The sequence below is a fragment of the Lissotriton helveticus genome, chromosome 10 (assembly GCF_964261635.1).
Source record: "Lissotriton helveticus chromosome 10, aLisHel1.1, whole genome shotgun sequence".
NCBI classification, from domain to species: domain Eukaryota; kingdom Metazoa; phylum Chordata; class Amphibia; order Caudata; family Salamandridae; genus Lissotriton; species Lissotriton helveticus.
This window is the reverse complement of record NC_136071.1, coordinates 639,424,341-639,496,429: the sequence shown is the minus strand read 5'-3', so window position 1 is coordinate 639,496,429 and position 72,089 is coordinate 639,424,341.

Genomic DNA, 72,089 nt, shown 5'->3' with positions numbered 1-72,089 from the left:
CATACCTGCAGCAAACTCTTTCTGAACATTAATTAATTCTCCTAGATTTGATTCAGGGTCATCCTCTTCCAATTCCTCACGTAGAAGGAAACACATTTCATCGAACACATATCGTTGTGTCGGTTCGTTCCATTGCATAAATGTATCTAATACATCTTGTACATTATATCTTCCAACTTTCGAAACCCATCTAAGAGCAGTGGAATCTAATATTCCTCTTTCTTCAGTACTGGGAAGCTGACTACGCCTCTGCACAGAGTCAGAGGTAGGAGTCTTAATCAGAGTTTTATAGAAGGGAGATAGAATATTGGAGACAGAATCGGTGATTCTTCGACGAACAGAAAGCGGAGTCATAATATTAGCAGAGGCAGTAAATAGAGTAGCAGTTGGAACAGATAGATTAGGAACAGTAGGAGTAGCAGGAAAAATAGCTTGTGAAGTAGCAGGTGTGAGCGACACAGGCATAGGTAAAGAAGCCGGCAACCCTAGAAGAGGGGTTGTCGAAGGAACATTAATATTGACCACAGGAGGTACAGGAACTTGATTCAGGGGAGCGGGAACAGGGACACCAGGTTGTCCAGCAACCGGTAATTGAACATTCGGTATAGGTGGAGCCGTAGCACCCTGTGCATACGGTGGGGGTGATCGTAACAAGTAAGACAACAGGGGATCCTTTTCAGGGTCCTCTACTATCTTAGCCGTACTCGATGGTAATGCAGGATAGCACTTGTCTATCGCTAAATTGCGCTCTCTATTGGCCACCTCCATCGCTTTTTCAGACTCGCTGAGTTGCAGCTGCCTAGCAGACTGTTCCAAAGTCAACTCTTGCTCTTTCTGTTCTTTCTTCAACTTTTTAATTTCTCTCTGTTTAGATTCTTTTCGCCAATAACGGAAAGAATCAAACATTGCCGGCCGGGCTTTCTTTTTAAACAACCTTCTTTCTAGATTATCGAGAACTTCAGGTTCAAAACTACCATGTAGTGGCCAACTAAGGACACCATCTTTCTCTGTGTAGCGGATCCATACCTCATTATAAGAGATAGGGCCCACACCAAATTTGCAATATAGATCATAAAGGGGAGTTCCAATCGGAGGAACCAAACACGAGTCCTCCAACCGGGAATCACTGTTGCAACTAAAACAAGACAACATACAATTTTTCCGACTTACCATTTTATAATCCGGAACACAAGACAAACAAGACACAAACAGAACCAAGAACTTAGGCCTACCAGAACTGACAAATGTATCGATACCTGAACTGAACAGAATGATTATCGTAACCAGAATAACCAGTGATAATCTTACAGAACTGAACTGAACTGAGAACTAAAAGGATTATCCAAACAGGAGCAACCCTCACAAAATACTTAACTGAGGCACTGAAGACGTCACCAAGGAGAAACCCGTCACGTTTCGCCGTACTGAGGACTGCACCTCGGGTCCAAGACAGGGCGACGGTCAAGGCAACGGACCACTGCAGCCGTCTGAACGGGAACCCTCGTGGAAGAGGACGTCGGGGCCACTTTTGCGATATGCCGGGATCGATGAAGTGGGGCGCCTCCCTCTGAAATCTTCACACGAAGCTCCTCGAACTCTTCAGGCTTTTGGACCGGTACCGAATGACGTCGCCCCACGTTGGGCGCCAATTGGAGTTCTGGACTTTTTGGTTCCGTCCAGAGGTGTCAGGGATAACACCCGAAGACCCCGGAGTTCCACCTGTCTCGGTGCACAAAACAAACAGAAACACGGGCTTCTCGATGGTGGCGTCAAAGACCAAAGGTTTATTACTGCAGGGACACAGAAGTCACAGAAACTACACATGGGCAGTATCTAGGAGCCTGTTCAATTTGTACAAAGAGGGTTGCTCCTTATATACTAAATATTGGGCTTCAGGCAAATTCTTTACATGTTACCACAGTTCTAAACATTCGTGTCTTAAACAATAAATATTTGGCGTTTGCACAGGAATCGTTAACAGTATCTGATGTCAAAACATTACGAATGAGGGGTTCCCACTAGTCCATCATAATCCCATGTCAATTCTTCATTCAAGACCTGGACCGCCTCATCGTAAATTTCGTTACCTCCCCCTAATAAAGGCCCAGAAGGAAAGGAGCAGAGCCAGGTGCAGAAGATAGAAAGGCAGGATAAGAAATGTTTGTGGGTCGTAAATGGGCACGGTTACCAGCTTCGGCCGCTTAATCATGATCAGGCCAACGAACACAAGAACCAGTATAGCAGGACTGGCCTCAGGCTGGGGAGGCAGTTCTTGCCGAGTCATGCTGCCACAGCGTTGCTGGCCTAAGGTGCACGTGTCACTAGCAAGGTGAATCGCCGGTTAAAGCCTACGTGTCCTTTAATGAAGAGAGATCATTGTGTGTCCATTGACTATGTGAGGGCAAGGAATACAAAATGGCTTCCGTGTTCTAAAATGGATGCTGTAGGTAAATCACAAATGTGTTGGTAACAGGAGTGCTCTTGCTCGTAGCATAGCGAAAACACCAGGATATACTAAATGGATCATTTGCGGTTCACTGATACCAAAATGATGTATTTACGACAATGTTACAAACACGAGTAAAATCGTCACGGAACCTCACTAGTCACGGGGCCATAAATCTGGTCCTTTTTATAAGAAGCGCAGATGGGTCTCAACCTTGCGTGGACACAATGTGGGCCCAGTGGATACGTATCTATATGTCTGGAATGGTGAGCATGTTATCACTGCATATAGTGTGCATGCTGTGTTCCTAACTTAGTATGGCATCTGACTTTATGGTGTTTTGGGGATGTGCGCCCCTCCGGCCAAATATGTTTTATTGGAGCCAATCTCCTGAGACCATTGTGGTGGGTTTTTCTGCTCAGGTGTTTGTCACCCTCACCTGTGATCTATCTGTAAGTTGCTCCGGGCCTAGCTCGCCGGGTCTGCCTGACCCCTTACTTCTGACTCGGGGTTGAGGGAAAGATCATATTGGATGATGCCAACAACAGTGATGCGAGTTCATTATCATATATATTTACATATATCGTGACGTGCATTGGTATAGTATTTTCCGATATTAATAATTATTTCCTGAAAATTGCTTGGCATACATAGATGTCTGCAACTGGTGCCTAAACAACCCATTTGAGTTAATTAAAATTAGATTGTTTATGATCAATTAAATGAGCAGATTTACTATCACGTTTGTGATTGTTGCCAATTTCTTTGCATCAGAGTTTTCCAAAAATTAATGCATAAGTTGACTGTCAGACTCCGACCCTCATGACTGCACCCCATTTTGGCTGCCACACCTTAACCCCCAATTTATGTGCTTTTGGCCAAATTGTTTTTTCCAATTCCAGGGCTGCTGTTGCCTAACACTGAAAAAAAGAAAGAGATGAATTTATAGACCGTCTGTCTCTGCTATTACGCATCATTTGAACTAGCAACCTTGCAAGTAGGTACATCATGAACAAAAAACAAACCTATTTACAGTGAGGGGGTATCGGATGTGAGCTACATGACAGACACATTTTCAGAGGGTGAAAATTTAAAGCCCATATAATTGCACACTTTCATAACCTACAAGCTGGCTTCTATAAGAGATTAAGGACACATTTCGGAATGTTTCCTGGGATCGGATTTTCCCTTTTTTCAAATGAAAGAACTAATTAGCGCTTCTGCACAAGATTTCACCTTGCCACAATGAATCTGCTAATGGCAGAGCGTGGGAGAATGATGAATTACAAAAATACCAGACAGATGGAGACAGAATGTCTCTGCCGCCTGACTGTTCCTGCTCTGGTGGTTCAGATCTAAAATAGTGTAAAGGTTTATTGTGCCTTTCTCAAACTGCCTGCACTGCTATGTTATCAGGACGTCATGTGCGAGAGTGGATGCGGATGTGCGTGAGTTTCAACGAACTTTAGATCCATGTGCCGTGAAGATGAAGAAACATCTCTAAAACAGCTCTGGCGAAGCAGGGGGGTGCATCGGTCCCTCTAACAAGCATACGGTGTTCGAAGTAGATCGTTCCATCCAGTTTCTAAGTGGACCATTCCCTGAACCACTTCAACATGCTTTAACAAAGAGGCTTATTTATGAGCCCCTTGTGACACTTTTGTGCCGCTGTTGCGTCACTTTCAGTGACACAGCGGGGGCGTAAATAATGTGCCACGTTGTGCCATATTAACAAAGTGACACATCTAGGCAGGTGCGTCACTTTGTAACCCCTGCGCTACATTATACCTGCGTCAGGTATGAAGTACGTATGCAAGGTGGGCGTTCCCCCGCAAGCAGGACTTAGGAGCATATTATCAAGGCCGGCGATAATTTAATCTAATAGAAGCCCATGTTCACACCAGAACATGGGCTTCTATGGGAATTCACAAGGGCATACTATCAAGCCCATTATCGCCGCTGTAGCGGCAGTTTCCTGCCGCCAAAGCGGCGACAATTTTAACGCCGTTTCTTGATAATATGCCCCCATATTTGTAAAATATTAAGTCCAGGTGCTCAAATGTTTTTAGGAGGCCACACCCGCTTCCCCTGAATCCACCAACTTCCTCCATTGGCTCCACTCACTTACTCTATTGGCTCCACACGCATCCTCAACTGGCACTACTAAAAGCCAGATTTAATTTCACAAAACAGAGAGGTGCATGTAGTGTTCCGATGCCAATCTGTCTGAGGGACAGTATGTAACACTTCACAACACTTAATGCACACTTTTACCAAGTGGGACCCTACAGCACATGGGGGACCGTTTAGCCACTTGAACATTTATCACATTTAAGGAACCATGCATCACACACAACATTTGTAATACACAGTACTTGGCCGTTTAACACACAATCGCAAAGCAGGATCATCTTAACTCAGTGGCTTACTTTACAAAACCTACATTTGCCACACATCAGGCTCTTTACCACACAGACGGAACTTAATACTTCCACTGTGAACTTTACAGCACTGGCATTTGTCAGCTTTTTTCACACATGTTTGTCTTAAACAAGACCTTTACCGAAGGGATTAATAACGGGGCCCATGGCCCTGCGCGACTTTGATCGTACACACCATGTCGCATCCATAAAGTTTTTTCAGAGTGTAACAAGAGTCAGACCTCACATGAACAAAACTGGAAAGGGTCCCCGGGATTATTTGCAATATTAGTCAGCTTCTGTATTACAATATTTAAAATACACCTCACTATCCCTGAATATTAGATGAAAACACATTTAGAATTTGGTGAGTATGCCTGTGCACTGTCAGTGACTTGGCTAAGGAGGGCATGAAAGAGCTGAAACTGGATCATAAATCCAAACCTGTTCTGAACAGGGTCCCACAAAAGAAGGGGCATATTACCAACGGCCAGCGATAATTATCGCTGGCCGTGCTTAGCGATGCATTTTGTATCATAGGCTATCTCTGGAATTTATCGCCCTGGTAGCGGGTTATTAACAACGCGTTTCTCCAGGGCGATAAAAATTCCAGAGTTAGCTAGGTTATCGCCGTTTTGCAGTAAAGATCACTGGTTTTCCAGCGATGTTCCCTGCAAAACGACGATAACCTTGATGATACGACTCTGTGGTTGTATCAGCATTATCCACCCTCTATGTCAAACATAGGTAAGTCAGGATTTTTGCAGACTTTAGATTTTGGCGAAAACTGCAGTTTTCGCCAAAATCTCATTAGAGATGCAAAGGGAGGCGTTGGGAAAAAGGGTGCTAACATGCTATCATGCATGTTTGCACCCTCTTGTAAATAGGGCAATAGTTTTTATCTCTGCTTTTTGGGGTTTCTAAGCCAAAAAAGCATAGATAAAGCCCTTGTAAATATGCCCCTTAGTTTGGCCCAGGAACCCTAAAAATCCTTATAATGTTCCTTATCTGTCCTTCCTAAAACTCAAGCCTTCTCCCATCATTTGTATAAGTATCACATGTGAGTGGCAAGTTGAATGCAGCTGGGAGGCTCGGTGTTTTGTCCAAAACGTTCAATCACAAATTTTTGTAATTTAGGTAACCCGGACATCAGAAAACAGCAGCTCCTTGCAACCATGGAACTGTGCTATAATACACAGGTCTGTTTAACTGATTAAATACACAGAGGAAATGCTTAGGAATGTAATGTCACAAATAAAAACAGTCATGACATTAAAATGCACCAGTCATGAAAAAGAAATAATATGTACTGCCTTTTACAAATCAGTGGTAGGTGGTGGCCACATACAGATTAAATACAAGAAAGAATTACGGCATTCAGAGCCTTCTTAAAAAGTTTGTGTTCACAATGGGGTGTATGTTGTTGGAAGAAGTGACATTCTCGTTTTATCTTATTTTTTGCGATAATAGCTTAATTTTAGGTACGCATGGGTTGGTAGGAATATCAACTGGTGAGAGGATGTGGCCTAATGGCCAGCGTTGCCGACTTTTCTGCTGGAGAACCAGGTGCGAGTCTTAGCGTCAGCTCAATATCCTGTGTTTCAGGGCAAATCACTAGCAGCCTGATTCATCAAGCCGAATTGCGCTCGCAAAGGGCCAGATTCTGAGAATCTGGCCGATTGCGAGCGCAATTTTTGCATTTGGGATTCATCATCCCAAATACAAAAATCGGTAATTGCTAATTCGCTAAATTGCGAGGAATTACATTTAAGGAATCTCTATTTGAGATTCCTTAAATGCAATTCATCAACCATTTTTAAATTGCTAATTCGCAATTTCGGGTCAGACTTCTCGGTAAATAGCAAAAACTTAGAAAAATGCTTTTAAAAGCATTTTTCTAAGTTGCATGTTGCACACACACATGTCTTTTGGACATGTGTGTGCGCAACACCTGTTTCAATTTACATTTAAGGGGTGCTACAGGGTGTCCTTTGCACACCCCTGGCACCCTTTCAATCGCTATCTTATTTGCAAATAGCTAATTGCTAATCGCAAATAAGGAATACTCCCCATTCATTCCTATGGGCCTTTTGGCCCATAGGAATGAATGGGGAGTTATTCCTTATTTGCGATTAGCAATTTGCTACTCGCAAATAAGGAATGTGTAGGAATCGCTATTTATTTAGCAATTCCTACATGAATACCGTTTTGCGAGTCCTTAATAGTGATTCGCTATGAATCGCTATTAGGGGCTCGCAAAACGGCCCGTTGATGAATAAGGCTGTTAATCTCCCCGTGCCTACCAAAAAAGAATGCGTCCTTCTATAAATGGGTCGAGTTTGCTCTAAATAAATCTGCAAAAAAAGATATGCTCCTACCCTTTCAGCTGTATTGATGCAGGCTGCAGCACAGCAAGAAAGGAACTTTTGATAAAAATCATCAAAACTTTTCGCACAGATTTCAGCATTGATGCAGAAGGACGCTGTGCTGCAAGACTTCAGAAAGACCTGCTGAACTCCAAGATTCACAAAGCGAAAGTGAAGACTGATCCACATTCTGTTCTATCATCTTTCTATGGACTGTGACATAATTGAGCGACCCTCTCCCTCACTCTGCAGCAGGCATACACGATCTTGCCCACTAGATGACCCTGGCTGTTATAAAGCATAGCAACGCTCTGACAAAAAACAATCTCTGGCGGGGTGTCCGATCTCACTTCGTGTGACAGCGCTGGCAAATTGGTAGTATCCTCCTGCACAACGGACATGCAGACTGCGCATGACACAATCTAGTCTCACACCCTAGGTTGTGCCAGGACCTGGGTGGTACACACTCTGAACCTACCAAGCAGAAATGCAACGGAAGCAGGACAGGTAGGTACATTTATTTTTAGTAATTACTAGACCCATCACAAAGGGGAGCAAAATTCAATGGCCCCTGCCCTGTTAAATAAGTGCCGGTGCTAGCTACTGGAAACCACCAGCACAAATTAAGCACAGCCGGCAAAAAAAATTAGTAGAAGTGACGCATTTCACTGCTCCACTTCTAAGACACCACTGTGTCAAAACCTTACGCCTACCTCATAGCAGGCGTAAGGGTGATGCAGTGCAATCGGTATAGGCCTCCCCATGCATTGCTGGAGGTGTGTCATGCTTATGACACAACTCCAACAATGCCTGAGTTTTCCGCCAACAGATACAACAGGATTTCTGATGCATCTGTCAATCCTTGCGACATGGAGCGCCGTACAGTAAATACGGTACAAAAAGGGGTGGTGATGGACGGAGCATCTGAACCAATCATACACTCACACCCAGTCAACAGATCTGGGTTTAATCTATCACGTTCTTTAGCCCACTCTGCCACCCCAGTTCAGACATGGTAAATACAGCGCATGCATGGTGTCGGAAGGAGGATGCCGTGAAAAGTCTCCCATCGCAGCGATGCAACACTTTCATAAAGGAGGCCCAAAACATTTACCACTGCAACACGGTGAACCCACGTTGTCTCGTATACCTCCTGCCTCCTTCAAATTTTCTTGAAAGCAGCCAGGATGCTGTTAATTCCTTTCTGAAAACCGTGGTCTCTCATGTGACTGACCTTCGTTGTTTCCCAGACTTATGAATATATTCCTGAGAAATGTGTATCATTTGTAGTGTCTGAGGTTTTTTATGTCATTTGCAGACCAGCCAACCTTTAAAATATTTTCTCCATGTGAGAAAGGATGAGGGGCCTTGGAGGGGTGAGGTGAGGGGATGGGTATGGCTTCAATCTCATTGCCTCCTTACCTGCCATGGAGGGACTTTGGAGGGAACAAAACTAAGTACAGGGGCCTGGGATTTGGGCACGCATCTTACCTGACCAGCCCTTCCCATCCTCCCTCAAAGACACTACAATCTTCTGACGCAGATCCCCGTGTCCTGGGGAAGTCGTAGAACCCTTGATGGGCACCAGCTATATAGAAAATACACAAACACGCTGTAAATCCTGTTTGTGTCCTTTATCACTTTGTAATATCGACTCTTTAACTGGAGATATCATATGTCACACAGTGGCACCATGTGTGTTGTCAGGTATATAATTCTCAACTTATGGCACTGAGACTCTGTACTTGGGAGCTGAAAGTCTACCATTCAGAAACTTTTTCTAGGCACTAGCTTGATATATTCAAATGAATAACTCATAATCATTTTGGAATAGTATAGGAGCAGGGACTTTGCACAACTATGTGATGAGGAGAAACCTCACAGAGACCATTGGAATGTTATAGCTGCCCAAGAATACAACTATTATCCGGACTTCATCCACTGATTGGACACCAGCACCAAGAGGCCAAGCAAAATGATGGAGAGGTTAATTAATTACTACAGTACATAAGGAGAAAGTTTGTGAATGTTCTTACAGGTCAGAGAAGATTACATTGTCAAACTGTCAACAGCAATAAAAACAATGATTGGCAAAGCCAATTGGTGACCATTCATGTAGTAAAGCATGCAAAGATAGGCATGCACAAATGCTATGGAGGTAGTAGTAGTGGTGGTAGTAATGGTGGTGTTAGTAAAAGTGGGGTTGGTAGTGGTCATGATGGTAATTTTAGAGGCGGGGATGTGGTGGTGTTAATGATGGTGCTAATGGTAGTGGTGAAGATGATAGTAAATGTGATATTACAGGCTCACTTCAGGTTCTGACAAAAACATTAACACATACCTGTATCAGTTACAAATGCAGGATATAATTGCTTTTTGTATGCAATGCATCTATGTGATAAAGACTTTGGGAAAGTTGGTTTTGTGGATGTAATATGATGTCTCAAGCATTGTAAAATAAGTTCTCCATCAGATGCAAATGATGAACCAAACAGCCAATGGCATGAAGTGATAGAAAAATACTCCTCTGGATGAAACCAATGTCCACTCTAGGTACATTTTAAAGAACTGATATAAATATGTCTTGTAGGCAACTGCACTATCAAGTCAGATATAAAAATGAAACAACACCAGGGGAGGCTCTTCCATTTGAGCACAGGAGCATAGCCCCAGAAGCCCCAGAGCTGAAAAGAAAACGGTAATAAAGTTTATTTATTACCGTTTTATTTTTCAGCAACCTGTCCTGACCTGAGAGTCAGGATAGGGTGGGGCCAGTGATGCCGAGTGGCAGCTGTAGGGAGCTGGGGCCTTTAAAATGTGCATGTTTGGCCGGCCGGCCGGCTTTGGACGGCCAGCCGGACATGTGAATTTTAAAGTTCTCTAACCTAGCTGTCTTAGACGGTTGGGTTAGAGAAAGCCAAGGCCTCCAGCACTCTTAGGGGCGCTGGGAGAGCCTGCCCTAGCCTATCCTGGTGCTGCTTTCATGCTTTGAAAGCAGCACCAATATTGGGTAGTGCAGTTTCCTGCATTGGGAGCTTCCTGAAAGACACCCAAGGTAGGAGGATGTTACGCCATGGAGGTAAAAGAATATTTTTTAATTATTATTTTGTGCTCGTGTTAGACCTGGCACCATTGGCGTGGGTCTCCCTTCCATTTTTTTTGCTGTTGCCTCATGTGTTTGTGTTGGTGTTAGATGCTTTGGGCACTGTGCCACTGCTATCCAGTGCCACAGTGCAAGTGCTCCCTATTGTAAATTGATGTATTAATCAGTGGTTCCGTGTTTGGCTATTTGGTTTACTTGTCAGACCCTAGTCTAGTGCACTGAGTGTGACCAAGGCGTGTAAATCCAAATGCTGCTGGTGGGCCTGCAGAACTGGTTGTGCCACCCACAGAAGCAGCCTTGTAAAATGTGTCTAAGGTCTGCCATTGCAGAGCCTGTGTGCAGTATTATACTGTCATGCTGACTGGGGGGGCAAGTGCACCCACTTGTCAGTCCCTAAACCTTCCCTTTTCTTCATATCAGTCACCCCTATAGTAGGCCCAAGGGCAGGGTGCATTGTAAGTATAAGGTAGGACAAGCCCTGGTGTGTGTGGCATGTCCTAATAGTGAATTACAGCCATTTTCGTTTTTCACTTTTGCTAGGCTACCTGTTCTCCATAGGCCAGAATGGGCTGTTAGAGTTATTGCATTTTATAATCCTAACTGTCTCAGAGAACATGGTAGAAATTCGAGTTTAGTATGCCTGAACTCAGAATGATAAAATACATCTTTTAGTGAAGTTGGTTTTAACATTCTGTGTTTGCAAATACCACTTTTAGAAAGTAGGTATTTGCTTGTCTAACCATTCAAACCTACCGCTGCTAGGTTGTGTATTCCTTGTCTGGTTTTGTGAGCGACAGGGCTGGGGAATTCCAAGAGACAGGCTGAGTCACCCAGTGGTGAATAGAGAGATCTGCATCTAGATGGGAGGGAGGAGTTGCACCTGAACCTTGAATAGGGCTGTGCCTGCCTTCCACAATTCTGGCTCCACCCCCTGGGGAGCGGCTGATGTCTCTGCCCTGCACACTGAAAGAAGAGAAGGAGTCCTGTAAACAAAGTGCTCCAGGTCTGTACTTGCCTTCCACAATGCTGGCTCCACCTCCTGTGGGGTGTCTGATGTGCATGCCCTGCACTGTGAAAGGAAAGGAGAAGTCTGGTAAACAGAGTGCTTCAGAACTGGTTTGGACTGGGAAAAGGCCCCTCTTCCCTCAGAGAACAAAGGATTTTGGGGAATAAATATTGGGACCCTGATCCCAAGAAATTAGATCACTTTTTGGACTACAAGAAGAAACCTTTACTGAGGAGAGGAACCTGACGAAACTGAGGAGAGACTATTCCCAAGCTGAAGTGCTGCTTGGGGGATTGGCCTGACGTGGTTGCCTTACTGCCAAAGGAAAGAGAAAGAAACTTTGTGTACTTTGCTTTCAACTTGTGAAGGATCTCCAAGGGCTTGGAATAGAGCTTGCCTACTGCTGAAGTCTCAGGGACAACAGACTTCACAGCCAGCTCCCCAGAGTTCTTTGGAAGTGCCTGCTGCTGTTTTGGGCCTTCTGAGGAACTGTGTGTTGCAAGGAGCTGGAAGCGCGACTCAACGAGAAGAAGTGTGTCGCCGTCACTGTGCCTGCCGACGCAACTCCAAAGGAGGGTGTCACCGCTGGAACTGTCGCACTGCACCGCATCGGAGAGAAGCGTACCACAATGAAGAGGAAGCGTGTCGCCGTCGCTGCTGCTGCCGTCGCAACTCTGAATGAGGGTGTCGCCGCTGTAGTTGTCGCACTTCACCGCATCAGGAGAAGATTCTCGCAACAAGGTCGGAGCGTGTCACCGTCACTGTCCCTGCCGTCGCAACTCCCAAGGAGGGTGTCGCCACTGGAACTGTCACACTGCATCGCATCGACCAAGAGCACCTTGCATCCTCGAGAAGCACACCGCCATCGGAGCTGCTGCCATCGCCTCTTGGATGTCGCCGCTGTAGTTGTCGCATCATGCGGAAGCTTCACGGATCGTGGGAGAAGAGCGTCCCCGCAGGAGCTGTTGCCTTCGCATCGTAAGGGTGTCGCCGCTGCAGTCCGCGCATCGAACCGAGAACTTCTCGCATCCCCGAGAAGCGTGCCGCATCTGGAAGATCTTCACGGCTTTATTTTTTCCCATCGCTGCAACAATGCTTGTCGTGGAAGCGCAACGCAACCTAAGGTACATTGACGCAATGTGTCGCATCTAAGAACTGAACTGAACTAAGCTTAAATCTACCATCCTAAAGTAATAGTATTGTGTATTATTGTCGTTTATGGTCTTGTGGTAACTCTATATAAAGTCTACTTATTTTTTATATAAAACCTGTGTGGTGTCCATTTGTAGTGTTCGCACTGGGTTACTGTATGTAGTCACAAATGCTTAACTTACAACGCCTTTGAAGTAAAGCCTGTCTGCTCTTGCCAAGCTACAAAGGGGGTGAGCAAGGGTTATTTTAGGAGTGTAATCCCCTTGTCCTGACTAGAGGCGAGGGTCCCTATTTGTCACAAGTACCTACCTGTGCCAACTAGAGACCCCCAAATCTAACAGCTCGCCACTCTTAGTAAATGCCAGCCGCCACTGAACAACACTTACCACAAAACAGCAAGATGTAACCAAGGAAGTTAGCAGCAGCAAAATTTAAAGAACAGGCTTCACATTTTCCAACACCCACAACCCTTCATAGCTGGGAGGAAAGATAATGAGCAGAACAAAAGCAGGATCAACAGTAAATTCAAGCGCAAGAAAAATGGTTCACTGTTGAATAGTGCTGCTCTTGAAAAGGAAGACGAACAGCTGAGCAATTCTAGCTCAGGAATCATAGAAATCACTGAAGTTAATACTGCATTCAAGAAAATGGAATTCCCTGCAATGCATAGCAATCATTGGAAAGAAGGGACAACTCTGCATTACAGATGGTCACTCTCTAACAGTACCACTCTAGACTGAAACAAACTGAGGTTCTTGGATTGGGGCATGAGGATACTCTATTAAGGGCTCAGACTAGAAGGCTGTCATACATACACGATCAAAGGTTGATGTGCACTAGAGAGCGATATTGCAACGTGGTTGATTCCCCCCTCGCTAAATAATTGTTTATGAAATTCAGGTTGGTTAATCTCCCTCTGAGAACAATCACGTCAAAGGGTCAAGAAGGGAACTAATGCTGGAGCCTATTGTCTGGTACTGCTTGAGAAACTGTCTCAAATTCTTTCTGTTTCCTTACTACAAGCGCGCCAAAATCAAATGGATGAATGCTTATTTGTCAAATGATGGAATGATTGATGGATTCCCCAGAGGTAAGATCATACTATATGAGATTTTGAAGGGAGGCATCTAGTGAACCAGTAGTCCATGGTCGGAATGGAATTGAAGATAAGCCTGCATCAAAATACAATTCTTTTGTTGACAGGTAGTTAATGAAGGTCACCCAGGTGGCTGATGATGTGGTTGTGGCGTGTGATGTTCAGGATAAGTCTGACAGAGGTGTTCTGGATGGTTTGTCATTTTTGTGGGAGTTTCTGGGTGGTTCTGGCTTAGAGTGCCTTGCCATAGTCAAGTCTGGTGCTGACAGGCGCATGGGTGATCGTTTTCCTGAAATTGGTGGGGATCCATATCAAGATCTTATGATGGAGGCATAGTGTGTGAAAGCAGGACGGCGAAACTGCATTGACTTGGCAGTTCATTGAGAGGAGGAGTCCAGGATGATGCTGAGGTTTCGTGGGTGGGCCGTGGGTGCTGGGGGTTTCGAGTGCTGTGGGCAACCAAGAGTAATACCAGGCGGAAGGGACAAATCCCAGGATGAGGACTTCAGTCTTGTCTGAGTTAAGCTTGAGGCTGTTGTCCTTCATCCAGGTGGCTATTGTCTTCATTCTGTCATGGAAGTTGCTATTGGTGGCTCTGGGTTAGTCTGTGAGGGAGTGAATCAGCTGGGTATCGTCGGCATAGGAATAATGTTGAGTCCGTGGTTTCTGATGATGGCTGTAAGTGGGGCCATATAGAAAGAGGGTGGGGCTCAGGGTGGATTCTTGAGGCACTCCGCAGCCGATCTCTGTGGGTTCTGAGTAGAACTGTAAAAATCTGACTCTCTGTGTTCAGCCAGTGAGGAAGGAGCGGATCCATTATAGGGCTTTGTCGCAGATGCGGACATCATGAAGTCTTGCACAGAGGGTGTGGTGGGAGATGGTGTTGAAGGTGGCTGAGAGGTCCAGGAGTATGAGGGCTGTGGTCTCGCCTCTGTCGAGGAGGTTATGGATGTTATCTGTGGCGGCGAGTAGAGCGGTCTCGATGCTGTGGTTGCTTCTGAATCCAGATTGGGAGTGGTCGAGGATGTTTTTCATTTCAATGAACTCAAGAGAGTTGGGCGCTAATGGCCTTCTCAATTACTTTGGCTGGGAAGGGGAGCAGAGAGATAGGCTTGTAGTGCGTGAGGTTCATCAGTAGTAAATTAGATAGCTAAAAAAGTGGCCCATATTTGCAAATTGGGGTAGTTTTGATTGTAAAGACATGCTGAATAAATGTTTTGCAAGGTATGGAAGACTGCATGGATTTGGGTTTTGTTAGAACTGGGATTTCTGGTTGGCTAAGGCTTGCGCCAAAGCCAGGCAGAAACCACCACTCTAGTCAGGGCAAGGGAGTTACATGTCAAAGATAACCCCTGCTCACCCCCTTGGTAGCTTGGCACGAGCAGTAAGGCTTATCCCGGAGGCAATGTGTAAAGCATTTGCGCACGCACACAGCAACAACATCTCAGGCCCACCACAAAAGGAACCCCACACAAGGTTATATAAAAATAGCCTTTGTATTCTCAAAACACGTCAGATAGTAATCACACAATATACATTGTGCCAACTGGCATGGGCAATATTCACAAGGGATTATTTACCCAGGACAGGGCCACGTGGGCCACTGTCAGGATCAACACTTAGCAGAAATTGGTACAAGTAAAAATAGATCATAAACCTACAACCAGTAGCCACTGGTAATCACTGTACTCCACCTCAACCTGTAACATAACTTTACATTATGCACAGCCACATCAGGTGTGAATTATATCCTGCGCCAACCTCACCAGCATAAGCACATTATGCAATCTCTTACTAGTCTAAACACATTAGACCCTACCTCCTAAGTATAACTCACATTAGGGGCGTAAATCACAGTGAAGTACAATCTCACTAGCACAAACCTAAATAGGTAAAACAACCTCATAATCATAAACCACAGTTTTAGAGGTCTCAGATACAGGGTGCGTAACACATACTAAACACATTACATTTCCTAGCACCACATTTAGAGCACATCAATCACATTAGGGCCTTGCGCCCTATACCTCTACTAGTCCCACTGGCCAACTGGCCATCCAAGAAGGGGCTCAAATGCCCTGTGTCCAGAATGTCGGGGCGCGCTGCCAATGCAGCGCCAATCAGGGGTGCGCCATCTGCGCAAACCTTAACGTTGCAGCTGCCCACTACTTGCTTGGCAGCTGAGAACAATGAACTGGGGCCTAAACGCTGCAGCTGGCACTAAGTGCTGCGCAGCTGTGGAAGGCCTGGCACCACTGTGCCACTTCTGTCCCTCTCAGGGACTCTCACTGGAACTGCGCCTAAACAATGCAGCTGCCCACTGCTTGCTGGCAGCTGGGAAATAAACTGCGGCATGGGTTCTCACTAGCCCTTAGGAACAAAACTGCGCCCAAATGTTGGAGCCCTCTAGGCTCTGAAAATAAACAGAGTGCACAGCGTTGGAGCCCTCTAGGCTCTAGAACAAATATGGTGCCAAACGTTGGAGCCCTCTAGGCTCTGAAATCAGCTATGTCCATTGGAGCACTCTGGCTCCTAAAATAATTCTGCACCCCCTCTTCAGGAAGGAGGACTCGCCAGTACTGTGGAGCGCGCCGGAACTTTAAATACATATGCCAATGGTAGGGGCCTCACGGGGCCCCTAAAATCACAGTCAGAAGTGGTGGATCCATCTAGGCTCTAAGGATAACGGGGCAAAACTGTGGAAAAGGACATGGGCCCCTCTGGACCCTTTAAACAATGTAGTCCACGTTGGAGCGGCCCGGTGCCAGACGGGGCCGCTCTGAGTGCGAGCATACAACGGTGCCCTGACCAGGCACCACATCAACCCCCACGGAGTCCTTCCCAGCCACTTTAACTCACCGGCTGCGGGCAGGACTCCACAGGATCAGCGGGGAGGGGCAGGCACCGACAATGTGCCTCGCACCCCCTCCGCCGGGAACAGACTGACTTCTCCTTTTTGGTTAGCCACCTCCACATGACTCTCTCCCAGAGGCGGCGCCCTTCTTCACTCGGTCCCCCATCTCGGGACCGGGACTCCAGGCAGGGAGCACTCACAGCTCCGGTCTACTCCTCTTCCGGGGCTCCCTCCAGTGCATGGGAGCCCCGCAACACTTGCGCCACTTCTTATTGGTGGCCCCGGGGCTCTCCCCAGCTCACGGGAGACCCGGGCCACGGGAGGCCATCACTCGGTCTTCCTCTCTCCTGCGCGGGTGGGGGACTCGGCCCGGGGAGCTCTCGATGCTCCTGTCGGGCTCCTCCCTCGTGTCCTCCCTACGCGGGGCTCTCTCCTCCTCACGAGAGCCCTGCCTGCAATCCATGTAGGCACGCGGGGCTCCCTTCTCGCACCGGGAGCCCCGGAGGACCATGGGCGCACTTCCGCTTCCGTCCTGCGGCCCCGCCCACAACCAGGTGGGCCGCGGGCGGCGGTGGCGGCAATCCTCCCATCTTTGGGCCACAATACCGGGTGGGCTCCCGTTCTTTTTCCAATAAACGGGGTGGGCACCCGTAATTCAAAGGTTCCAAATATAAAATTAAGACCAAAGTCGCGGGGTGAGCACCCGCGCATTATTGAAGGACACAAGCTGCCAAAATGCAGGGTTGGCACCTGTGACACACGACCACAATCTCGGGGGGAATCCTTCGCCGGGGATTCCCTTTTCTCCTCAGTCAACGTCGCGCTGCCAATCCCCTGCATTCCTCCTGGGGCATTAAAATACGGCGCTCTAAAGGCGCTTAGGCTATAACAAGCCTGGGAAAAAGCAACGCTGGAGAGGAAATGGTCCCAGCAGCCCTGAGGTATTAAGGAAAGAAAAAGGGGACCCCAAGCAAGAGATCCTCCAGGCATCCAGGGGCAGGGCAGGGCCCAGGGAGGCAAGCCTTCCCCTGGTCCCCAGCAGCAGCACGCCCCTGGTTGTTTCAAGTCAGGACAAGAACATTTTTCATGGGATCACAGCCCCTTTTTATACACAGAAATCCTTTGTTTCCAAAGGTGCAGGCATGGGGCGAACCACATGCAACTGGTTCTTGAGCACTTTGTTTTGCTCAGCCCCTCTGCCTATTCACAGGATGGGTCTGGGACATCAGACACACCACAGGGGGTAGAGCCAGCATTGTGGAGGTACGGCCCAGCCCTATTCAGGTCCCAGGTGCACTCCTCCCTTCCATCAACATGCAGATCTCTCCATTCACCACCGGGGCAGACCCATCCTGACTCCTGGAGCCTGGCACACCAGCCAGCTCCAGCCAATCACAAGCCAGACAGTCAACTCACATTTACTGCACAGACATGCCAACTTCTAGAAGTGGCACTTCTCCACTAGACACAATAAATCAGTGCACATCATCGCGCAGCATTTAATCTCACGAGTTCGCACATACCAAACTCGACCCTGCACTCCCCACACATCAGGAACTACCATGGACACACATTTCCCCATGTATTCCTATGGGATGGCAGGCAACTCTCACCACACATACACAGAGAGCGCAGGCACTTTACACTGGACCACAGTAAAAAAGTGCGCAGAGGCCTAAAATCACCAACACCAGGTTACAGAAACAGGCTAGGTAAATGCAAAATGTTTCGGGGTGAACCTGCCAAAAGGGCCAAGTCCAACAGGTTTGCTGAAGGGAATGTTTGTTTTAATATCGGGGACATTGGTAAAGGATGTGGCCAGAGCTGCTTTAATTGGAATGGGGAACTAGGTTGGAGTCTCTGTATCACCGCAAAACACTGTGATTCTTAGTAAATCCCTTAATCTCCCTGTGCCTAAAAACATGAATGTGACCCTGTGTAATGTATCCAGTGCTCATGTAAAGTGCTCCAATACATTTGGATCAAGTTCATGCTATGTAATACTGCAAAACAAAAATAGCAGTAAAAACTGACCCATCAGACCATAAAACAAGCCCACAAACAGCCACAAAATGGCCTACACGCTAAATAGTCAGACAAGCCATTCGAGCACTGCCCGTTTGCTCTATAGGTCAGTCCAGGTCCAGATGGTATATCAATATTTACAATCACCATGGTGGAGAGAAAGCAAGAGTTTAACTTCAGCACCCATTGTGGATTTTAAGTTGGATGACAGAATAGTGTTGTCAGAAATGATGTCTGACATAAATGTCATGTCCTAAATGTCAAATAAAAATATTGCTCCATTGGGTGTAGAGTTGCTATTATTAATTCCAGTGGTGCCATATTTTTGTAAACAATATTAAAACTATATAATTATGTCAGATGATATTCCGACATCTGTATTGCACTACCACATCTTCTGGTATTCTCCTGTAACTATAAAGAGTAAGGAATTTCTAGATATAATACTTGACAAGACAACCGCATATCACTAACTGTAGCCCTTGCAATGATTTGTGTACTTGGCTCCAGTTGCATATTAGCACCATGGCTTTGAATGTAAACAAAGGATAAGGGTGTTATTGGTAGTCACTCTTTATAGGTCTTAATAGGATAAAATCAATTTGGAAATTATTGGTTCTGCTATTTCTGCTAAGATTGTTTAGAGTGCTTTAGAATTGGACTTCGAATTATGTTGTATATGTTTTTAATTATGGAGTGTATATCCATCTGTCAATGTTTCTTACATCATTTTGTAAGTGTACAGATTATATTTCTGAATAACAAGCAAATAATCATGTTGAAACAAATTAAGGCTTTCCAAGAGCTCTCTGGTCATGCCTCATTGTGGAGGAAATACTACCAATAGAAAATTGTCATTCCACAGGGAATTCTAGTCTAATGTGTAGCAATCTCCGCAGGCTAGTAATACCATAATTGAAAAGGTGGAATACAAAAATGCAAGCTACTAGGTTATTACTAGGAGAAAGGTAATATAGCCAGAGGTAACATTCTAACACTGCCGGCAAAGAAAATGGCAACTAATAATTGTGTATGAACTACTTGGACATTGAAAAACTTTGGCCATTGTGGTTTCCACACTTTTTCCTAGCACTGGGAAGCTTTTGATATGCTCTCAATGAATCAGTATTATTATTATTATTATTATTAATAATAATAATATGAATACCAAAAATCATAATAATAATATTATTCCTATGGATATATTGTACCTTCCTGCTTAAAGTTATTAATAGGTTTTTACAAATAACAAAACAATAATTGCAAATATCCAATCTTCAAGTGTTCTTATGCTTTGCTTTTATTTACAAGTATTATTGCATGTGTTCATACGCCCATATCATGTTCTTGATTTGCACTGTACTGTTGCTTTCATATGTGTAATTCCAGCTAGTTTTAAGTCCCTTTATCCATTTATGTTTAGCCCCAGTGAGGGGTAAGCCTGAACTCCAAATGGCATGCCAATTTAGCCTTACAATTTAACTGTTCAAAGCCCATGCAATACATTTTTAAACTACGGAATGGATTTACACTAAATGATAAAAATGTGGTTTCTAAGTGAAGTTCTATCATGCAAGATGTTTGTAAATTAATTCAGCTTGTTTTGCTGTAGCAGAGACCAAAATTTCCTTCTGAAGTTCAAATGGGAATTGCATCTTTTTACCCATCCCCCCCTTTACATTTTTTTCTCCGACACCGAAAATTCTGAATCATAGCAAGTTAAACTATACCCAGTTTTAATAGAGATGTTCAAAATTTCTATGGGGATTTGTCAAACGTTGCCAAAGTTATAACAATGGAAAACATGCATTTTCAATGGAAAGTGTTGTTGGAAAGTGTTGTTGAACTATTACTACAGTCACTATCACTGGCAAAGTAATATATGTATTACAGAGTCTAAGGTGGCAGCTATGTAATTTTGGTAAATTTCACATACCATTAATTGAGAAAGGCTATTTTTGGTATGCTAATAACTTTGACGCCTACAGAAGCAAGCATTTGCAATGCAATCCGTCTTGCCTTTGGGACCTTATATATATTTAGCTATGCAGCACATTAGCCTGGCTGCTGAAACATCTACTGTTCTTTAACATGGAGGGAAACTAGGCACCAAACTGCATGACACACAAGGTATTGCATTTCAGCCGGAAATAGTATAGTCCAAAGCTCTGTTTTTAATATAAAATCAGGGCCTTTGGTTGTCATATCACTGAAAAAAACAAAACTTGGCAAATATGGCATGGGGGAAACGTTAAAGGGGAGGCTAAAAATATGTTTTTTCTATTTTAAATTCCATTCAATTTTGATCTCTCCACCACAGCAACATCCTGAACAGAATTTCACCAAACTTGCCATAAAACTAGAGTAGACTATATTGTGGTTTAGTGTCCATCTGTTGAGATATTTGCATTACAAAAATGGTATTAGGTAGACTATAAAGTGTTATGCATTGGCAGTCTAAAGGCATTTTTTGGTTTGCTTATAACTTTAGTACCATGCCATATTAGCTGCTACTTATTTCGGGCCTGCCTACTGAAACTGTCATGCGTGACCCACAGAAACCCTAACCTGAAAGATCAAAGTATCTTGGTCATATACTAGTAATCTCTAGTGATCAATGCCGCCTTTGGAGCTCTAACAAATACTGCTTAAAAGCCTATTATTTATGAATGAAGCGACCTTTCCCAAGAAGTTCATGTAATGGTTAAAACACAACTCCATTAGCTACCTGGACAATCTTTCCTCACTATATCCTATTTAAAGTTCTGAAATGATCTTTGTTCCAAAGGTGCCTTACCCCGTAAAAGTGTTTCGATTTTGTTGAGTAACTATCTAACCCTACCTCTCTGAATTATAATGACTAGTATTATTTGGTGGACATTTGCTTGCATTAGTCTATAAGGATGTTGCTGAGTACTAGTCTACTACTATCTCACTGAAAAATCACCTCTACTATTATCTTTTGTTTACATTTGTCTATTTTGATTATTAAAAGCACTTTGTTACATATTGGGTCAAGCCCACACTAAGTGAAAGTAAATAAATACATACATAAATAAACCAGTAAAAACATAAATACATATTTTGGGGTGCACCTTCATATTTCTGCTGTTTATAGTTTCATATGCAGTAAAACCTTTCTCATGATTAAAGGCATTGTGTCCAATGCCAGATAAGAGGGCTACTCAATAAGCAGACCAGAGAGTCAAAAGAAGCCTCAGGTTTATTCCATACGCCTTAGCCAAAGCATCCAACTGCAAATACTAGTGCGTGCAGTCTCCTCGCTATACATTCTAGAACTTGAAGACCACCAGGTTCACTGTTCTAGTCTATCTTACAATGTTCTGGAATTTTCAAAAAGGCAAGCAACAGGGTGAAGGACAGATAACACACATCTCCCTTTTTTCACAAAAGATATTTTCATCAGATTCCCATCCCAGAAAGCATGGAAACACATAACGGTGAATAATATATTTGAAAAAGGCAAGCAGAGTGTAAAAATAAGGTAAGAAAGTGTTTTCATTCATGGCTTCACGGGGTTAAAATGAGACATGAGAACCACATTACACTTCCATAGAGAAGGGGACGTTAACAAGTAATAACAGTCACTATATTACTTGAATAAGAAATCTTTTAAGAAACTCAGGAGCGAGTCACCCTTTTAGTTGATCTTACTGGAACCACTGTGTTTTCACCCAGTTGCATCACAGGACTGTCATTCGAATTTCCAATTTCTGCCCTTGCATCACTGTTGTTTTCACATGTCTCCCCATTGTGTCCAGGCCAGTAATGTTTCACCACCCTCCCCAGATTCCATATTCTACCATCCTGTGTCTTGATCGCATTGTGAAAGAGCTTTATGACTTTCATGGGTTCAGTACATTTTGGAACTTACAACATGTATGCCTGGTTTGCAAATGAAAGAAGAGGGGCAGATTTCATACAGCAAAGTTGTGTCCTGTGTACTCAGTAGTGTATGTGTGATAGAGCTGCCATGAAAGAGATCCTTTTTATGACAAGAAACCTCACTCACCCGAAGGTGACATGCTTCATCATTGGACTACCCCGTCACACCCGGCCTGCAAGGTCCATGGTGTGGGCTACAACTCCCCAAGAAGAGGGAGATGAGGTGTTTTGCAAAGTTGAGCAGTTATACCCCTGATGATACCCCCTGATGATACCCCTATCATGATAAAGAGCAACACTCAAGCTTTGTTGCTTTCTGAAAAATGTGACTTTCAGTTTTTTTCACCCACCCTACTCATTTGCTAATTCATGAAGTTCGATTAAAAGCATGAGCCACAGTAAGGCTCTATTACTGTAAGAAACATGGGTCGTTCTCCTATGGCATGTTAATGACATCTCTGAGATTAAATGCCTCATTAGCTAATTAATTGACGTTCCTATCAACTGGTCTTGAACACGCCTACCTGTATTGGACTATTGAACTACCACTGCTTGTTAAACCCCTCAAACTTGTATTGGTTTATTGAACTGTACCTATCAATTTAAGTCTGTGAAATTCACTCTGTTTCTTGGTGTCGACAATTATTCATTGCACATTCACCTATTATTGTGAACTGTAAAATGTCCACATACTTTAAAATGCACGCGTACTGTATAAAAGCGGTAATTAAATAAATAAATAAATCTGGCCCGTGGTAATCCTGAATCAACCGGTAACAATGTTACCAATACAAAAAAAAGCCTGACTTGCAATGTATATAGAATTATAGATGGATAACAGTGAATTACCCATCGATTAGCAGGGATGTTTTTCAACGAGAGGTTCTAAGTGACATCAAATAGACAACAAAAGCAAATTTCGAGTTGTCTATGAAGTCATTCAGAACCCAAGGTGAAAAACCTCCCCGTAATTCACTTTATAACCATCTATAGTTGTATGTTTTGTATGGCCCTCCGAATCTATCTTTCCTTCTTTCAACTGCTACACAGGGGCACAGGAGTAATGGAAGAGCCATATATAGCAGGGCCTCTCTTGCATTTCCTAAATAAAAAAAAGCTTCTGTAACCAAACCCCACCTCTTTCCTTGCCTTCCTTCCTTCCTTTGCAGCTATACCTTCTGCTTTTTTGAAAGCAGACAAGCAGAGCTGCACTGACAGGTTCTCAGAGAGCGCGGTCAGCCTGGTCTGGAAGGCCTTTATGATGTATCTCATGAGCTACTGGTAACTCTCCAGCTACCTAGAAGTTGCTCTCCGGTGTCCAATCCAACCTACTAAATTAGAAGCTTCTGCTTGACTGGATTAATATATGTATACCAAAATTGAAAAATGTGTAATTGAAACAAAAACGCTTGTATTTTTAGAACGAATAAGTGGGTGGTTGAATATCCAAAATATATTTAAAGTTGATGTTTGAGTGATAAATCTTGTCGCATTGGGGACGTTTATTACTAATAATATTCCCTTGGTGACAGGCATATTTAAGCTATGACTGTTATGTATTACCCATAGAAGGGCATTCCAAATTCACAAAGCTTTTCTTTACATTACTGATGGCAATACTGGCTGATGCAGAGATGATCGCTGCAGGTTATTTTACGTAGGGTTGCCACAATTGTAATCTTGGGCCATATTATCAAGGAAGCGGCGGTAGTTTATCGCCGCTTTACCAGCAGGAAACTGCCGATAAAGCAGCGATAATGGGCTTGATAATATGCGATTCTAATTTCAATCGAAGCCCAGGTTAGATGTTCACACATCTAACCTGGGCATCGATTGAAATTCGAATTGCATATTATCAAGGCCATTATCGCCGCTCTATCGGCAGTTTCCTGCCGGTAAAGCGGCAATAAACTACCGCAGCTTCCTTGATAATATGGCCCCCGGTCCGATATGATTACTATTCCAACACTAATGATAATAGTAGCTCAGGAGGAGTTTTATCGTTCATAAGTAGCTCTCATAACAGAACAGTTTGGAGGCCCCTGATGTAGCATAAGTGACTAACGAGTTTTGTTAACTGTTTCTACGTCATAAGACTGAGTTGTGACATTTAGAAACTGAAATAAACGATAGAGGCTGATGAGAGTCATACATAACATCACTGTAAGTGACAGTAAGGGCACATTAAGGTAACTGGTGTAATGTAAAATATGCCAATTACTGCATGTTGAACTACTAACGATGAAATATATTACCACCATGGAACAAATTGAAGGAAGTAATCATGCTAGCAGAATATTTGTGATGTTTGGGAACCAAAGCCTCCTGTTTGAATACTAGATTGCATATATGCCTGTGTTAGAATGAAACTCACTCCTGGTGATTAATGTCAGGTGTGGATAATGCTCAGCATTTATGTTTGCCACAAGTACTCTTCACAATACTAGCATTGAGCTAAAACATGTTTTTCTCTGTACTGTGTGGTATTAAGTCTTTGACAACCTATCTATGTTGTATTTTATGCTGATTAGTCCTGGATGGGTCTGATAGCTCAGTGAGTATCTAATATGGAAATATACGTTTTATATCATGGCCACAGTTCTGAATCCTATTGGAGGCAATGGCCCTTTTAGCCTTCCAAGGTTGATAAATAGAGTGGCATTTTCAGATCTTTGGAGAATTTGAAGATCTGTTCAATCTGGCAACAACTGAAAATGTTTGTTTTGGGAGCCAGGGGATGAAGCATGTTTCCTGAAAAAAGTGACAGGGAGAATATAAAGGGCCTGGGGAGTATCTCCTGACTTCAGAGATAACAACAGGGTCCCAGAGGAGCAGATAATGCCCCAATAAGTTAAACAATATTCCTGTTTTTCTTATGGGATTTACAGGTCCAATTTGAGGTGGTGAGTCAATAAATGTGTGGATAGGTCAGCATTTGATTTTTAAATAGATCGATATCCTTTTATTTTTTGCAAATCCTGAGAAAAAGTTGCAATAAACGAAAATTGCAGGGCAAATATGCATAGTAGAGATCACTGAGAAACCTGGGCCTGCTGGGGTCAACAGACCACCATGTCTGTGACTGCTTTTTAAATAAAGCAGGTTGTTTTTTAAATGCAGCCTGCTTTCCTTAAAGGACAACTGTCTGTGGGACCACTGCCTGGTCTTAAAAAATATTTTTGCTGCCAGTCACAATGGGGAAAGGGTTCCCTGGGGAGGGGCTTACCACCTACTTGAAGTAGGTGGTAAACTGCAAGTGTTTTACGACCGCAATTGCAGCCGCAAAACATTCGTACATTGAAGTGCGATTCGCTAATAGGAAGGGACGCCCATGGCACGCCCCTTCCTAATACCTAGTCGCAAACCCTAATTTGCGAGTTGATAATAGGTTACCGACTCTCAAAATAGGGTTTGTACATGGGGCAGACCAATTTTGTGGTTGCAAACGAGCCAATTCCACGTTCGCAACAGCAAAAAACGGTTGTACATCTGCCCCCAGATGTACAAAGCATTGTTGATTTTGCAAGCGGCCCGGTTCACAGAATCAGGTCATTTGCAACCGTAAAAATACTTTTTTTAAACGTATAACATATTGCGATTCGACAACTTGTTACTGAATTGTAGTTTGCATTTGCGATTCGGTATTTGGAAGGGGCATGTTTAGCATGTCCCTTCTAAATACCGAATCGCAGTGGTATTTATTAATATTTTGTAACAGTAATATGAGTACGAAAAAAATATGTTTTAAGAGCAGGCAGTGGTCCAACACCTTCAAACTCATCTTTTAATGTGCCTGTATTTTTCCAGCACCAAGAAGCTCTGGTGTTAGAGCGCTATATCAGTTCCTCACCATAAGCAATATGAGATCTGACTTTTAGTGATGGAAAGAGAATGAGATTTTTATAAGTGTCTCTGGCTAGGTGTATACAGGGTTTTTCTGACATAGGGGTCTATTAGTATAGCGGGCGGATCGCCACCGCCATTTTCCATCGCCCGCCTCCCAATTCCCCACCATATTACGATGGCGGTGGGACCCCGGTGGATGGAAAGATCCGCCAGGGGCTGAATATGGTGGCGGTGTCTGCAAGACACCGCCATCCATATTATTATACAGGTGGAGATGTGCCTTTCCATGGCGGCGAAGGGCATGCGGTGTCTGCATGTGGGGGCCCGTTGCAGACCCCCGCTGTTTTGGGGGTGGGGGTGCACATGGGGTGTACCTATGGTACCACCCTGCATTTGCATGCACAACATGGCAGGCACCGCCTGGTGCCTGCCACATTGTGCATGCAAATGCTCATCATGCCTTTTTTACATTGCGGTGGGTGCTGCTGAAAGCACCGCCCGCCGCAAGGTAAATAATGCGGGATGCGCCCGCCAGTGTGGCGGGCGCATCCTAATCTGCATCACGGGACCACTGCCCATATGGCAGGTGGTCATTTTTGCCGTTACGGTGGCGGACGACTTTGTCCAGCCACCACTGTAATTGACCCCCTGGTGTCAGATGCGAGTGAGGTGAGTGTACCCTACTTCAGGGATCAGTACCTGTGTGGAGCAAAGAGATAGGATATCAGACCTGGGATATGCCTGCAATACGCAAGATGGGTCCAATCCTGGCAATACAACATACCCTGAGCAAACCGTGTGCGGCAGTAGATAAACGGAATAAGCCATAAACAAACATACTATTCACTAACTCAGAAGGAAAGAGTTCCTTATAGAATTAAACACAAATCTCAGACTATCAGATTTCAGCAGCCTCCATATGATTGGTTAAAAGGACTAGACCATCTCTTCTTCTGTATAAATCCCTTTCTGAGCTTGCTTATGGCGAAACATGGAAGTCATTTAGGTCCTGATAAACAATTACACATGGACAGAGACAAAAATGGATAACATCAGCATAAAAGTGGAAAAGGTCAGCTCAAGCTTTGATTGAAGTTGATTTTATGTATTTTAATATCTGCTACAATTGTAAGCATTGTTTGTAAATATTCCAATTTAGAGTATGATGATAAAACGCTCTGTGTTACTCTTTAATGCTGAGTTTCAACCAAAATTTCACCAATCGATATGTGACAGAATTTTGCTCCCATTCGAGATACGTAATGACAACAGGAACAGGGCAAGGTTCTAGCAATTGAGCTGGCAAGCACGAGTGAGATTTGGCATCCCTAGCATATATAGACGTTGTTAACCCTGTCATCAATGACATAATCAACTCATCACTTAGCACCGGATCTGTCCCCCGCATATGGAAAAGGGGCACTGTTAAACCGCTCATGAAGAAAGCGAACAAATCTCCGGAGGATCTGACCAATCTCCGTCCGATCACCCTTCTCCCTGCCTTGGGAAAAATAACAGAACAGTTGGTCTATAAAGAACTTAAGATCTACCTGGAAACCCATAACATACTTCATCCCCAACAATCTGGTTTCCGTCCCAAGCACTCAACTGAGACCGCTCTGATCGAACTGTCAGACACCATAAAAACGCTGCAAGATCAGAGGAAGAAGGCCATCCTTATACTTCTAGACCTCACAGCAGCGTTCGACACCATCTCCCACTCTATTCTCATCAACCGACTGATGGACATAGGGATGTCAGATACGGCCCTACTATGGATAAAATCATTCCTCAACGACAGAATCCAAACTGTGGCCCTTGGTCCCTTTCAGTCAAAAGAAAAAAAGGTCGCCTCCGGAGTACCCCAAGGGTCCATCCTAAGTCCCCTCCTTTTTAATGTTTACCTCATCCCACTCCTTTCCCTGATCGAATCATACGGCATACCAGTTACCTCGTATGCCGATGATACGCAGCTGATAGTACCCCTTGAGGATAACTCAACCATAGCTGAGTCCAACCTTAAAAACTGTTTAACTGCGGTCTTTCACTGGATGGATACTAATCATCTCAGGTGTAACTCTAGTAAAACTGAGATCCTTCCCATCGGAAAGAACACCTCCTTCTGTCCAGCCCTCTGGTGGCCGGACAACTCTGTTGCCCCTCCACAGACCGTTACAACAGCAAAAAACCTCGGTGTAACTTTCGACTCGGATCTTTCCTTCGACCAGCATGCAAAGATGGTCGCCGGCAGTTGCTTGGGCATAATTAAATCGCTCAGAAAGTTTTTCGACTTTCTCCCTCTGGAGGCCAGAAAAACAGTTACAGTGGCCCTCATAATTTCGCGCCTTGATTACTGTAACGGCCTATGGGCAGGGACAAAAAAGTCTACACATACCAAACTTCAAAGCATCCTTCATACGGCTGCCAGACTGGTCCTGAAACTACCCCGCAAATCCTCTGCCTCTGCAGCCCTAAAAACCCTGCACTGGCTCCCCCTCCATAAAAGAATTCTTTTCAAAATACTAACCATAGCCTTTCGAGCATTCAATAAAACTGGTCCAAAATATCTAACCAGACGCTTCCCCCACTACATACCGAGCCGTGCCCTCCGCTCTGCCCAAGACAATCTCATGTCTCCCGCCAGCTACAACTTAAAAACTAAAGGTGGTAAAACTTTATACTCCCTGGCCATCAAAGCCTGGAACAGTATGCCCAAACATTTGAGACAACAGGTCCTTGAGAAACCCTTCAGGAAACTCCTTAAGACTTGGATCTTTAACCTCCCCGATGACTGGACCAAAGCTGCCATCTAGCCCTCCCGCCGCCAACAACGACTAGGCCACCTGGATTTGTCTTAGCGCCATGATGCTCCCTCCGGAGCGACCGCTGCGCTATATAAATACCCCCTCACATTCACATTTCCGGTCAGTAGGAAGCCTCCCGGTGCCATTTTCTAATGCGGGCAGTCACGAGTAATCTCATTCAGGGCTGCTTCTCAAGTAGATTTGTTTCTCGAGAAGCAGAAAAATCAACTCACAATTACTTGTTCAAGTAACTATTCTACTCAAACGGATGGTTCTGGTACTCTTTTAATGCAAAACACGTTTTTAATTTCCCCTTTATTTTACAGGAAGGAAGAGCCACATGGGCTCCAACTTGCTCTTCCTGCCCTGAAGGCTCATCTCAGAGGTTTCAGCAATCCATTGGTAATTTCATATGGATGTCATGATGAAACGATCACTCTCGTCTTTGTCTGCAATTTCTAATGCATATACCATTATATTTTCTAGGATTTTCTTTGAGGGCTCAAGTAAGTTAAAGAACTTGTGGATACATTTATTGTTTAATGGAGAGCATGCACCAGTAGTTTTGATTGTGGATGGCCAGAAGTTGCAGGAAAACCTTTTTTACATTAACGTCTTTTGTTTTTTCCAAGGGGAAAAGTTTCCACAGGTTTGCGAGGGCTGGGGGCCCGGTTTTGAAACTTTTTTGCATTTTCTTGTGTGTTGTTAGTGGATTTTACACTATTATTTTGCTTATTTTACTGTGGGGCCCAGTCTGCCCATGCTGTCGCCAGCCAGCTGTTATTACTAAATCTGGGCAGAGTCCACAGAGTTCTGCTACGCGGAACTCCGCAAAGTGCAAAAAAACCTCTGCTGCGCTACGCGGAGCTCCACAAGTAGTGGAGTGCGTTGGATAAATGCTGTTCATGGTGATTTTCAGTGCCTGGTGCTTGTCTGCACTGTGCAATCATTGTGAACGGCACAATGCACAGGGCAAGCGGGTGCTGCTTCCTTTCTGCTGCTCAAGTAGACTTTTTCCTAAGCTGCAGCTTTGTCAACGTGAGTGGGCAGTTTCTCAACACGAGCGGTCGCAGGCATACACGACCACTCGCAATGAGAAATCTGACCGCCTGCATTGAGAAATCTCTGCCGGTAGGTTGATTTTCCGCACTCGTGCACGCCAACTTGATGTTGACTAATGAGGAAAATTCTCGCTGGGAGGGGGATTTTCATTGCTCGCGAGCAAGGACGTTTTTCGGTACTTCTTGAGCAGCGCGTAACGTGGAGTGCGGAAATCTCAGCAAACTAATCAAGTGGAGCCGAGATCACTGCCCATACTTAATTATTACTAGGCATTTGGTGTATTTTAATTGTATTCCAATAACGTTTACTACGCCTGATAAGGCACACTACTCCGGAACCCAAAAAGGGTTAGTGGTGAATTAGTATAGGGAAATATGAGTCAATTTGAGTGGTGTACATGTGAGTTTGTTAGTTGGATTGAGTAGGATAATTGAGGGATAGAAGAGGGACAAGTCTAGAAAGTATTTTTGGGGAGATCATAGTAGTAGGATGAGTTTTGGGATGATTAAAATGAGAGAGGGAGGAGGGAGGAGTCCCAAGACTCCCTGTTCAAAATTTCTATGGGGATTTGTCAAACGTTGCCAAAGTTATAACAATGGAAAACATGCATTTTCAATGGAAAGTGTTGTTGGAAAGTGTTGTTGAACTATTACTACAGTCACTATCACTGGCAAAGTAATATATGTATTACAGAGTCTAAGGTGGCAGCTATGTAATTTTGGTAAATTTCACATACCATTAATTGAGAAAGGCTATTTTTGGTATGCTAATAACTTTGACGCCTACAGAAGCAAGCATTTGCAATGCAATCCGTCTTGCCTTTGGGACCTTATATATATTTAGCTATGCAGCACATTAGCCTGGCTGCTGAAACATCTACTGTTCTTTAACATGGAGGGAAACTAGGCACCAAACTGCATGACACACAAGGTATTGCATTTCAGCCGGAAATAGTATAGTCCAAAGCTCTGTTTTTAATATAAAATCAGGGCCTTTGGTTGTCATATCACTGAAAAAAACAAAACTTGGCAAATATGGCATGGGGGAAACGTTAAAGGGGAGGCTAAAAATATGTTTTTTCTATTTTAAATTCCATTCAATTTTGATCTCTCCACCACAGCAACATCCTGAACAGAATTTCACCAAACTTGCCATAAAACTAGAGTAGACTATATTGTGGTTTAGTGTCCATCTGTTGAGATATTTGCATTACAAAAATGGTATTAGGTAGACTATAAAGTGTTATGCATTGGCAGTCTAAAGGCATTTTTTGGTTTGCTTATAACTTTAGTACCATGCCATATTAGCTGCTACTTATTTCGGGCCTGCCTACTGAAACTGTCATGCGTGACCCACAGAAACCCTAACCTGAAAGATCAAAGTATCTTGGTCATATACTAGTAATCTCTAGTGATCAATGCCGCCTTTGGAGCTCTAACAAATACTGCTTAAAAGCCTATTATTTATGAATGAAGCGACCTTTCCCAAGAAGTTCATGTAATGGTTAAAACACAACTCCATTAGCTACCTGGACAATCTTTCCTCACTATATCCTATTTAAAGTTCTGAAATGATCTTTGTTCCAAAGGTGCCTTACCCCGTAAAAGTGTTTCGATTTTGTTGAGTAACTATCTAACCCTACCTCTCTGAATTATAATGACTAGTATTATTTGGTGGACATTTGCTTGCATTAGTCTATAAGGATGTTGCTGAGTACTAGTCTACTACTATCTCACTGAAAAATCACCTCTACTATTATCTTTTGTTTACATTTGTCTATTTTGATTATTAAAAGCACTTTGTTACATATTGGGTCAAGCCCACACTAAGTGAAAGTAAATAAATACATACATAAATAAACCAGTAAAAACATAAATACATATTTTGGGGTGCACCTTCATATTTCTGCTGTTTATAGTTTCATATGCAGTAAAACCTTTCTCATGATTAAAGGCATTGTGTCCAATGCCAGATAAGAGGGCTACTCAATAAGCAGACCAGAGAGTCAAAAGAAGCCTCAGGTTTATTCCATACGCCTTAGCCAAAGCATCCAACTGCAAATACTAGTGCGTGCAGTCTCCTCGCTATACATTCTAGAACTTGAAGACCACCAGGTTCACTGTTCTAGTCTATCTTACAATGTTCTGGAATTTTCAAAAAGGCAAGCAACAGGGTGAAGGACAGATAACACACATCTCCCTTTTTTCACAAAAGATATTTTCATCAGATTCCCATCCCAGAAAGCATGGAAACACATAACGGTGAATAATATATTTGAAAAAGGCAAGCAGAGTGTAAAAATAAGGTAAGAAAGTGTTTTCATTCATGGCTTCACGGGGTTAAAATGAGACATGAGAACCACATTACACTTCCATAGAGAAGGGGACGTTAACAAGTAATAACAGTCACTATATTACTTGAATAAGAAATCTTTTAAGAAACTCAGGAGCGAGTCACCCTTTTAGTTGATCTTACTGGAACCACTGTGTTTTCACCCAGTTGCATCACAGGACTGTCATTCGAATTTCCAATTTCTGCCCTTGCATCACTGTTGTTTTCACATGTCTCCCCATTGTGTCCAGGCCAGTAATGTTTCACCACCCTCCCCAGATTCCATATTCTACCATCCTGTGTCTTGATCGCATTGTGAAAGAGCTTTATGACTTTCATGGGTTCAGTACATTTTGGAACTTACAACATGTATGCCTGGTTTGCAAATGAAAGAAGAGGGGCAGATTTCATACAGCAAAGTTGTGTCCTGTGTACTCAGTAGTGTATGTGTGATAGAGCTGCCATGAAAGAGATCCTTTTTATGACAAGAAACCTCACTCACCCGAAGGTGACATGCTTCATCATTGGACTACCCCGTCACACCCGGCCTGCAAGGTCCATGGTGTGGGCTACAACTCCCCAAGAAGAGGGAGATGAGGTGTTTTGCAAAGTTGAGCAGTTATACCCCTGATGATACCCCCTGATGATACCCCTATCATGATAAAGAGCAACACTCAAGCTTTGTTGCTTTCTGAAAAATGTGACTTTCAGTTTTTTTCACCCACCCTACTCATTTGCTAATTCATGAAGTTCGATTAAAAGCATGAGCCACAGTAAGGCTCTATTACTGTAAGAAACATGGGTCGTTCTCCTATGGCATGTTAATGACATCTCTGAGATTAAATGCCTCATTAGCTAATTAATTGACGTTCCTATCAACTGGTCTTGAACACGCCTACCTGTATTGGACTATTGAACTACCACTGCTTGTTAAACCCCTCAAACTTGTATTGGTTTATTGAACTGTACCTATCAATTTAAGTCTGTGAAATTCACTCTGTTTCTTGGTGTCGACAATTATTCATTGCACATTCACCTATTATTGTGAACTGTAAAATGTCCACATACTTTAAAATGCACGCGTACTGTATAAAAGCGGTAATTAAATAAATAAATAAATCTGGCCCGTGGTAATCCTGAATCAACCGGTAACAATGTTACCAATACAAAAAAAAGCCTGACTTGCAATGTATATAGAATTATAGATGGATAACAGTGAATTACCCATCGATTAGCAGGGATGTTTTTCAACGAGAGGTTCTAAGTGACATCAAATAGACAACAAAAGCAAATTTCGAGTTGTCTATGAAGTCATTCAGAACCCAAGGTGAAAAACCTCCCCGTAATTCACTTTATAACCATCTATAGTTGTATGTTTTGTATGGCCCTCCGAATCTATCTTTCCTTCTTTCAACTGCTACACAGGGGCACAGGAGTAATGGAAGAGCCATATATAGCAGGGCCTCTCTTGCATTTCCTAAATAAAAAAAAGCTTCTGTAACCAAACCCCACCTCTTTCCTTGCCTTCCTTCCTTCCTTTGCAGCTATACCTTCTGCTTTTTTGAAAGCAGACAAGCAGAGCTGCACTGACAGGTTCTCAGAGAGCGCGGTCAGCCTGGTCTGGAAGGCCTTTATGATGTATCTCATGAGCTACTGGTAACTCTCCAGCTACCTAGAAGTTGCTCTCCGGTGTCCAATCCAACCTACTAAATTAGAAGCTTCTGCTTGACTGGATTAATATATGTATACCAAAATTGAAAAATGTGTAATTGAAACAAAAACGCTTGTATTTTTAGAACGAATAAGTGGGTGGTTGAATATCCAAAATATATTTAAAGTTGATGTTTGAGTGATAAATCTTGTCGCATTGGGGACGTTTATTACTAATAATATTCCCTTGGTGACAGGCATATTTAAGCTATGACTGTTATGTATTACCCATAGAAGGGCATTCCAAATTCACAAAGCTTTTCTTTACATTACTGATGGCAATACTGGCTGATGCAGAGATGATCGCTGCAGGTTATTTTACGTAGGGTTGCCACAATTGTAATCTTGGGCCATATTATCAAGGAAGCGGCGGTAGTTTATCGCCGCTTTACCAGCAGGAAACTGCCGATAAAGCAGCGATAATGGGCTTGATAATATGCGATTCTAATTTCAATCGAAGCCCAGGTTAGATGTTCACACATCTAACCTGGGCATCGATTGAAATTCGAATTGCATATTATCAAGGCCATTATCGCCGCTCTATCGGCAGTTTCCTGCCGGTAAAGCGGCAATAAACTACCGCAGCTTCCTTGATAATATGGCCCCCGGTCCGATATGATTACTATTCCAACACTAATGATAATAGTAGCTCAGGAGGAGTTTTATCGTTCATAAGTAGCTCTCATAACAGAACAGTTTGGAGGCCCCTGATGTAGCATAAGTGACTAACGAGTTTTGTTAACTGTTTCTACGTCATAAGACTGAGTTGTGACATTTAGAAACTGAAATAAACGATAGAGGCTGATGAGAGTCATACATAACATCACTGTAAGTGACAGTAAGGGCACATTAAGGTAACTGGTGTAATGTAAAATATGCCAATTACTGCATGTTGAACTACTAACGATGAAATATATTACCACCATGGAACAAATTGAAGGAAGTAATCATGCTAGCAGAATATTTGTGATGTTTGGGAACCAAAGCCTCCTGTTTGAATACTAGATTGCATATATGCCTGTGTTAGAATGAAACTCACTCCTGGTGATTAATGTCAGGTGTGGATAATGCTCAGCATTTATGTTTGCCACAAGTACTCTTCACAATACTAGCATTGAGCTAAAACATGTTTTTCTCTGTACTGTGTGGTATTAAGTCTTTGACAACCTATCTATGTTGTATTTTATGCTGATTAGTCCTGGATGGGTCTGATAGCTCAGTGAGTATCTAATATGGAAATATACGTTTTATATCATGGCCACAGTTCTGAATCCTATTGGAGGCAATGGCCCTTTTAGCCTTCCAAGGTTGATAAATAGAGTGGCATTTTCAGATCTTTGGAGAATTTGAAGATCTGTTCAATCTGGCAACAACTGAAAATGTTTGTTTTGGGAGCCAGGGGATGAAGCATGTTTCCTGAAAAAAGTGACAGGGAGAATATAAAGGGCCTGGGGAGTATCTCCTGACTTCAGAGATAACAACAGGGTCCCAGAGGAGCAGATAATGCCCCAATAAGTTAAACAATATTCCTGTTTTTCTTATGGGATTTACAGGTCCAATTTGAGGTGGTGAGTCAATAAATGTGTGGATAGGTCAGCATTTGATTTTTAAATAGATCGATATCCTTTTATTTTTTGCAAATCCTGAGAAAAAGTTGCAATAAACGAAAATTGCAGGGCAAATATGCATAGTAGAGATCACTGAGAAACCTGGGCCTGCTGGGGTCAACAGACCACCATGTCTGTGACTGCTTTTTAAATAAAGCAGGTTGTTTTTTAAATGCAGCCTGCTTTCCTTAAAGGACAACTGTCTGTGGGACCACTGCCTGGTCTTAAAAAATATTTTTGCTGCCAGTCACAATGGGGAAAGGGTTCCCTGGGGAGGGGCTTACCACCTACTTGAAGTAGGTGGTAAACTGCAAGTGTTTTACGACCGCAATTGCAGCCGCAAAACATTCGTACATTGAAGTGCGATTCGCTAATAGGAAGGGACGCCCATGGCACGCCCCTTCCTAATACCTAGTCGCAAACCCTAATTTGCGAGTTGATAATAGGTTACCGACTCTCAAAATAGGGTTTGTACATGGGGCAGACCAATTTTGTGGTTGCAAACGAGCCAATTCCACGTTCGCAACAGCAAAAAACGGTTGTACATCTGCCCCCAGATGTACAAAGCATTGTTGATTTTGCAAGCGGCCCGGTTCACAGAATCAGGTCATTTGCAACCGTAAAAATACTTTTTTTAAACGTATAACATATTGCGATTCGACAACTTGTTACTGAATTGTAGTTTGCATTTGCGATTCGGTATTTGGAAGGGGCATGTTTAGCATGTCCCTTCTAAATACCGAATCGCAGTGGTATTTATTAATATTTTGTAACAGTAATATGAGTACGAAAAAAATATGTTTTAAGAGCAGGCAGTGGTCCAACACCTTCAAACTCATCTTTTAATGTGCCTGTATTTTTCCAGCACCAAGAAGCTCTGGTGTTAGAGCGCTATATCAGTTCCTCACCATAAGCAATATGAGATCTGACTTTTAGTGATGGAAAGAGAATGAGATTTTTATAAGTGTCTCTGGCTAGGTGTATACAGGGTTTTTCTGACATAGGGGTCTATTAGTATAGCGGGCGGATCGCCACCGCCATTTTCCATCGCCCGCCTCCCAATTCCCCACCATATTACGATGGCGGTGGGACCCCGGTGGATGGAAAGATCCGCCAGGGGCTGAATATGGTGGCGGTGTCTGCAAGACACCGCCATCCATATTATTATACAGGTGGAGATGTGCCTTTCCATGGCGGCGAAGGGCATGCGGTGTCTGCATGTGGGGGCCCGTTGCAGACCCCCGCTGTTTTGGGGGTGGGGGTGCACATGGGGTGTACCTATGGTACCACCCTGCATTTGCATGCACAACATGGCAGGCACCGCCTGGTGCCTGCCACATTGTGCATGCAAATGCTCATCATGCCTTTTTTACATTGCGGTGGGTGCTGCTGAAAGCACCGCCCGCCGCAAGGTAAATAATGCGGGATGCGCCCGCCAGTGTGGCGGGCGCATCCTAATCTGCATCACGGGACCACTGCCCATATGGCAGGTGGTCATTTTTGCCGTTACGGTGGCGGACGACTTTGTCCAGCCACCACTGTAATTGACCCCCTGGTGTCAGATGCGAGTGAGGTGAGTGTACCCTACTTCAGGGATCAGTACCTGTGTGGAGCAAAGAGATAGGATATCAGACCTGGGATATGCCTGCAATACGCAAGATGGGTCCAATCCTGGCAATACAACATACCCTGAGCAAACCGTGTGCGGCAGTAGATAAACGGAATAAGCCATAAACAAACATACTATTCACTAACTCAGAAGGAAAGAGTTCCTTATAGAATTAAACACAAATCTCAGACTATCAGATTTCAGCAGCCTCCATATGATTGGTTAAAAGGACTAGACCATCTCTTCTTCTGTATAAATCCCTTTCTGAGCTTGCTTATGGCGAAACATGGAAGTCATTTAGGTCCTGATAAACAATTACACATGGACAGAGACAAAAATGGATAACATCAGCATAAAAGTGGAAAAGGTCAGCTCAAGCTTTGATTGAAGTTGATTTTATGTATTTTAATATCTGCTACAATTGTAAGCATTGTTTGTAAATATTCCAATTTAGAGTATGATGATAAAACGCTCTGTGTTACTCTTTAATGCTGAGTTTCAACCAAAATTTCACCAATCGATATGTGACAGAATTTTGCTCCCATTCGAGATACGTAATGACAACAGGAACAGGGCAAGGTTCTAGCAATTGAGCTGGCAAGCACGAGTGAGATTTGGCATCCCTAGCATATATAGACGTTGTTAACCCTGTCATCAATGACATAATCAACTCATCACTTAGCACCGGATCTGTCCCCCGCATATGGAAAAGGGGCACTGTTAAACCGCTCATGAAGAAAGCGAACAAATCTCCGGAGGATCTGACCAATCTCCGTCCGATCACCCTTCTCCCTGCCTTGGGAAAAATAACAGAACAGTTGGTCTATAAAGAACTTAAGATCTACCTGGAAACCCATAACATACTTCATCCCCAACAATCTGGTTTCCGTCCCAAGCACTCAACTGAGACCGCTCTGATCGAACTGTCAGACACCATAAAAACGCTGCAAGATCAGAGGAAGAAGGCCATCCTTATACTTCTAGACCTCACAGCAGCGTTCGACACCATCTCCCACTCTATTCTCATCAACCGACTGATGGACATAGGGATGTCAGATACGGCCCTACTATGGATAAAATCATTCCTCAACGACAGAATCCAAACTGTGGCCCTTGGTCCCTTTCAGTCAAAAGAAAAAAAGGTCGCCTCCGGAGTACCCCAAGGGTCCATCCTAAGTCCCCTCCTTTTTAATGTTTACCTCATCCCACTCCTTTCCCTGATCGAATCATACGGCATACCAGTTACCTCGTATGCCGATGATACGCAGCTGATAGTACCCCTTGAGGATAACTCAACCATAGCTGAGTCCAACCTTAAAAACTGTTTAACTGCGGTCTTTCACTGGATGGATACTAATCATCTCAGGTGTAACTCTAGTAAAACTGAGATCCTTCCCATCGGAAAGAACACCTCCTTCTGTCCAGCCCTCTGGTGGCCGGACAACTCTGTTGCCCCTCCACAGACCGTTACAACAGCAAAAAACCTCGGTGTAACTTTCGACTCGGATCTTTCCTTCGACCAGCATGCAAAGATGGTCGCCGGCAGTTGCTTGGGCATAATTAAATCGCTCAGAAAGTTTTTCGACTTTCTCCCTCTGGAGGCCAGAAAAACAGTTACAGTGGCCCTCATAATTTCGCGCCTTGATTACTGTAACGGCCTATGGGCAGGGACAAAAAAGTCTACACATACCAAACTTCAAAGCATCCTTCATACGGCTGCCAGACTGGTCCTGAAACTACCCCGCAAATCCTCTGCCTCTGCAGCCCTAAAAACCCTGCACTGGCTCCCCCTCCATAAAAGAATTCTTTTCAAAATACTAACCATAGCCTTTCGAGCATTCAATAAAACTGGTCCAAAATATCTAACCAGACGCTTCCCCCACTACATACCGAGCCGTGCCCTCCGCTCTGCCCAAGACAATCTCATGTCTCCCGCCAGCTACAACTTAAAAACTAAAGGTGGTAAAACTTTATACTCCCTGGCCATCAAAGCCTGGAACAGTATGCCCAAACATTTGAGACAACAGGTCCTTGAGAAACCCTTCAGGAAACTCCTTAAGACTTGGATCTTTAACCTCCCCGATGACTGGACCAAAGCTGCCATCTAGCCCTCCCGCCGCCAACAACGACTAGGCCACCTGGATTTGTCTTAGCGCCATGATGCTCCCTCCGGAGCGACCGCTGCGCTATATAAATACCCCCTCACATTCACATTTCCGGTCAGTAGGAAGCCTCCCGGTGCCATTTTCTAATGCGGGCAGTCACGAGTAATCTCATTCAGGGCTGCTTCTCAAGTAGATTTGTTTCTCGAGAAGCAGAAAAATCAACTCACAATTACTTGTTCAAGTAACTATTCTACTCAAACGGATGGTTCTGGTACTCTTTTAATGCAAAACACGTTTTTAATTTCCCCTTTATTTTACAGGAAGGAAGAGCCACATGGGCTCCAACTTGCTCTTCCTGCCCTGAAGGCTCATCTCAGAGGTTTCAGCAATCCATTGGTAATTTCATATGGATGTCATGATGAAACGATCACTCTCGTCTTTGTCTGCAATTTCTAATGCATATACCATTATATTTTCTAGGATTTTCTTTGAGGGCTCAAGTAAGTTAAAGAACTTGTGGATACATTTATTGTTTAATGGAGAGCATGCACCAGTAGTTTTGATTGTGGATGGCCAGAAGTTGCAGGAAAACCTTTTTTACATTAACGTCTTTTGTTTTTTCCAAGGGGAAAAGTTTCCACAGGTTTGCGAGGGCTGGGGGCCCGGTTTTGAAACTTTTTTGCATTTTCTTGTGTGTTGTTAGTGGATTTTACACTATTATTTTGCTTATTTTACTGTGGGGCCCAGTCTGCCCATGCTGTCGCCAGCCAGCTGTTATTACTAAATCTGGGCAGAGTCCACAGAGTTCTGCTACGCGGAACTCCGCAAAGTGCAAAAAAACCTCTGCTGCGCTACGCGGAGCTCCACAAGTAGTGGAGTGCGTTGGATAAATGCTGTTCATGGTGATTTTCAGTGCCTGGTGCTTGTCTGCACTGTGCAATCATTGTGAACGGCACAATGCACAGGGCAAGCGGGTGCTGCTTCCTTTCTGCTGCTCAAGTAGACTTTTTCCTAAGCTGCAGCTTTGTCAACGTGAGTGGGCAGTTTCTCAACACGAGCGGTCGCAGGCATACACGACCACTCGCAATGAGAAATCTGACCGCCTGCATTGAGAAATCTCTGCCGGTAGGTTGATTTTCCGCACTCGTGCACGCCAACTTGATGTTGACTAATGAGGAAAATTCTCGCTGGGAGGGGGATTTTCATTGCTCGCGAGCAAGGACGTTTTTCGGTACTTCTTGAGCAGCGCGTAACGTGGAGTGCGGAAATCTCAGCAAACTAATCAAGTGGAGCCGAGATCACTGCCCATACTTAATTATTACTAGGCATTTGGTGTATTTTAATTGTATTCCAATAACGTTTACTACGCCTGATAAGGCACACTACTCCGGAACCCAAAAAGGGTTAGTGGTGAATTAGTATAGGGAAATATGAGTCAATTTGAGTGGTGTACATGTGAGTTTGTTAGTTGGATTGAGTAGGATAATTGAGGGATAGAAGAGGGACAAGTCTAGAAAGTATTTTTGGGGAGATCATAGTAGTAGGATGAGTTTTGGGATGATTAAAATGAGAGAGGGAGGAGGGAGGAGTCCCAAGAAATAGGTTAGGGAGATCATAGTAATAAAATTAGGTTTGGGATTAGTCAAGGAGGGATACATGAGGGAAGAATTTAGAGAGGGCTTTTTGAGAGATAGTAGCAAAATGAGGTATTGGGGTGATACAAGGAGGGAAGAGTCAAGAAAGGTTTATTTTGTAGATCGTAGTAGTAGAATGAGGTTAGGGATGAGTCAGAGAGTGGAGGTAGAGGATATATTAAAAGATGTGTAGGGTGAGACATATGGTAGTTCATTGGTGAGAGTCAAAGTTTTTTTTCTCCTCTTCAACAGTAAAGTAATAAATGTATAGATACATAAGTACATAGAGAGGATATACATATACAAGGAAGATAATATATCAAGATTTAAGTTGTATTTTATAAACTCAGACTTTCAAGTGTTGCTGTACTAAGCTAATTTATATGTGTATTTTGTAAATCATTTAAAACATTTTTTATATTTTCCTCAAATTTCAATAGTGAAGCAATTGTACATACAATAGTTATGATAATAGTCACATATTGTGATAGATAAATAAAACAGAGACTCATAAGCATCTAATCAAATAACTTACATGAAAACTATGCAGTGACCCATATCCATGTTAAGCATTGAACAATATAACAGAGCATTTTTTATTTTGCCAATAACATTGGGCCATTTGACGAATCTTCACAAAATGTTCAAAATTAGCATGACAATCACTTCAGCTGCTGTGTTGAAAATTTCAAAGTGATTTCTGAAGTCGGAGCCTAAAAATGGGGATTCTCCAAAATGCTTTCTGCCCATGCAATTTCTAATAGGTATTTAAGGCATGAGTACAGCCCAAAACCCTGGACGAAATTACAGCAAGTTTGGCAGAAAGATAGCTCTAAGTCCAGAAAGAGCCCCTTTTGCTATTTGGTGTAAATCCATTCAGTAGTCTTTGAGATATTAAAGGAAAACCAAATTTGTGCATTGTGAGGAGCCACATAATGCCTTACCCTGACTCTTCCCCTTTGACCTTGATACAAACAATGCACCTCTCCTTCACAGGAGGAGTACTATGACTTTAATCCTCTCTCCACAGACACTGAAGAGGTGGGGTCAAGCCCTTAGCTGCAGAGAAGGGACCTGTATATGATGAGGTCTGTCAACCAGGAAGACGCACTGATGCCTGGAAGAGATACACATAGGGAGTCATCAGGAGTCGTTCATGGAAGGATTTCACAAGGGTGCCGAAGTGCTGCCCAGAGGCAGAGTGCTTCTCACCCCACCAGGACCACCTAAGAATGCCACCTGCTTTCCACAACACCAGGAAGCTGCACACCCACAGTGGGAGCACCTCTTTGAGGAGACGGGAGGAGGAGTACGTTCCTGATGTGCTAACAATCCCTGACACACATAGGTGCGTGGCTAACACAGGTGCGTGCATGGCTTTAAACTTGGGGCAGGAGGGAAGAAAAGAACACGGGTCACCACTGACAGCTTGGGGAGAAGGGGTCTTGTTTGACACCCTTTTGCAGCTTGTTGTTTAACTTCCCTGGGCACTCATTCACATGCAAGGAATGGATGCTATGTCTGTCCTCAACTTAAAAAGAATGAACGTTTGGGAAGAGACACTAATTCCCCAAAATACTCACTATACTGGGTGTTATTAAATGGTGTAGGGTTCCCAAACTCATTACCAATAGGTAACTTACCTGCTTTGTTCTCTCTTGTTCCGGTGTGGAGTACTCTGGGCGTAGAACCTGTAAGGAAGAGAGAAAGAGAAACCTAGATAGTTTCAATAAATACACTGTGGAGAAAACAGTTGGATAATCATTCATTGTGCCTGTCATTTATTAGCATGCTAAAAGCTAACAAGTGGTGGAGAATGCGGGCATAGGACCATCTAGATAAAGATGGAGAAGGCCATACAACAACTTAGAGCGGGCCAAAGTAAATGGGAATGGGTCCTAGAGAAACATGTGAGTCAGGCGGAGATTGATCGGACATTATTTTCCAATGCTATTTGGTCCCAAGGAGAAAATATGACTAAGATTTCAGAGGGACAGATAAAATTAACAGATGGAATCGGCCATGATAGAGGCCACCCCACACCAGTGGCTATGACCCCTTTACAGATATATGTTTCAGGGAAGAATCCCATGTAATTCTTTCTGAATTTTGAACGGACTGCAAGAGCCAGCAATTGGCCTGCCGACCGGAGGCCTTTCCATTTGGCCCCTTTAATAGACTGGTGGAAGCACAGGTTGCCAACAAAGACGGAACCTCTGGATACGTCGACATCAAGAAATATCTTATGGATCACTTAACGATTGTTGACAAAATCCACAGAGTTAAGTTCTGCACAGAAAGGAGGATACCAGGTGACACACCCAAAACCCTGTTCTATAAAATGAAGGATGCAGACAATAGATGACTAAAACCCCTGGAATCAAGCAAAGATGAGATCATGGGAAAAATTTACTGGAACAACATCACGAAGCTTCACCTTACATACCCCAAAAGGGTTATGTCAGCATGCCTGGCTAATTGTTGAACATGTTGTTGAGATGGCCACCACCTTCCCTTGAGCTCAATCTCTGGGAGCCCTGACTGAATTTGAACAACCTCTCAAGTCCTTCTCTATTCTGTGATCTAAATTTGAGAAAAAAGCCTAATCAATAATTTTTCTGGGCCAAGGTAGTTCGACCCGACCCTATCGGGAACACCAGCCCATAATGCTATGAATGTGGGGAGTGGGGCCATATTCGCAGGTTTTGTAAGAAAAGAAAAGAGAAAGGAGAAGAAGAACCTATGGATGTCAGTTAAGTCCCTCACACCATCCTAAATGCTCAGGATATGGGACCCATGTATTATGTGAGTCTATGTGTGAATGGGAACTAGATAACTGCTCTTCTGGACTCAAGGTGTGGACAGTCAGTACTAAGTAGTCAAAAACGATCTAGTGTATCTTTCTAATGTAGTGATCCATTGTGTGCATGGGAATACAAATTCCTATCCAGTTGCTTGTCTTAAAATAACTGTGATGCTACAGGGCAGGAGAGTACAGTCGAAGTTAGGTTACTTCCTCATCTCCCTGAGAGAATTATTCTGGGAACCAACAATCCCTAGTTTCTGGATCCCATGCAAAACAACTTGAAAGGTTCAGACTGCTCCCATAATGACAAAAAAAATAACAGGAGCTCAAGAAGCTAGGGAGACCCCTCCCCAAGATAACTTCCTTTCTCCTGAACCATGGGTATTAGACAAGTGAATTCAGGTTGACCCAGCTAAATGATAGGTCGTTACAGAATGCTGGCATACTGTGCAAGGTAATCAAAACAGTCCCAGAAACACATATCATAAATTCATCATAAAAAATAGTTTGCTTTATTGAGTGGCTAAACTAAACGAGGAACCCCAACTACTGGTTCCACAAGATTTTAGAGACCAAGAGGGACATGCATCAAGCATGTTTGCCTTTGCAAACGGGCGATGCAGCAAACCCCAATTTGTGATTCGGTAACCTGTTACAGAATCGCAAATTGGGTTTGCGATTCGGTATTTAAAGGGGGCTTGTTCAGGGCTTCCCTTCCAAATACCAAATCCTAATAGTATGCATGAATGTTTTGTGACCGTGAATGCGGTCGCAAAACATTTGCATATTACCACCTACTTCAAGTAGGTGGTAACCCATTCGCAAATGAGAAGGGGTCCGCAAAGGACCCCTTCCCGTTTGTGAATGGTTGTAAAAGCATTTTTAAGAGCAGGCAGTGGTCCCACAGACCAATGCCTGATCTTTCAAAATGAAAAGAAAACTTTTCATTTTATTTTTTATAAAGCATCTTGTTTTCATTTAAGGAAAACAGGCTGCTTTACAAAAAAAATATTGTTTTATTTAAAAGCAATATGGACATGGTGGGCTGCTGACCTCAGCACGGGTAGTTTTACTCCAAGTTATAGCTTTAATTCAAGCGTTTAAGTGTGAAGCAAACGCCAGGTATCATAGTGTGCAGCCCTAGACTTCTGTCAGGCCTTGCAGCATCTTTACATCAATAATATTCGAGGATTGAATTTCTCTCTTGAATGGAGGAGGGGTTTGCTTTTTTATTAATCCTTTGATTTAGTTGTGTGGCCATGAAATATTTTTGCTAATGACTGAAACCATTCAAAAGCAGGTAGTGTATTATAAGGAGTCGAAGTGCTTGGAGAAAAGGAGGGAACCATGTTTTAAAAAATAACAAAAGTATGAGGAGAACACTGAAAGATGACCCTCAGAAATTTAAGCCACCGCTGGACATATTGCTTTGCTTGTGCATCATATCATTGCCTTTTCACACTGGGCTGTTGTACTAACATGTCTTTATATCACAGAGAAATCTGCTGTTCTGACGTTTAAATTCGCTTTAGCAGCTGTTCAGTGTTTAGCTTGAAGCCTCTCAGTATTAATTGTAAAGGTTGGACACCTTGAGCGAGCCACGCACTGAAAACAAAACAGAGAAATTAAAAAATCATAGTTGTGGAGATCTGAACTTAGATGCCTGTAATTAACTACCTACAAACAAGCAAGTGCACGCCTCATGCTAAAAGTGAGAGAGGTGGGGGAGTGCGAGAGCGCACAAAGCGTTTCCATTGCGGGAGCGAGCCAGGGGCACCATGTGTTTGTAAGTTAGTTACAAACATATGGTGTCAAGCTCGCTCCCGCAAGGGAATCGCCAAACATGCACGCATTGCCATTGAAGGCAATGGAACGCATGCACGTTTCTGACTGAAAAGCCGAAGCGATTGCTCAAGGTCTTTTGCCTATGCAGCGATTGCGCGCTGCGTAGGCGAGACCTAAAAACAACTTCACTAAAAAATGTATTTTTAAATTCTGAGTTCAGAGAGCCCAAACTCCAAATCTCTATCTCTTCCCAATTGAAAGCTACACTTGTAAGATGTTAAAAGGCAGCTCCAATGATAATCTATAGGGGAGATAGTGAAAAAGAAAATTTGCACTAGTTCACTATTAGAACATGTAAAACACAGCTGCACATGTCCTACCTTTCACATACACTGCACCTTTCCCATGGGGCTATATTGGGTCTACCTTAGAGATGCTTTAAATGTAGAAAAAGGGAAGGGGTTGGCCTGGCAAGTGGGTCAACATGGCAGTTTAAAAACTGTAGTGGCAGGCCTGAGACATGTTTGAGGGCTACTCATGTGGGTGGCACGATCAGTGCTGCAGGCCCGCTTTTAGCATTTGATTTACAGGCCCTGGACACACACTGCGCACGTTACAAGGGACTTACCAGTAAATAAATATGCCAATCATGGGTACCAAAGCATAATCACAATTTACACAGAGAGCATATGCACTTTAGCACTGACAGGCAGTGGTAAAGAGCCCAGAGTTAAATAGAAATAATACAGGAAAACTAAGTCCAGCATACAGTCGAAAAATACAGGAGGCAGAAGTAAAACGACAGGGAAAGCCATACCAAGGTTGGCAGGTCTAATAACATATATATATATATATATATATATATATATATATATATATATATATATATATATATATATATATATATATATATATATATATATATATCCAAGCTCACTGCTCCAAAGTCCGGTGCACACTTACAGCGGGTGCTCGTCTAAGCGCGTCAGAGCTTCGCGCTTCAATATGAAAGCTCACTCCCTCCCAGTCCCGGGAGGAAAATAAAGACAGCACACACGGGAATTCTTACGATGGCAACTTTACTCGCACATGTGCGAGTAAAGTTGCCATCGTAAGAATTCCCGTGTGTGCTGTCTTTATTTTCCTCCCGGGACTGGGAGGGAGTGAGCTTTCATATATATATATATATATATATATATATAAATATATATGTATATAGGTATATATAGTTAGGACCTAGCTACCATAGGAAATCCGCAAACTTCTATTGGTAATACCTTTGGCGTCGGTTGAGGAATTTGTGTGTAACTTTCCAAAATGTTGGCCAGCTCCGCTGCGCTCCTTTCCTGAAAGTTTCTGGGAGATTCGAGAAGTGGGGGCTGAGAAAAAAGGAAAAAAGGGGGTCCCAAAACGTGTTTTCCCCATGTTAATTTCCATAGATCGTTCTGACAAGGCTACAGCCCGAACCGCTGAACGGAATTACACCAAACTTGGCAAAATTGTAGGGACTGGTACGCAGAAGTGCCTTTGCTATATTTGGTGAAAATTGCTCCAGTGGTTTTTATGAAAATTAACTTCAAAAACACATATATATCTGGGCGGAGCCTAACCACACATCTCATCGTGAGATCTGATTGGCTGTCAGCACTTCATCCAAGAAGTGTTGGCAGCCATCTTGGGACCAATATACATGATAGCACCTCATTAAAAAGCATTGTAGTTAATAGAGGGTTTAAGGACTTTAGTTACATTATAAATCATTTGTTGATGGTACCATACTCATTTTAGGAATTGTGGTGTGTTCTAAGGTGATTTTACCATGTGAAAAAGCCTTCTGCTGGGATATCATGAATCATGTTTGAAAGAAAACTATTATCTCATGCTTTTCCCACAGTGGTTTGGAAGGGGATCTATAAGCTCAACTGAAAGCATATTTTCTGTAAATTCACATTATCTTTCTCAGTCATGTGAGAATGAAGTCTGACATTCTCAGTAAAACATGTACATCCAACAAGGACAGAGACTGTCAGTTGATTCCTTTGTGTTCTACTGCAGCTTCCTAGAGTGTTCTAAAGAACAACTAGAGCGCTAACCGTCCTACCTTTTACAAAGGTATGGCACACCTGAAGCCATCTTGATTGGAATAAAGTGGTAACATTTAATTTTAAAAGGAACAAAATTAGGGGGTATATTTTTCCATAGAAAGTATGATTAGTGCTGCAGAAAGAAAAATTAGGGCACATTTTGAGTGACTTCCCAAATCCTCTTCTATTTCATTAAAAATTCTGACATGCAGTCTCCCAAGATGGCCACCAGAGACAAAAGAGCCCAAATGTAGCCCAAATATAACCCAGATGTAACCCAAGTATAGCCCAATGACAGAATGTCCCAGAGTGTTCTAAAGAACAACTAGAGCGCTAACAGTCTTACTTATGACAAAATTATGGCACACCAGAAGCCATCTTGATTGGAATGAAGCGGTAAGTCTGAAAACATTTAATTTAAAAAGGAACAAAATGAGGGGGTTCATTTTTCCATAGAAATAGAAAGTATGATTAGCAGCGGACTTCCCTGGTGAGCAGTAGCTTTACTACAGTGATCTAATGAGCAACTAGAGTGCTAACATTCAGAATTTATGGCAAATGTGTGACACATCTGAATGCCTTCTTGATGGAACCATAGTAAACAAGCATTGAAAATGCAATAGATCTCGCCCTCGTTTAAGTTAAAGCCATTCTGTTTGTAATGAGGTGGCTTTTTAGCTTTGCTTTTATTAGTGTTTTTAAAACTTTCATGTAAATAACATGCATATGTATGCATATATGTATATGTATGCATGCATTTATATTTGTATTTATATAGATATGCAGATTATATATGTTTATATATGTATGTATATATATATATACACATACATAAATGCATATGCATATATATGCATATATATATGTGTATATGTGTGCGTGTAGAGAGAGGTAGAGAGGTAGAGGTGTAGAGGTAGAGAGGTAGAGGTAGAGAGGTAGAGACTAGTAGAGAAAGAAGTAGAGAGAGGTAGAGAGGTAGAGAGAAGAGAGTGAGTAATAGAGTAGAGAGTGAGTAGTAGAGAGTAGTATAGAGCAGTAGAGAGAGTAGCAGAGAGTGAGTAGTAGAAAGTAGTAGAGTGAATAGTAGAGTGAGTAGTAGTGAGTAGTAGAGAGTGAGTAGTAGAGAGTAGTAGAGAGTAAGTAGTAGAGTGAGTAGTAGAGAGCAGAAGAGAGTGAGTAGCAGAGAGTAGTAAAGAGTGAGTAGTAGAGAGTAGTAGAGAGTGAGTAGCAGAGAGAGAGAATAGTAGAGAGTAGTAGAGAGTGAGTAGTAGAGTGAGTAGTAGAGAGAGAGTAGTAGAGAGTGAGTACTAGAGAGTAGTAGAGAGTGAGTAGTAGAGAGTAGTAGAGAGAGAGTAGTAGAGAGTGAGTAGTAGAGAGTAGTAGAGAGTGATAAGTAGAGAGTGAGTAGTAGAGAGTAGTAGATAGTGAGTAGTCAAGAGTGAGTAGTAGAGAGACAGTAGTAGAGAGTGAGTAGTAGAGAGTAGAGAGTAGTAGAGAGTGAGTAGTAGAGAGTAGTAGATAGTGAGTAGTAGGGAGTGTAAGTAGTAGAGAGTAGTAGAGTAGTAGAGAATGAGTAGTAGAGAGTGAGTATTAGAGAGTAGTGGAGTAGTAGAGAGTAAGTAGTAGAGAGTAGTGGAGAATATTCCAAAGTTTGGCACAGCACCACTTGCACAATAAGTCCAATCAAATCATATCACTTAGAGTCCTTATTGAAGCGCTGAATCTTGGTGTATATTCAAATGCTTTTATTTTCCTTAAATTTATGTACCACAGCCAGCTGACGCGTTTCGTTCTGTACAACAGAACTTCTTCAGGGCGTTCTTATTTCCTTCAAGTTATAGTGAGTCCAACTAACTATAACGTGGGAATTTCAATGGTTTTGTATGAGTAAAATGTTCAGCTAACTATAACTGGTGTGAAACCCATGTTTTTTTCTGTGATTTTCAAAGGTTTTTAAAATGCTAATTTCTAACTATAACGATTTTGAAACCTACGGTTTTTTCAGTGAATTTCAAAGGTTAGTTAAAAGCTAATTCCTTTGTATATCGAGTTTGTAACCTACAACTTTTAAAGTTTTTTTTTTATTAGCTGTTTTTTATAACTATAATTATTATTATTTTTTTTCAAACATTTTTGTTCAATGTATTTTTCATGTTTTTTTTATCATTTTGTACTGGAGCGCTCAGGGTGCGCGCACCGGTAAGCTCACCCGAGAGCGCAGCGAGAGCGCAATTTCGCGTGCGCAAAATGATTTTGCATTTCCGTAAAGCTAGCAAAACGTCATTTAGGCGCGCCGCGTAAGCGCCCACGGAAGCGCCTACGTTCGTGCTGCGTAAGCGCCCCCGGAAGCGCTCCGGTGCGTGCAGCGTAAGCGCGTCAAGTCATGTGACCTTAAAATAACTCTTTTCATTGGTTGTTAACAGTTTTTTTTTTACAAATAAAGAAAACCCCACCCATTTCCTTCACTTCTTCTTTCACTTTGGAGACAGCAAGACCTGTTCTTTTCTGTTCTACCTTTTTGTGAAAAAAATGGCTGCTAGACCCCCTAGTAGCAGTGAGGACTCGGATGAGTTCATTCAGGAAGAGGCTCCTCAGCCCAAGGTAAAGGCGCACTTTATATGGAAGTTTTTTACCATATGAGCAGGTAAAAAAAATGTGAATGCTCCAAAGGTGGAGTGTAGGATTTGCCAAACTGTGCTTTCACGGGGTGACCCTACAAGGAATTATAGTTTTGGCAACTCGACGATGATTCGGCATGTTCAGAGGAGGCACCCCCAGAACTATGCCCGGGAGAGTGTCAGGGCCCTGGCACGAAATCCCCCAAGGGCTGGTGCTTCAACATCTACTGGAGGACCAACTACATTATCCGTGAGAGGGAGACCTGAGCAGCTGATTCCTAACATTCAGCCTGTTTTTGATGGCATCACTATAAAATGTAAGGACTGTGATGAACTCCTTTGTTACGGAGAACAAAGTATCATGAACATTGTACGTACAAGGGAAAACCACCGCTGCCATCCCCTGCCCTAATTTTTACTCTTTTTTTTGCTCCTGTTGAGCAGTTTGACATTCTCTGTTTTTGTTTTTGTTCACAAAGATAACCTAAAAAAGAAGAAAAAAACAGTTCTTTTTAGAACTACCTCCAATTCTCCAAAAAGAGCTGTATTCTTAACAAATTCAAAAGGAGTGAGTGAAGTGAGTGCAGTGAGAGAGGAAAGGAAAATGAGTAAGGGAGCAAAAAAAGGGACGAGAGGGGAAGGGAAGTGAAGTAGGGGGATTGAAAGAAGGTGAGTGTGGGAGTATGGCTGAGTTATAGGGTGTGAGCGTGACAGAAGAGGAGTGAGACACTAAGGGGACGGAGAGAATGAGGCTAATAGAGAGAGAGTGAGGGGAGGGGAGTGTAGAACTAAGAGGACAGAGGGAATAAGAAAAGGAGTTAGTAAAATGGAGTAAGGAGAGTAAGGGAATGAAAAAGAGTGAAGGAGTGAAGGAAGGGAAGAGAGAGGAAGGAAAGTAAAGGAGAAGGTCTGAAAGAAGGTGACTGTGGGAGTATGGCTGAGTTACAGGGAGTGAACGTAATAGAAGAGGAGTGAGAGTAAGGGGATGGAGAAAATGAGACTAACAGAGAGACAATGAGGGAAAGGAAGTGTAGAACTAAGAATACAGAGGGAGTAAGAGAAAGAGTTAGTGTAGTGGAGTAAGGAGAGTAAGAGAAGGGAAAAGAGTGAAGGAGTGAAAGAAGGGAAGAGAGAGGAAGGAAATTAAAGGATAAGGTCTGAAAGAAGGTGAGTGTGGGAGTATGGCTGAGTTATAGGGAGTGAGTGTGACAGAAGAGGAGTGAGAGACTAAGGGGACGAAAAGAATGAGGCTAACAGAGAGAGAATGGAGGAAGGGGAGTGTAGAACTAAGAGGACAGAGGGAGTAAAAGAGGGAGTTAGTGAAGTGGAGTAAGGAAAGTAAGGGAAGGGAAAAGAGTGAAGGAGCAAAAGAAGGGAAGGGACAGGAAGGAAAGTAAAGGAGAAGGTCTGAAAGAAGGTGAGTGTGGGAGTATGGCTGAGTTATAGGGAGTGAGCGTGACAGAAGAGGAGTGAGAAACTAAGGGGATGAAGAGAATGAGACTAACAGAGAGAGAATGAGGGAAGGGGAGTGTAGAACTAAGAGGACAGAGGGAGTAAGAGAAGGAGTTAGTGAAGTGGAGTAAGGAGAGTAAGGGAAGGGAAAAGAGTAAAGGAGCGAAGGAAGGGAAGAGAGAGGAAGGAAATTAAAGGAGAAAGTCTGAAAGAAGGTGAGTTTGGGAGTATGGCTGAGTTATACGGAGTGAGTGTGACAGAAGAGGAGTGAGAGACTAAGGGGACGGAGAGACTAAGGCTAACAGAGAGAGAATGAGGGAAGGGGAGTGTAGAACTAAGAGGACACGGGGAGTAAGACAAGGAGTTAGTAAAGTGGAGTAAGAAGAGTAAGGGAAGGGAAAAGAGTGAAGGAGTGACAGAAGGGAAGAGAGAAGAAGAAAAGTAAAGGAGAAAGTCTGAAAGAAGGTGAGTGTGGGAGTATGGCTGAGTTACAGGCAGTGAGCGTGATAGAAGAGGAGTGAGAGACTAAGAGGACAGAGACAATGGGACTAACAGAGAGAGAATGAGGGAAGGGGAGCGTACAACTAAGAAGATAGAGGGAGTAAGAGAAGGAGTTAGTAAAGTGGACTAAGGAGAGTAAGGAAATGAAAAAGAGTGAAGGAGTGAAAGAAGGGAAGAGAGAGGAAGGAAAGTAAAGGAAAAGATCTGAAAGAAGGTGACTGTGGGAGTATGGCTGAGTTACAGGGAATGAGCATAACAGAAGAGGAGTGAGAGACTAAGGGGATGGAGAAAATGAGACTAACAGAGAGAGAATGAGGGAAAGGAAGTGTAGAACTAAGAGGACAGAGGGAGTAAGAGAAAGAGTTAGTGTAGTGGAGTAAGGAGAGTAAGAGAAGGGAAAAGAGTGAAGGAGTGAAAGAAGGGAAGAGAAAGAAAGGAAAGTAAAGGAGAAGGTCTGAAAGAAGTTGAGTGTGGGAGTATGGCTGAGTTATACGGAGTGAGTGTGACAGAAGAGGAGTGAGAGACTAAGGGGATGGAGAGAATGAGGCTAACAGAGAGAGAATGAGGGAAGGGGGTGTAGAAGTAAGAGGACAGAGGGAGTAAGAGAAGGAGTTAGTGAAGTGGAGTAAGGAGAGTAAGGGAAGGCAAAAGAGTGAAAGAGCGAAAGAAGGGAAGAGAGAGGAAGGAAAGTAAAGGAGAAGGTCTGAAAGAAGGTGAGTGTGGGAGTATGGCTGAGTTATAGGGAGTGAGCGTGACAGAAGAGGAGTGAGAGACTAAGAGGACGGAGAGAATGAGACTAACAGAGAGAGAATGAGGGAAGGGGAGTGTAGAAGTAAGAGGACAGAGGGAGTAAGAGAAGGAGTTAGTGAAGTGGAGTAAGGAGAGTAAGGGAAGGAAAAAGAGTAAAGGAGCGAAGGAAGGGAAGAGAGAGGATGGAAAGTAAAGGAGAAGGTCTGAAAGAAGGTGAGTGTGGGAGTATGGCTGAGCTATAGGGAGTGAGCGTGACAGAAGAGGAGTGAGAGACTAAGAGGATGGAGAGAATGAGACTAACAGAGAGAGAATGAGGGAAGGGGAGTGTAGAAGTAAGAGGACAGAGGGAGTGAGAGAAGGAGTTAGTGAAGTGGAGTAAGGAGAGTAAGGAAAGAGAAAAGAGTAAAGGAGTGAAGAAAGGGAAGAGAGAGGAAGGCAAGTAAAGGAGAAGGTCTGAAAGAAGGTGAGTGTGGGAGTATGGCTGAGTTATAGGGTGTGAGCGTGACAGAAGAGAAGTGAGAGACCAAGGGGACGGAGAGAATGAGGCTAATAGGGAGAGAATGAGGGAAGGGGAGTGTAGAAGTAAGAGGACAGAGGGAGTAAGAGAAGGAGTTAGTGAAGTAGAGTAAGAAGAGTAAGGGAAGGGAAAAGAGTAAAGGAGCCAAGGAAGGGAAGCGAGAGGAAGGAAATTAAAGGAGAAGGTCTGAAAGAAGGTGAGTGTGTGAGTGTGGCTTCTGTCACTGGAGCCTCACAATGATGGCACAGATTATTTCTCAATACAGACCCATATTCTTGTACATAACCAATGAAAATTCTTCCCACACAAATTCAAAACCAAACTGCACATTTTAATTGGTTGTACATTTCAACACTTTGAAACTCACATAATATTCACCCATCCCCCCAGTGCTCATTCACCCTGTTACCATGGTAACTCCCTCCTAACCCACCACACCGTTCAAAAGTTCAGCATAGTATGTTGCAAAAGAATCCAGCAAGGGTGTTTGACCTCTCAATGTACTAGCTAATCATGTGCAATGTTTCTTTCAATGACTTTTTCTCCACCATTAAAATGACTTCTTTCAAGAAACAAAAGCATGCACCCTAATTTTCAGTGGAGAATGTTAGGAAAGCACCAGTCATTTCTTGTTTTTCAAGTGCACTGAATCTCAACCACTTTTTTTCATAACTCCTACTTTCAAACTGCCATTTCATTTCCACAACTCATCTGAATACAAGCACATCTACCTTCAAGATGCCAAAAGTCTGGTGTGTGGGTCATAGCTTTGTCTACTGGAGTGAAAAATTTGCAAGTAACAGAGGTATTTACAACCTTGATTTACCAAATGTGGACATTGTGTGGATTGGACAGAGAGGATTGAGAAGTCACCAATTGATACCATTGATAAAATCCTTTATGCATCTACCACAGCCTGACCTTATAATTGTGCACTGTGGTGGCAATGACCTGGGCACTTTGACTGGGGTAGGTCTGGAAATGCTTTTAAAGGACATCTTTGGGCAATTGATGTCACTTTTTCCAAAAACTGCCTTGGTATTTTCTAATATATGCCAAAGGCAAAAATGAAACTGGTCCAACCAATTTTGTCCACAGATTGAGAAAGCAAGGACCCATGTAAATAAATCTGTTTCTGCTTTCCTCGGAGACTATGGTATGGGTTCCATTTACCACAACAACTTGTGTTACAACATGCAAGGCATCTATAGGAGAGATGGTGTACATTTTACAGATGAGGGGAATAGAGTCTTCCTCTTGAATTTGAGACTCTGCATTGGTACCTACTTGTAGGTACAAAAAACACCCACATAACACAACAGCTCTTTTCAGAGCTACCCTACCTCTAAGCACTCTAAATTATTTTTTTACTATATTTTTTTACACAGTTTTTTCTCGTGGTGCGCTCAGGGTGTGCGTACCGGAGAGCGCACATGAGAATGAACCCAGTGCTTACCCTGCGAAAATTTCAAAAAAATAGTTTTTTTGCCCTTCAGGATCCTTCTAGGCCCCCCTCAGAAAACCTAGGGGGTCAGGGGGTGTCTACCCTGCCCCCTTTTAATCATTCCCCCTTTTTATTTTCACCTCTTGTGTCTCGATTCTACCGAGAGACAAGATGGCGGACTCTCCGGACTGTTTAGAATGTTGACAGACACCCAAGAGCCAATCAGCTTTCCGCTCGCGCACTCCCGTAGCGCGCCGTGTGCGCTCCCCGGTACGCGCACCGGTGAGCGCTCGTAGCAAGCCTATAGATATATATGTGTTTTTGAAGTTAACTTTCATATACACCACTGGAGCAATTTTCACCAAATATAGCAAAGGCACATCTGCGTACCAGTCCCTACAATTTTGCCAAGTTTGGTGTAATTTCGTTCAGCGATTCGGGCTGTAGACTTGTCAGAACGTCCTATGGAAATTAACATGGGGAAAACACGTTTTGGGACCCCCCTTTTTTCTCAGCCCCCACTTCACGAATCCCCCCTAAACTTACAGGGAAGGAGCGAAGCGGAGCTGGACAAACTTTTGGATAATTACACGCAAATTCCTCAACCGGCGCCAGAGTTATTCTCAATAGAATGTTGCGGACTTCCTATGGTAGCTAGGTCCTAACTATAACTACCTACTGGCAACCGCCAGTAGGTAATATATATATATATGTATATATATACAGCCAAAAACCTTCTCCAGTTTAAGAAAAGAAATCCGGGCCACTTGGAAATGCAAAGCGTATTTATTTAATGGCTTTCTCGACGCGTTTCGCAGGTGAAACCTGCTTTTTCACGAGACAGAAACCAAACACGAAGTGCTCATTATATACAGTCACATGTTGTTCTATTCACATACATGGAAGACAGACTTGTTGGTATATCTACGGGCTGAGTTCGCTACTTTCAGACCTCGTCAGGCAACAAAAGTAAAGGCTGCAAAAAACGTTAAAGTAACATGCAAGATGCAATTTAAATTAAACCAAACTGAAATTGTTTTCTAACCTGAAAATGGATAATTAACATTGCAGGGAATAATTAGATTTCACTTGTGAAATTGTATCAACAGTTATTTGTACGATTGATTGAAGCATATGTAGTACATTCTTAAATATATCAATACCCAATATAGCCCATGTGGGCTTTTCATTTATCGTTGAAGATTAGTACAGTACCACATCATACTTAAAGCTGTCCAAATTCTTGGTCAAATCTCTTTCAATAAAGCCCAAGTGGGCATAAATTGCTCATATTCCCAATTCAGGTGGTCCATTCAAACAGTCTTATGTGATCAGGTGCTCCCAAAGGTCGAACAGATTCCCAATTATGATCACCAACAAACTCTGTAAACCAGAAATTAAAAACATAAAATCAGTGACTGTTTTATATGTGGTAAAGTGATAAAATAAGTGCTTAGTTAAAAAACAGCAGGTATATATACACAGTCAAACTCGCAGGCTAACCCAGATGCACACTAAGTTCCTCATGTAAATTGTGACCGTTCGGTTGGGTCGTCCTGTATTTAATAATCAGTCTCGATTCGAGTCTCCTCATCTCCTTAATACGATCTCCCCCTCTTTCCCTCATGGGAACTGTCTCAAGTACACAGAAGGACAGCATATTTGCATTGCTTTTATGGTGTATCGCAAAGTGTCTCGCGATAGGATATTGTTTATCCCCATTCGTTATCGCCCGCATGTGTTCAAGCACTCTTTTCTTGGCCTGGTGCTTGGAACTGCCAATGTAACATAACTGGCAGGGGCATTTTAGGGCATATACAACATGGTCAGTCAGGCATGTTACATGTTTGGTGATTTTGAATTTGTTTGTGTCTTTAGACAGCTGTATTTCTTTCGTGTTTTTGCTGTTGCGACAGGCTTTACACCTGCCACAAATGTAAAAACCTTGCACCGGGTTTCTCTGCTTCACAGTCTTGGGTAGAAGAGTGGAGCAGAGAAGGTCTTTGAGGGATTTAGGTCTCCTGAAAGTGAGTTGGGGATGTTCCGAGATTTCAGGAGCTAAGTCTTTGTCTAGCTTGAGTATATTCCAGTATTTGTTAAGTGCTTTCCTCACTTCTTTAGAGTCACAATGGTAGTCAGTGATAAATCTACTCATCGCATTCGGGGATGGTTGATTTTCTTTCTTATTTGAATTAAGTAAGCTGGTTCTTTTTCTTTCGTTTACATTAGCCAGGGCACTAGTTATGCATTTGCGTCCATATCCTCGTTCTCTAAACCTTTCGCTCATAAGGGTTGTTTCTCTGTTGTAATCATTTTCATTCGAGCAGTTTCTTTTAGCTCTTAGAAACTCTCCTACTGGAATAGAGTTAATCAAATTTGTGGGGTGACAGCTAGAGGCATGCAACAAGCTGTTGCCCGCTGTACTTTTCCTAAATAGAGTCGTAGTTAAACTATTATCTTTACTTTCAACTCTTACATCTAGGAATTCAATGATTGTGGGATTGATGTGACATGTAAAACTCAGGTTATAGTCATTAGTATTAAGGTCTTTGACAAAATCCAATGCCTCTTGTTGGCTTCCGCTCCAGACAATAAAAATATCGTCTATATAGCGGAGCCAACACACAATTTTAGTGGGATATACTTGGGATTGGTAGACCACTCTCTCTTCCCACAGTCCTAAGTACAGACAGGCGAAGCTGGGCGCAAGACAAGTCCCCATCGCGGTGCCCAGTAGCTGATGGTAAACTGTGTCATTAAAAAGAAAATAATTCTTGGTAAGGCATAAATATGCCATATCAAGAAGCATCTCAGTGTGAAGGAGGTAGGAGATAGACCGTGCTCTAAAGAAATGTCTACATGCTTCGATACCTTGTTGCTGGGGGATGCAGGTGTAAAGGCTATTAACATCTAGGGTCATGAATAGCCAGTTGGGATTCCAGGACATATCATTGATTCTTTGTAGGAAGTGGCCCGAGTCCCTAAGGTACGAGGGTAAATTTTGCACCAAGGGCACCAGAGTTATTCTCAATAGAATGTTGCGGACTTCCTATGGTAGCTAGGTCCTAACTATAACTACCTACTGGCAACCGCCAGTAGGTAATATATATATATATATATATATTACCTACTGGCGGTCGCCAGTAGGTATATATAGTTAGGATTTTTTCTCTATGGGTTTTTTGAAAATTCTATGTCTAATAACTTTGGCGTTTGTGGACGGAATCGGCTGAAATTTTCAGGAAAATGGCACATTTTGTTTCTGAGCAGCCCTTGAAAATTTGGGGGGGGTTCGTCCAGTGGGGGCCGAGAAAAAAGGGGGGTCCCAAAACGTGTTTTTAACATTGAGTTTTCCATAGGGCGGTTGGCCTCACTTTTAGCCCGAACGGCTGAATGGATTTGCACGAAACTTGGCAAAATTGTAGGGACTGGTAGCCCGATGTGCCTTTTGTAGGTCTCAATATATGTGCTCCAGTGGATTTTGAGAAATTAACGTTTAAAAAAAGATATATATCTGTAACAGCGGACCGGTTAGCGCTCTGGTTCGCGGACTTTTCGCGCAACGGAGCTTTGCGAAGCGAAGCTGATTGGTTCTCCGGCGTCTGTAAACATTCCAAACAGTCCGTAGCGGCCGCCATCTTGTCTCTCGGTAGGATCGAGAGACAAGAGGAGGCGAAAGCGAAGGGGCAAATGACCATAAGGGGGAATAGTAGATCCTCGCTGACCCCCTAGGTTTGATGTGGAGGTTTTAAAAGGGCCCCGCGGGGCAAAAAAAAATAATAATAATAATAATCGAACGGCTGAATGGATTTGCACGAAACTTGGTAAAATATTAGGGACTGGTAGCCCGATGTGCCTTTGCTAGGTCTCAATATATGTGCTCCAGTGGATTTTGAGAAATTAACGTTCAAAAAAAGATATATATCTGTAACAGCGCTCCGCTTCGCGTACTTTTCGCGTTACGGAGCTTTGCGAAGCTGATTGGTTCTCCGGCGTCTGTCAACATTCCAAACAGTCCGTAGCGGCCGCCATCTTGTCTCTCGGTAGGATTGAGAGACAAGAGGAGGCCAAAGCGAAGGGGGAAATGACCATAAGGGGGCATAGTATATCCTTCCTGACCTCTTAGGTTTGATGTACCATTTTGCCAAGTTTGGTGTAATTCCGTTCAGCCATTCAGGCTGTAGACGTATGTAAATGTCCTATGGAAAATTGCATGGGGAAAACACATTTGAAAGTGTTGAAATTTAGAACCAATTAAAATGTTACTTTGGTTTTGTATTTGTGTGTGATGAAAGTTAATTGGTTATGTATATATGTCAAATGAGAGGAAACCACAGCCATTTTGTGATACTACTGTCTGAGGTACATTTGTGAGGAATTTTTGGTGGTGAATTTCTGGTGTTTGATTTACACAGTACTAACACTTCTGCTACTTTTAAAAAGGTGAGTTGTTAATTTGTAAGGGGAACTATGTTGTACACTTGAAGATAATTTGAAAAATGTTTTCTGTTATTTATTTGCAGTCCTTCTGTTATACTAAATAGTTGATGAAGTTAGTTTTATATTATGTATTACTAAAAACGATAAATGAAAGTGATTATTTTTTTCTGCAATTTACAGCAAGCAATTTCAAAATAAAATGGCTCACAATGAAGAGACCGTGGCAATTTCTTTTGAATTGTCCACTACATTGATTGAAATTGAGAGCACCAATAATGAAATATTGTCACAAGGAGGACATGACTTGTATGATTCCATTAGATTGATTGAAATGGACAGCACCAAGAATGAAATATTGTCACAAGGAGATGACTTGAATGATTCCACTACATTGATTGAAATTGAGAGCACCAATAATGAAATATTGTCACAAGGAGGAGATGGCTTGTATGATTCCATTAGATTGATTGAAATGGACAGCACCAATAATGAAATATTGTCACAAGGAGGAGATGACTTGAATGATTCCACTACATTGATTGAAATTGAGAGCACCAATAATGAAATATTGTCACGAGGAGATGACTTGAATGATTCCACTACATTGATTGAAATGGACAGCACCAATAATGAAATATTGTCAGAAGGAGGAGATGACTTGAATGATTTTTTTGATCAATCTCTTGATGGCGAATTTATCGAGTGTTTGGAGACCATAGAGTTACAAGAATCATCATTGCAGACTTTTAATGAGGAGATTCCAGATGAGATGATTGAAGAGGAAATTACTGATGAGGACATGTTACTAGTTGTTTCAAATTTAGAAAATTCTGAAGAATAAATTTATATTTAGAAATCAAAAATTGTTTGAGACATTATTTATTTTTATTTTTAATTTATGAGGTTGTAGCGAAGTGATTGTAGTATAAAATGAGACTTATAGTATAGAGTGCAACATTTTTATGTTACATGGTAAGTTTACTCATATTTACTTCCCTTCTGCCACTATATTATCTCCAATGTGTATTTGACATGTCTTCTTCATCTCCGGCCTCCTTTCTCTCACTGTGTGTCTCCGATGCATCTTATCGCTGGTATTTTGTGTAATTACAGAAGAGAGTAAAATAAAATAGTTCGGAACGTGAAAAGGGGGCAAAGTAGAGTACTCCTCACCCCCTAGGCCTTTTTAGGCGGTCCCAAAAGGATCAGTTTCTGCTTTCCTGAGAGATTATGGTATGAGTTCCATATACCACAATAACTTGCATTACAACATGCAAGATATCTATCTCCTATTACCAACTTTTGGAGATATTCGCGCTAAGCGCGAATATCTCCAAAAAGTAACACCTGCCCTGAGCAGTTCTTAGCCATGTTATCCAATGGGAGGTGGATAACATGGCTAAGAGTATTAGCTCGGTAATGCATGAATATCGCTGAGTTTTTAGCGATATTCATGCATTGCGGCCGTTTATTATCGCATTTGCGATAAACCTTGATAATAGTAAGGTTTATCTTCGATAATTTCTGACGATGCTTAGTGGTAAAAAATTGGTTGGTAAGCATCGTTAGCGATAAATATCGCTTAACTTTGGTAATATGCCCCAACGTCTGTTAACGTTCGATTCGAAGGAAATGAGGAAGTGTTGAAAAACATTGTCTGCGCCATCTTGCCTTTTTTGAAATGCCACACTTTTGTCGTGCACGGCAGCCATTTTAGATGTCTTGACCAGACCCACTCTCTGCACGCTGTCGATTCGTAGCATGGCTCCTCACCCTCGCAAGCATCTTCCCCAGGCACTGGTCACCCCCGCTCTCTGTCTTATGCATGGGCAATAAACCTCCCCCCATCTGCGCTGCTCTTCCCTGAGAATCACACTGTGCCCGCCCGACACCTCCATTTCGCCCTATTCACTACCGCACCCTGTGACACTCCTCTTCCTCTGTGTCCGATTGTCCAGGCTATCAGCTAGCCCTGCAGATGTAGTTTATGGCCCCAGCTGTAAAGAATCACCCCTCTTCAAAGGAGTTATAGTAGATCAAGGCCCACACCCGATGAGATCCGTCACACCACACGTGTTCCTACTATCTGAAAACTATCCTGTATTGTGATTGGGGAGGGGACCGAGCCTGAAGCGGAAGATTCCAGGAATGACTCTTTGTACATCAAAGTTTTTACAATTATGTGTCACATAAAAAATATATAGCACTCCAACAAAGTAGTAGGAATATAAAACTTTAATAACATATAAATATATACAACAAAACAAAAACAGTAAAAACATTTAAACAACGAAGAGACCGTGGCAATTTCTTTTGAATTATCGAATAGATTTATTGAAATTGACAGCACCAATAATGAAATATTCTTGTCAGTAGCGGTCTGTTGTGCGAATAGTTCCAAGGCAGCAGAACGCGCTGAAATCTGGATGTCACGAAGGTGATGTCTAGCAAGTTGCCGCCCAGCAAATAACGGCGTGGGGCGCCGCGGGGGTGAGTGAGTCCAGTAGGCACCACAGCTATTCTTACCGGCATTGCAGAATTACTGCTGGGGACAATGCCTGTGCTGGAGCAGGGTCACAGCAGAAACAAAAAGGATTCTGTTGAAGATGTTGTTGGTTTTCAATTTGAAAACAGTTCTGGTGTCAACTGCTATGCTAATGTAGTGGTTAATGTTTTGTTTTCTCTAGAAAATGTAAAAGAGGGGGAGGCAGTCCAAAGTTCCGTTAAAAGGGCAAAGGAAAGGATCGGTGGTTTGAACTATCAGTCAAAAAGGGGAGGGGGTGCAACAATTTTTCCTACCGGGTCACACTGTGCTTTCACCGGAAGTGAGGTCTGCAGGATTCTAGTAATTCAAAGTGAGGCTGGCGCCGACGTCCCGCGGATACAGTTTTGTCACTCCACGGGTGATCATGGCAGTCATTCCCCATCGGGGGTCGGAGACTCCCGCGGCTCCTCTAGAATCTTCAAGGTCGTGGAGGACTACGGTGGTGGAGTCAACCAGTGACCGGGCCATTTCTTTATGCTGGGCCCGCTCTTGCCAGGTCGACCGCCATTTTGAGAGTTCGGTAGCTACTGGCGATCGCGGGGTCAAATGAGCGGACGGGCTCCACCCTGCCGGGCGAGACGTTGCAGCATGGCCACAGTGGAAGAACTCTTTTCCGGGCGCCTGGACCGCTGAGGGTGCAGCTGGGAAGCCTCCACCTGGGGAGGCGGGAGAGGCCTGTTCGCACCGTCTCTCCCTCCCAGTGCACCCCACGGCGTCTCGCTTGAGATTTGTTATGGCCGGACCAGGCGATGAGGACGAGGGGGGGGGGGTCGGAGGCATGTGCAAGACATCCCCCCCCAGGGTTGTTGCAGCAATTATACAAGAAAGAAGAAGTGTCCCGTCCGTCTTCGGGCCGGGCTTCCGGTAGATGTCGGCCGGACGCCCCTGGCTCTGGCCCCATGAACGGGTTTCTTGGTTTATCGGCTGCAGCCGGATTCCGTCGGCCTCGGCCCCCCGACCGTTGGTGGCCGGACCGGAAGAGCATGTGGCGGGACTACCTGCAACTCTCAAGGGCCACCGCGGCCGGACTGGGAGAGAGAGGGGAGGGTCGAGGAGACATTCCCCCCCCCTGCAACTGTTCAGCGTTGTAAAGGCAATCCCCTGGCCGGGTCCCGTTGGTCTCGGCCTCTCCTCCGGCTACACCCTACGTTAGGATCTCCTGGCCGAGGCGTGGCAGCAGGACCTGCCTTATATGGGCTGCTCCCGGCTGGGCGTAGCCGGAACCCTGCCCCACCTTGGAAGTTTCCAGAGTGGGGGCGGATGTTCTACTGACTTGCATTTTCCCTAGTCTATCGATTTTTTTGGCGTGGCAGGCGGTGGGACAGCGAGGGGTGATTTGGTTTCTCTTACTGTTTTTCTGGTCTCTCACCACTGGCATATTTTAACGTTTTCTTGTTTCTAGGACATTAATAGGTTTTATCATTACGTTATGTTATCGTTTCTTTGTTCGTTGTTTAATAAAAGTTCATGTTCATCAGTGGCCTACTGATTTTCGTTTTCCTATTCTTTTCTTTCCAGGTTGTTTCATGCTAAAGTTTCTGTTAACAGGATACAGTGATCACTTCGTTATTATTGCATATGTCCTTTTCACTAGGGGTGCTCTCTGGTCGGGCCAGATGACGTATGTCTAGTAAATGGTCCGGGTGAAACAGGTGCATCAATCAGTGGGGAGTAGATAGGCATGACAGATTACAACGGGGGAGAAAGGTCCGCATTACGTACCCTTTCACTACTTGCAAAGATTTTCCTACGTTTATTTGCAAACAGGGAATACCTCCAAAAAGAACTAATTCCCAAACAGTCAATGTTCGGACAATCAATCAATCAATGAGGAATGAAATAGGTACGACGTGTTAAAGGCTTGCGTTACCTACCCTTCACTATCTGCAAAGGGAGAGAGAATATTCCTATTCTTCCTCGTTTGCAGGTAGAGAAGATCCTTAAGAGAATTAACATCGAACAATTCAATGCTCGATTGAAACAATCAACAAGGGGTACTGTGAACACAAATGAACGCCGCTTATGTACATACGCATTGCTATTTTCAACAGGTTGTTCCTAATGTTTCTATTTTAGCGAGGTCAAAAAGAGATCCCATTAGTGGCCTACTGATTTTGCTCGATTCCTTTTGTTTTTTTACACGATTTTTCGCTATCTGCAAAGACTAAACAGAGTATTGCGACTCTGTGCTTGTTTGTAAATAGAGAATGAACCAAAGAGAACAATCAATCAAATGGAGAGAGAAGCAGGCACGACGGATTACAAAGGGGGCAAAGGGCTGCGTTAACTACCCTTCACTATCTGCAAAGAGAGAGTACTCCTAATAGAAATGAGGGGTGGGGGGCAGCATTCAAAGCAGATCAGTGTGCATAAACACGAAAATGTTTTTACTTACCACGTACTTGACATTCGACAGCTTATGATATTTGCTATTAAAAAACCATTGAAATTCACTGAAAAAACCATAGGTTATAGACCATATATAGTTAGGAATTAGCATTTACAAAACCTTGAAAATTCACTGAAAAAACCATAGGTTATAGACCATATATAGTTAGGAATTAGCATTTAAAAAACCTTATTTTACTCACACAAAACCATTGAAATTCCATATATAGTTAGTTGCACTAACTATATATGGCGCACCCGCAATCCACTGCTGATCATGTCACATATTACATCATTCATGACATGGTCAGTGACATCACTGATGACATCACTGATGACATCTCAAATGACATCACTGATGACATCACTGATGACATCTCATTTGACATCATTCTTGTGCTAATACGATAAACCTCTTCAGACTCTAATATAACCTTAGATACACTCAGTGTATACAGACACTCACACACTGCCACTCATCCATGGAGTTACTCACACACCCAGTCAGTCATGCAAAGAAACAATCTCACCTCCATTTCTTCAACTATACAGTTAAACACACCTTACTTATTGAAACATATACTAACACATATTTACTCTCTTATACAATCCCTGATACAAGTTCACAATGATCGATACAACCACTCACTCATTCAGTGGCTCTCATGCACAGTTATTTATATATGCCAACTCTCACATGTACTGTGTTTTACATATGTACTTACTATGACATGTAGCATTGAGATATCCATTCACTCATCAATACACTCATGCACACAGTCAACTGCCCATGTAGCTGTTTCCACATGCACTCTTGAACTCATACACCTAGTGAATAAACTGCTCACACATCTATGCATAGAGTCTCACACCTTCCAGCCACCCCCACACAAACTCAATCTCCCATAGAAATACTTGGGCAACCAATTAATAACACATATAGCCTCTCGTATAGCTAATGATCAACACATGCAGCAGTTTACAGAACAACAGACATAATGATGCACAAATTAAGACAGTTTAGTCACTAACCCATGCATTCAGTGAGACACATTTAATCACTCACTCATACAGTCAGTCATGCACCTACTAAATCCTTCATCCAGACACTTATACATCCACTCAAGACATATTTTAACTTTACAGAAAAATACAGTCACTGGATGTTGTCATCAGTGATGTCATCAGTGATGTCATTTGAGATGTCATCAGTGATGTCATCAGTGATGTCACTGACCATGTCATGAATGATGTAATATGTGACATGATCAGCAGTGGATTGCGGGTGCGCCATATATAGTTAGTGCAACTAACTATATATGGAATTTCAATGGTTTTGTGTGAGTAAAATAAGGTTTTTTAAATGCTAATTCCTAACTATATATGGTCTATAACCTATGGTTTTTTCAGTGAATATATATATATATATATATATATATATATATATATATATATATATATATATATATATATATATTCACTGAAAAAACCCATAGGTTTCAGGCCTTATATAGTTAGGAATTAGCATTTAAAAAACATTTAAAATTCACTCAAAAAACTATAAGTTTTAGGGGTGTTATAGTTAGCTGGACATTTCACTCATACAAAACCATTGAAATTGCTCCCATATAGTTAGTTGTACTAACTATATTTCGCGCACCCGCAATCCACTGCTGATGATGTCACATATTGCATCATTCATGACATGGTCAGTGACATCACTGATGACATCTCAAATGACATCACTGATGACATCACTGATGACCTCATCCAGTGAATGTGGTTTGCTTCAGTATTTAAATATGCATTATATATATAGCAATTTGCATTGAAGAATGAGTGGATATATAAAAATAAATATTTGGATGGAGGATTTAGTAGCAGTGTAATTGACTGTTTACTTGACCAATTTATAGTGTCTCACTAGATATAGTGGACTAAACTGTTTGAATATCTGTATCACTTTGTCAGTTGTTGTGTAAACTGGTTCTCCAGTTGGTTACTAGCTATGTGAAAGTCTATATTAGTTATTGATTAGTTAACTGAGTATTTGTATGGGAGAGTGAATGTGTGTGTGGTTCGGTGGGGGGGGGTGTGACTGCCCAAAGATGTGTGAATAGTTGATTCGCTAGATATATGAAGTTAAAACTACATGTTCTAACAGTTGTTTGGGTCAGTGAATATCTTTATGGGTGTGGTGATGAGCAAATATATTTCTCAATGGTACATGTCCAACAAACTAGAAAAATAAAAGGCAGTGAATGTGTCAGTTGTTGTATATAAATAAGTATACATAAGACTCAATGATTGTGTGAGTGACTGTATGGATAACTTTATACTTGTAATAATGATTTTATAATTCACTAAGTATGACTTACTATCTAAATGAATAGATGAAGTTGTGTTTGTATAAGTGTGTAGCTAAGTAAATATGTAAGTATGATCCATTGTTTGCATAAGTGAGTATGATGACTTCATATGTGAATAGGATGTGTGCTGGTGTGTAATGTCGATTTAGGTCTATAAGTATTTTTGATAGTGTTCTATTGTTCATTGACAGCATGTATGAGTGAATCTACAGGTATGTGATTAGATGTGTGTATACATCTATGAATCACTGAGAGGGTTTTTAGATACTTGTATTGCTGTAACAATGGATTCAAATATGATACTCTGTATTTTACAAAGAGTGATGAAAGATTTTACTAGTGTATGAAAAGGTGTATGTGACTGTCACGTGGATGATGTCATCAGTGATGTCATCAGTAATGTCATTTGAGATGTCATCAGTGATGTCACTGACCATGTCATGAATGATGTAATATGTGACATCATCAGCAGTGGATTGCGGGTGCGCGAAATATAGTTAGTACAACTAACTATATAGGAGCAATTTCAATGGTTTTGTATGAGTGAAATGTCCAGCTAACTATAACACCCCTCAAACTTATAGTTTTTTGAGTAAATTTTAAAGTTTTTTTAAATGCTAATTCCTAACTATATAAGGCCTGAAACCTATGGGTTCTTCAGTGAATTTCAAAGGTTTTTTAAATGCTAATTCCTAACTATATAAGGCCTAAAACCTATGTTTTTTTCAGTGAATTTGCAAGGTTTTTTAAATGCTAATTCCTAACTATATAAGGCCTGAAACCTATGTTTCTTTCAGTGACTTTCAAAGGTTTTTTTAATGCTAATTCCTTACTATATAAGACCTGAAAGCCCACCAGGAAGCTCCAGTATGCGCCAGGGGACTGCATTGCAGAGAGGTGTAATGAAGCCACGCCCCTTTTTACACCTCTCTGCAACGCAGCCCCCGTGCATGTTTGAAGAGGGGGAACTAATTCCCCTTGCATACTGGGGGCCCCTGGGGGCCAACTAGTCCACCTGGAACCTCCAGTATGCGCCAGGGGGCTGCATTGCTGAGGTGTAATGAGGCTATGTCCCTTGTTACACCTCTCTGCAATGCAGCCCCCTGGCGCGTTTGCAGAGGGGGAACTAATTCCCCTTGCATACTGGGGGTCCCTGGGGGCCAACTAGCCCACCAGGAGCCTCCAGTATGCGCCAGGGGGCTGCATTGCAGAGAGGTGTAATGAGGCCACACCCTTTTTTACACCTCTCTGCAACGCAGCCCCCGTGCATGTTTGAAGAGGGGGAACTAATTCCCCTTGCATACTGGGGGTCCCTGGGGGCCAACTAGCCCACCTGGAACCTCCAGTATGCGCCAGGGGGCTGCATTGCACAGAGGTGTAATGAGGCTATGCCCCTTTTTACACCTCTCTGCAACGCAGGCCACTGGCGCATTTGCAGAGGGGGGACTAATTCCCCTTGCATACTGGGGGTCCCTGGGTCATATCTGCCCAAACGCCGATATTCCAAACGATTGAAAATGACTTTTCTTGAGAAACATTTGGATTTGGATTATCATGTCCTATACTTTGGAATTTGTGAAAGACTGACTTTGAGGATGCTATAAATTACTCAAGTCTGCCCGAATTGTGTGGGTAAAATTGATACCTAGTCACTTTGAATAAGAATGTACTTACGTCTAACATTTGGAAGAAATATCTAGTTATATGACAACAGGATACCGACATAACTTGAAGGAAATAAGAACGCCCTGAAGAAGTTCTGTTGTACAGAACGAAACGCGTCGGCTGGCTGTGGTACATAAACTTAAGGAAAGTAAAAGCATTTGAATCTACACCAAGATTCAGCGCTTCAATAAGGACTCTAAGTGATATGATTTGATTGGACTTATTGTGCAAGTGGTGCTGTGCCAAACATTGGAATATTCTCCACTACTCTCTACTACTTACTCTCTACTACTCCACTACTCTCTACTACTCACTCTCTACTACTCATTCTCTACTACCCTACTACTCTCTACTACTCTCTCTCTACTACTCACTCCCTACTACTCACTATCTACTACTCTCTACTACTCACTCTCTACTACTCTCTACTCTCTACTACTCACTCTCTACTACTCTCTCTCTACTACTCACTCTTTACTACTCACTCTCTACTACTCTCTACTACTCACTCTCTACTTCTCACTCTCTCCTACTCTCTACTACTCACTCTCTACTACTCTCTCTCTACTACTCACTCTCTACTACTCACTCTACTACTCACTCTCTACTACTCTCTATTACTCACTCTCTACTACTCTCTCTCTACTACTCTCTACTACTCACTCTACTACTCACTCTCTACTACTCTCTACTATTCTCTCTCTCTGCTACTCACTCTCTACTACTCTCTACTACTCACTCTCTACTACTCACTCTCTACTACTCTCTACTATTCACTCTTTACTACTCTCTACTACTCACTCTCTACTGCTCTCTACTACTCACTCTACTACTTACTCTCTACTACTCACTCTCTACTACTCACTCTCTACTACTCTCTACTACGCACTCTACTATTCACTCTACTACTCTCTACTACTCACTCTCTGCTACTCTCTCAACTGCTCTCTACTACTCTCTACTACTCACTCTCTACTCTCTATTACTCACTCTCTACTCTCTACCTCTCTACCTCTCTCTACTTCTCTCTCTACTAGTCTCTACCTCTCTACCTCTACCTCTCTACCTCTACACCTCTACCTCTACACCTCTACCTCTCTACCTCTCTCTACACACACACATATACACATATATATATATGCATATATATGCATATGCATTTATATATGTATGTACATATATATATATATACATACATATATAAACATATATAATCTGCATATCTATATACATACAAATATAAATGCATCCATACATATACATATATGCATACATATGCATGTTATTTACATGAAAGTTTTAAAAACACTAATAAAAGCAAAGCTAAAAAGCCACCTCATTACAAACAGAATCGCTTTAACTTAAACGAGGGCGAGATCTATTGCATTTTCAATGCTTGTTTATTTTGGTTCCATCAAGAAGGCATTGAGATGTGTCACACATTTGCCATGAATTCTAAATGTTAGCACTCTAGTTGCTCATTAGATCACTGTAGTAAAGCTACTGCTCACCAGGGAAGTCTGCTGCTGGTATTCAAAGTGCATGTTGCAGTCTGCATGTCAGATTTTTTTTAATGAAATAGAAGAGGATTTGAGAAGTCACTCAAAATGTGCCCTAATTTTTCTTTCTGAAGCACTAATCATACTTTCTATGACAAAATGAACCCCCTCATTTTGTTCCTTTTTAAATTAAATGTTTTCAGACTTACCACTTCATTCCAATCAAGATGGCTTCTGGTGTGCCATACTTTTGTCATAAGTAAGACTGTTAGCGCTCTAGTTGTTCTTTAGAACACTCTGGGACATTCTGTCATTGGGCTATACTTGGGCTACATCTGGGTGATATTTGGGCTACATTTGGGCTCTTTTGTCTCTAGTGGCCATCTTGGGAGACTGCATGTCAGAATGTTTTAATGAAATAGAAGAGGATTTGAGAAGTCACTCAAAATGTGCCCTAATTTTTCTTTCTGCAGCACTAATCATACTTTCTATGGCAAAATATACCCCCTCATTTTGTTCCTTTTTAAACTAAATGTTTTAAGAGTTACCACTTTATTCCAATCAAGAAGGCTTCAGGTGTGCCATACCTTTGTAATAAGTAGGACTGTTAGCGCTCTAGTTGTCCTTTAGAACACTCTAGGAGGCTGCAGTAGAACACGAAGGAATCAACTGACAGTCTCTGTCCTTGTTGGATGTACATGTTTTACTGAGAATGTCAGACTTCATTCTTGCATGACTGAGAAAGATAATGTGAATTTACAGAAAATATGCTTTCAGTTTAACTTATAGATCCCCTTCCAAACCACTGTGGGAAAATCATGAGATAATAGTTTTCTTTCAAACATGATTCATGATATCCCAGCAGAAGGCTTTTTCACATGGTAAAATCACCTTAGAACACACCGCAATTCCTAAAATGAGTATGGTACCATCAACAAATGATTTATTATGTAACTAAAGTCCTAAAACCCTCTATTAACTACAATGCTTTTAATGAGGTGCTATCATGTATATTGGTCCCAAGATGGCTGCCAACACTTCTTGGATGAAGTGCTGACAGCCAATCAGATCTCGCGCATACCCCGTGATTTTTCCCCAAAAAATTGGGGGGGCCTGGGGGGTCCTTGTGGGACCCCCTGAGCAGGCCTAGGGGGTCAGGGTGCTTCTACCCTGCCACTTTTTGAGTTCTACACGTTTGTTTTTCTGCTTTCCTGTGCCTCAGCCTACCGAGGTACAAGATGGCTGCCCACAATTTCTATTTTGGAGTGTTGACAGACATTGGTAGCCAATCAGAATGCAGCTCGTACTCGGGAAGGTACAGAGTACAGTAAGCTTACAGTAAGCTTACAGTAAGCTTATATAGATATATATGTGTTTTTGAAGTTAATTTTCATAAAAACCACTGGAGCAATTTTCACCAAATATAGAAAAGGCACTTCTGCGTACCAGTCCCTACAATTTTGCAAAGTTTGGTGTAATTCCATTCAGCGGTTCAGACTGTAGCCGTGTCTGAACGTCCTATGGAAATTAACATGGGGAAAACACGTTTTGGGACCCCCCTTTTTTCTCGGTCCCCGCTTGACGAATCCCCCCAAACCTTTCAGGGAAGGAGCAGAACTGAGCTGGCCAAAATTTTAGAAAATTTCAAGCACTTTCCTCAATCGACGCCAAAGTTATTCCCAATAGAATGTTGTGGGTTTCCTATGGAAACTAGGTCCTAACTATATATACCTACTGGCTATCGTCAGTAGGTAATATATATATACAAATCCAACCCAGGGGAGGGCTAATGGCTTGAAACGCGTTTGGCAAATTGCATGGGAAGTTGGAGGCTGAATGCTGGCTGCCGCTGCCGCAGGCTCATGTGCGGATTCCCCACCACGTGTGACATCTCAATTGGGGACACCCTTGGTTTTGTTTGTATAGCGGCTGGTCCGGCCACAGAGATGGCCCGCCGCCCAAACAGCGGATTCTTTGTGCTCGCAACCACGAGTGCTCACAGAAGTGGAGGGGGTCTGACCTGCGGGTTACATTGGTGAGCAGGCAGCGTTCTTTCTTGAACTTTCAACCACTGGGGAGAACATTTTAAACAATACATATCCCATTGGTGAGTTATTGGGACGGAGGCAGCAAGATCCACTTGG